The sequence below is a fragment of the Coptis chinensis genome, chromosome 6 (assembly GCF_015680905.1).
Source record: "Coptis chinensis isolate HL-2020 chromosome 6, ASM1568090v1, whole genome shotgun sequence".
Classification (NCBI taxonomy): Eukaryota; Viridiplantae; Streptophyta; class Magnoliopsida; order Ranunculales; family Ranunculaceae; genus Coptis; species Coptis chinensis.
In genome coordinates, this window is record NC_141461.1 from 39,328,453 (window position 1) to 39,400,541 (window position 72,089).

Consider the following 72,089-nt stretch of genomic DNA (forward strand, 5'->3'; position numbering starts at 1 on the left):
TCCATCGAAGTTTTTCTTATAATGAGTGTCAAAGCAATCTTGTGTTTCTAATACTTGTATCATGTGAATATGTGTTCGAATCATATATCTAAATTAAAATTCTATTTACATGATCATTGATAATTAGAAGGCACTTATGTTCTAATTTCAAAATTTAGTTTCAAACACTTATGCTCGATGATAAGCACCCAAAAATGCAATATAAAACCCCAATTATCAATAGAGACATAACATTTTGGTTAATTATGTGTTTAATAATCATAAAATAATCATATTTTTGTACTTTTTCATCGCTCTATTTTGCTTAGTTTAAGCAATCAATGTAAAAATTAGGATAAAGCTAGTATTTAAGCACATAATAATGTGTCTACATAAAATTTTATTTTCAATGTAGCCCATGCAAAGCTTAATGAAGCCCAACTAAAGCCTAGGGACTCAAACAGATTTTTGGAAAACCTCCAGTCATAACAGAATAATGTGCCGTAACGATTTTCAAAAGTTCAAACCCTTCAAAACAAACTCTATCTTCCTCAACCCGACTTCAAATCGCAAGTAAACCATCGCCCAACAATTAGTGCCTACAAACTCTATCTAAATCCACTAGACACAAAGACTACGTGGACCCACTCAAAACAGACCACAAGATGGGATGAGTCATCAATCATAGAGCAAGTCAAGACATAATTGGATCCTCAAACCAACAAATTATTGGCACAAATTGACACATTGCATGTATTAAATACATTGACTAGACTCTTTGTGCTAAATAGTGTTAAGTTTTGGCTTTGTATGATTTGGAGATAAGATGAAATTAAATGTAAGTAAATTGTGGGAGGTGATTTCACATGGGAGAATGAGAGAAGGCTCTTTAAATGGGCTGATTTAGTATTCACTCCCATTCAATTCCCATTCATGCATGTTTTCATTTTTTGCTAAGTTTTAAGTTCTTGTAATAGTGTTAATAGTGTAACTTTTGTTCTTCAAAATAAAATCTGTTTTTCTTCAAGTAAAAATCAGCTCTTTTCATTCCTCTTCTTCTAGTTTTCTTAACTTAGCATAACCCAAATTTGCATATCATTTCACTCCCATAATCATGAGCTAAAACCTTCCCAAGGGGAGGGTTAATGATTCTCATGTGAGGATCAGGATACGACTTTGGAATCCAAAATCATTACTTAAGCACTTGGGAATCATTTTACATCCTGTGACAAAATGATAGTGATCGACCAAGATTGGAGCCTGGAGCTCGAGGTGAGTTCAAGGCGTCGTGACCTAAAAAAAACATCTAGTCACGCCCATAAGTCTCCTCGTGAATACTGATGAAATTTTAGATTTGCCCATGGCTGGGTGTAGAATGAAACTAGGAGTTGAATGGATATTTTTTTCTTCAAGAAAATGAAATCTCAGCATCAACTTTATGCTAGCAAGATGGACTTAGAGATAAGTATATCTTGCTAGGGATCGATACTCAAGTCCGTTTTCAGGTTTGTCTATGAACCCAAAACGGATTAGAGATGGTAGTGATCATGTTTTCTAAAAGATATGTAGCTAGACTTTGCATGAGTAGGATTAATCCTCTACCTATTTTTCTCTCTCTTTCTCATTTAAGAAAACAAAACTTGTAATTTTTAGATAACTTCCGTAGTAAGTCATCTTTAAGAAGTAGAAATCTATCAAAGCAAAAATCTTTCTCACAAGTTCCCTTGAAGCATATTTCATTTCTAATAAAAGGCATGTCCTAAGGTGTGGACGAACACCTTACTCAAATTATACACATGAAATCCATGAGTAAGGTAATATTGATGAATGGTACATTTAAGGTTTTGAAATCGACAACTTCAATCTAGCAAATGGGACTGTCATCACTCGACACATTCAAACAATTGCAGGCAACAACAAAAACAATTAAAGTCCCACCGGCCATAACTTATCAACACAACAACATCAAAGTGAACAAAAAATCTACTTTCTACTTTCTAAAGAATCTGCTTTCCAGGACAAACAATAAAATGAGTTTGAGCAATAAATTTACCAATAACTTTGAGCAAAAGTGGTTTAGGATTTTTTTTCGAGCAAACTGAAAGCGCCCAACTACAATCTTGAAAGTCGAAAGATAAGCAAAATATTCGACCGCTACTAAAACATTTAAGCTTGGAAGCCCAAAGATTTAAGCTTGAAAATGCAAGGATTGAAGCTTGAAAAACAAATGGGCAAAATCAGTAACACGTTAATCCATGAAGAAGATCTATGAGTTTGCTCACAAAAAAAAATAAAAAAAAATAGAGAGGAAAATTTAGACAAAAGGATATGATTGCTTATAAAAAAAAGCCCCCATTATTAATGAGCTGTGTATGAAGATATACTTAGGGAAGATGCTAGAAACAGTTAAGGAGGATGGATTATTGAGAGCCCTCTTGGCCAGACTGGGTGTAGGGGCAAAGTTCAACAACAATGAAGCAAAATGGGTGCGATGGGAGAAGTCAGACACAGCTCACACTCTTAACTCTGATGGCTCTCTCCAAGGTGGAAGCGCAGGGTTTGGAGGAGCAATACGAGACTGCAATGGAGATGTTACTCAAGGCGATAAAGGTAGGTAGCTCCAAAAGAAATATCGGTGTTACACCAGGAACTGCTTGCGGTACAAAAAGGGCTTGAAGGAGCGATAGCGATGAACATACATAGACTCCAAGTTCAATCAGATTCTATGCGAGTGATCCAAATAATTAGGAAGGAAGAAGTGTCGCCATGGTATTGCAGGAATCTAATAGCGCAGATATGGGCTGATATTCCAAAGTTTGACGAAATCTTTTTTAAACATGTTTTTAGAGAAGGAAACCAAGTAGCTAACTATCTATCCAAGCTGAGGAAGTCCTCATGTAATGATATTTTGTATCATATCCCTCCAATGGACCAAAAAATGTATGAATTTGTTAAAAGGGATAAAGAAGGAAAAATGTACTTTAGCTTTGATTAAATAAAAGGTTGGGGTCAGCCTTTAACCCTAGCCATTTCAAAAAAAAAAAAAAAAAAAAAAAAAAAAAGTATAAAGTTTTAACCTTGAAATATTAGTAATTACCTAAAGGAGTGGAGTGAAAGACCGGTGCGGTGCTGTGCTTCAAGAGAATTGAAACATGTTAAATGTTTTGTTGAAGGGTAGATAAGAGAGTTTCAATGAAATTTTTATTTCCCTTCAGAGTTAGAAGATGGCGGGAGGAGAGGGAAACAATACATTTGGCAAAATGTTTTTGGAATCCTGAGAGAATGAGACTAATGATATTCGGCCCAAATATAATATAATAAATACTTGGTAGCAAAATAAACTGATTTCTTGGCTTTCCATTAGTAAACAACGGTTAGTAGCAGTCCTATAATAAGTGTAGCCTGTGTCCTAATTTTGATGTTTTGAATTAGTGGAAAAATACGAAAGGGGATATAAATCTCCATCGACGACATGGTAGAAAAGAGCATGTCGAAAGAGAAACACTTGGAGGGTCTGAAGGAAACTTTTAACATACTGTGGAAACACAGACTAAAGCTTAACCCGGAGAAGTGCATATTCGGGGTAACCATAGGGAAATTTTTGGGTTATATTATCACACATCATGGAATAGAGGCGAATCCCGACCAGATTAGGTAGCTAGTACGTGGAGATGCCGTCACCCCAAAATGTCGAGGAAGTACAACGGTTAGTGGGGAGGGTCGTGACATTGAACAAATTCATTTCGTAATCATTAGACAAGTGTATACCATTGTATCGATTACTAAGGAGGACCCAGAATTTCCAGTGGACTGCAGAGTGTGAGAATGCGTTCTAGGAACTGAAGTGATGTTATTAATTGGGAAATGCTCCATTATTGTCACGATCAGAGCAAGGGGAGAAATTGTATCTGTACCTAGGGGTCATGGAGTACGCGATCAACTCAATTCTCATCCAAATTGTCGACAAGATCGAAAAGCCGGTCTACATCCAGAGCAAAATTTTATTGGGCACAGAGGCCCAGTATAGTAGGATCGAGAAGTACGCGTTCGCTATAATTTTCTCAGCATCGGAGTTGAAGCCATACTTCTAATCACATTCAGCTGTGGTATTAACGAATTGAGAGCAGAGAAATCTGGGAGAATGCTAAAGTGGGTCGTATTGCTTAGTTCTTATGAAATCCAATACCAGATCAGAACAACAAAGAAGGCGCAAGCCATGGCAGAGTTTCTAGCCGAGTTTCCAGATGAAGATCCCACTTGGGGGGAAGAGATGGTCATGGAGCCTGAGAACGACCCAAACCAAGACCTTTTGGACTTGTGGTATAAGAGAAATGGTTGGTGGGTATTCGCAGATGGATCCGCAACAAATTCGGATAGCGAAATAGGAGTAGTATTGGTCACACAAGACAACACAAGAATGGAATTGACGATGAAACTAGGATTCATGGCATCGAACAATGATTCGAGTATAAGGTCGTAATAGTGAGATTGAAATGGCAAATGGATATAGGAGTAAAGGAGTTAACGGTATATTCAGATTCAAACTCGTCCATATGTCGCTTAATGGGGATTCATAGCTCGATACTGAATGGCAAAGTATTTGGAGGTTTTACTTAAAAAAAACGAGAAATTCGAGAATGTTAAATTCATACATTTGGGCCACGAAGAGAACCAACATGCAGATGTGTTGGCTTATGTGATGGCTGTAATCCCAAGATCAGAAGGAAGGGTCATAAAAGTGGAAAAGCTAGAAAGACCCAGTACCGTAGAGGATGAGGATGTGTTGCAAATAGAGCGGATTGAATGTGGGTGGATGGGCCCCATCAAACATTTTCTATCCGGATAAAGCCGGAGGATAAAAAGGAGAATCGGGGCTAGAGCGGGCTTCCCAGATAAACTATCTTGGGTGGGGAGCTATACGTAATTTCAAGAGTCATTCGGTCCGAATCGCCACATGAAGAACATAAGTTTTATGATGTGAGGGGAGACCTAGGATGTGAAGATCGGGCAGATTTGGATTCCTATATATCCATTCATGTGGTATTTGATCATAATGATTCATGAGATCCATCCGGCCTAGATATCATCATATACATCCGTAAAAGTCGTGATGCTTTGGAAGAAGCTTGTACAGTTTGGGAAGGGGTTTTGATTGATCAAAAAAGAAGAATCTACTTCAACCGATATGCCCTTAGGGCACGCCATACATAACATATTTAATAATATTATATTAATATTTAAATTAAATAAATATATGATTATTGAATGAGCTTAACGACGGAATTGAACTCACAAGATGGTGGATTCACAATCCATCTTTGATCCACTTAGCTACATCCGCCCTTCTACTTTATATTATCTTTATAAAATAAAAAGTGTTAAGAACATATTTAGATTGTATTATATATAATATTATTTTTTAAGAAAATAATACATAACATATTATAATCAAGAATTTTCCAAAGATCTATTCTATTTTCTTATTTTTACTAAAAAATGTAGGAGTAATAACAAAATTCTTAACAAAACAAGAATTTTGTTATTACTCTTGCAACTTCAACAACTCATATACACTAAAACTCACAGACACTAAGACCTAGCCATTTGTGGATGGAACTTCAACAAAGAGCTAGGTCTAGAGGGAAGTTGCGGAGCATTACGCTCATGCATAACTTCCATACCAAGGTTAGCGGTTGATGGTATCTCATGTTAATTACACCACCTTGACTATCAACTACGGATTGGTTGAAATTAAAACCATTTAGGTTGAAAGCCATGGTGTTGATACCCAAAGCAAGAAACCAAATACCTACCACAAGCCAAGCGCCTAAGAAGAAGTGTAAAGAACTAGAATTGTTGAAACTAGCATATTGGAAGATCAATCGGCCAAAATAACCATATGAGCAGCTATGATATTATAAGTTTCTTCCTCTTGACCTAATTTGTAACCTTCATTAGTAGATTCATTTTCTCGTGGTTTTCCTGATCAAACTAGAGGTTACCAAGGAACCATGCATAACAATGGAATATGGAGCCACCGAATACACCAAGCCCACCAACATGTGAAATGGGTGCATAAGGATGTTGTGCTCACCCCGAATACAATCATGAAATTGAAAGTACCAGAGATTCCTAGAGGCATACCATCGTAGAAGCTTCCTTGACCAATCGGGTAGATCAAGAAAACAACAAAAAGAATCGCCACGGAGTCTAAATATGCAATGAATCCAAGGGATAATACCTAAACGGAAACTAAGTTTCCACTCACCTAATCCATGTAACAAGCTACACCAAGTAAGAAGTGTAGAACAATTAGTTCATAAGGACCGCCATTGTATAACCATTCATCAATGGATGCTGCCTCCCATATTGGGTAAAAAGTGCAACCCTATAGTCAGAGAAGTAGGAATAATAACATTATTAAATAATATTGTTTCCATAAAGTAAACACTTTTCTTATACACATTTTAAACTTTAGTAATAGTAGCTCCATTTATTTTACCGCCTTTACACAAAGTCGTATTTTAACCAATGAAAGATGAATAGATTGAGTCCGATTTAGAGAGGTATCCGACAAATCAACTTGTGGGTGCACCCATTCTCAATAGATATTCTTTTGGGATTGGGATTGTTTAACGAGAATTAAGTCAATTAACACCGTTTTCTTTTTAGTTACCAAAATATAGCTATCAAAGTCTTTTCTTTTGGTAACCGAATCTAAACCAATCCAATCAAATTCGGAAGAGAGGTGATAATTCAGCCCCAACTCATCTTCTTCCCTTTTTCACTTCTATTCTCCAATAGTGATGAGATAATGAGATTGGAGAATAGATGTAAGTTTCAATCCATATATACTTTGGAATACTTTCTTATTAAAGAAATTTTATCAATAATAATTCTATTTGCATGAGTTCTTACCTCTTTATCATTATACACATAGTTCTTTGTTTGCATCAATGCACAATGACCTCTTAATGTTAACAAACATATGTATGTACCTTTGCTCTCTCAGAGCAAAACACTTACTTGAACTAAAACACTCTCCGTGAGCTCAAACGCTTTCTATGCTAAAAACACTCACTGAGCTCACAGCTACATAGCCTTAATATTTCACTAGTTGGAGACCTACATTGCTAGAGTCAACTCGCGTAACACTCTCTAAGAGCAACACCATTACCTCGCTAAAACACTCACTCGAAAGCTCGGGGGCTTATGAGATCCAACACTCCCTCACTAGTTGGAGACCTACACTTCTAGGGTCAACTCAAGACATAACGCTTTGAAGAAGAATAACAAACTCACTCGAGCTCAAAACACTCTCTAGAGTTAAAACACTTAAGTGGCACGCCAATCGAGCCTCAAATGCTTCATGGCATCCTAAATCTTCCTAAGACGGCCAGGACATACATCTCTAGGTCAAATTCCTATTGAGATGTCAAAACAACATGCAACAAGCATTCAAGAAAAATAAGCTAATACTTCAAAGCAAACATGCATTTCATAAGTGCAAAATGTGAACCCACCAACAAACCTCAGAAACCGTTCATAATCTAATCAAGTTTGCCGAGAGCCAGAAACCAGCCTCTTAGTACAAATAATAAACGAAGCTGCCCTGTGTCAGCCGGAGGGAAACCAACTCTTAAATGTATCCCAAGCACATGCCAATTCAAGAGAAACCAGCCTATGGTATCATCAACAAAGAAGGAATAACTCACATCTCTCAAGAGAAACAACTCTAAGACACATCAAGAAGAGCTTCAAGACAAAGAGGGTCCACTCTTCATCTCTAACAACATCTTCTATTGGAGACAAGGCTACATCCCGGCTAGATCCAAGGTAACGTCATTCAAAAGAACATGATCTTCAAAACACAGAAGAACGATACTAGCATCTCCAAAAGCGCCTAACACCACAGACCTCAAGCCCCACGCTCGGGTCCCTCCCCAGAAAGCAAGATACTTCTGCTCCATTTCATTTATAGTCTTTAGCCACCAATCACCTCCGACAGAGCCTTATAGGCATCTTTTGGCGCCTTGCCGTTAGTCGTTGTTTTCTCCACATACCCCATGTACAATGCCACCCCCGTCATTCGTTTCCTCCAATGCCCGACCAAGATGATTTTCTCCAAAAGTTTAATTCGATAGTGTTGCTTTTTAGTTCATCATAACTAGCCTCGAGTGAAACTTGAACTGCATTCTAACGTTCTCTTCTTTCTTTCTCAACTTTTCTCTCTTTCATTTTTCCACCAAACGATCCCAACTCTTTTTCTTTTCAAATTTACCCGATGATAGTACCCACGTAGCAACATCAATACATCATTCTACTTATACACAACTAAAAGCCAAATCACACAAACACTTACTAGGCAATACCTAAGGTCCATTGCCCCCACGTCAGCAAAGGTCTCCCATGGCATCTAGGTTCCGCGATCTCCATCAAGAGCAATGCTATCCAAAGAAGCAACTCAAGAACAAGAGCCGAATTTGAAGCTACAATGGACCTCATCATATATACTAAGTTTCACCTCAGTTGTCCGGATCGACATAGGTGACCCCTTCTCAAGAGCACCACCCTTTCCCTTACCCAGAGGCACTACTCCCTTGCTAGAAGCCTTTTCTTTCCCTCTCCTACAGGAGCAACAACAACCATTAGTACCCCTTCTTTTCTCACGGGGACCTGTGTCCAGATCGCTTTAGATTGACCCTCTCAGATCGACCTCAACCGCCACTCGAGCCTCCCTAGTATGTCCACCCACCTACCACTAGTTCAGTTGACTCGAGTCTCCCTCGTAATACCCTCCAAACGAGCTTCCTTTACCACTGGCCATCGGAGCTCATTCTTTCTTTTCAAAGAAGCTTCCGTGTTCACTTAACCGAACACTAAGCTCATCTACATCTAACAGCAAGGGTTCACACTTCCCCGTGTGTTCCCCGAGAGTAGGCTCAGATCCAAAGTGGTGACCCTTCCCACCAAGACGCTGGGCACGCCACCATCACCCCCTGAGGTCCCATCACCACCCACAGCCCTCACATGCCCACTCCGGCTCGCTCCCAGTCCCCTAGTTACAACACACTATCATCCCTCTCCATGACAAATTTATGGTGAAGACTCACTATCAACCCGACCGCAAAGCTCTTTTCTTTGACTCTTCCTCTTCAACCTTATCTCACGACCTCCCCTTTCCATTAAAGTAGGTCGCTACCTCGTGCGCTTCACATTTCGAAGCTTAGCAAACTTCTCAATCATTCCTCGGTTTGTTCGCTTTGTAATAGCAACCTTTTTGTAAGACAAGCACTTCCAAGGTCGGGCCAAGAAAACAAATATTGCTCAATATACAACAAATGACACAAAAACATACCAAAGAAAAATTACAAAACCCTAGTATGAACTCCAAACCCACTAGCACAATAATTTCCAATTAACAACAATGGCCTTCTCCCAAGGCTCGTTTTCACACCATCCAGACGCTTAGACTTCTTCACAACGTGCGCGAAACTAAAATTATTAGCACAAGATCACTTCACGGTGAGTGTGCTCAATAATATCGCCCGACCTCAACGCGGTGCTCCGGCTCTCATTCAATCCGGTCAAAACTCTAAGCAAACGCCGGGTGTTGCCAACGAATCTCCATTGTGTTTTCTTACAAAGTTCAAAACTACAAGTAAGCTTCTCGAGAATCGGTATTATCATGCCACCGCAATTGCCCCCTCACAAACTACCATCCCATATCCCTCAGGACGAACGCTGTTGCTTAAGGCATCCATGTCGCCCCTAGTTCATGTATCTCTAGGTTGCTCACATCTATATCATAAGCATCCCTTTAAATCTACAAACTCTCCACAACACACTCATCTACAATTCTAGGGGCAATCCACTAGAAGTAGAACCCCTCATCCGCACGCCGTGAGCTACTCCCCATAACAATTACATATTCTTCCCCACTTTCAAACCCTATCGACTCTACTATAACCTCGTTAGATCGGTATCATCTAATCGGACATATTTTGAAACAAAAAATAGAAGAACCTAATAAGCAAAGTTTATCAATCAAAGCGAGAGAAAGAAAATGGAAGTGAAAGCACTAACCTCGAAAATCAACATTCTCAAAAGTCCAAGAAAATGAACCAAACCACTAACTCTTCAATTCCCCAAACCGCCTTTATACCGCGGCCGCGTTTAGTTCCCAATGCAGGCCATCATTGCACTGAACCCTAACCGACACGCTTTTTATGTCTCGTCTTTTCAAGTACTTAATATTTTCACCCACCAAAATGAAGCGTTCCTATTCAGGTTTCAAAACTACTCGCGACCTCGCATGCACCGCACACATGTTCGTTCTCTCAAAGATATCGCTTCCCCATACAAAGCTTAATTCTACCGAGATGGGGATGTGGCGGGCTAATATCCATAACCAATGGATATCGCATTACATGTCCAAAGACATCTTTAACTACCAACCGACCTCGAATCCTTGTCCTTCCGAGCTCATTTCATAGTGACTCGACAACGCAAGCAAACTATTCAACTCAATACCAAAGTGATGTCACCACCAACCGATCTCATTGCCCCGTCCGTGAGCTCGCCTTCACCCTCGGCAACCTCCATAGCCAATCCTCCTCGGCCCACAACGGCTCGTAATGTATGTCTTTATTATAGCCATTGTAGGGATTTTTTCTGAATATGCCCCGATATCCCCCTCGATCCTCCCTGCGGTCTTGTGATTCAAAGAGCTTTTTCTTGATAGAGAAGGGATGAGATGATTTAGAGTTCAAGGTTGAACCGCCTAGTGGTCAAGCAGAGACGATCTCTTTGTTTTATTTAGAAGAATCAAACCCTATTTTGCGTAGTTCCTAAGACTAAATTCATATGGTTTATATAGGAAGAGTCTTGAGAGTCCATGGTTAGGGTTAACCTCACCGCTTTGTGAGTTCCCTTCCATCTTTTCTACCTTCCTATTAGGAATCCTATCCTTATGAAAGTCCGAATCTAAACCGTATCTTATTAGAGGTAGGTTTCTTTGTTGGTCATAATATCCCATCACATATGGAAAGATTAGATCTAAAAGGCAACTCTTAAAGATACGCCATTCGATTCCTCCTTATCATCAAAGATCGCCATTTTCAATTTTTTCGTTTCAGAACCGCCCATAACAGTTCTAATCTAACTTAGAAAAATGTTATGCTTCGAGGCAAGGGTTAGTCACGGTTCAGCACATGCTTATTAAACACTCGTTGATAAACATGAGATCACTTATTCACATAACCGGACCGATGGCTTTTGTCTCATTCTCGACATCTATAGTCCCGGTCATTTCCCATACACGTGTCATCTAATCAATGATGGAAATCCCCTTTATGATGCCCCCTCTCATGCCATCTAGCACTTGAAGCTTACATCGCTTTTGGCGAGAATCTTTTTCATAAAAAGCTTGTTGGAACCGCTTACGGACTCACCTAATTAAGGCTCTGAAAAGACGGCTCGAGCAGACACGTCGTTTCCCAAAAAAGGTAATGATGGCAGTTCCATCCCAAAAAGATGCAACACTCAGGCTAATCGTAACTGTCCATCATATATATATATATAAAGGATCTGGTGAGAGAGCCCTCATTATCTCTTCCGCTATCTTTTCCCTGTATACTGAAACCCTTTGATCTTCCGTTAGGGTTTAACCAAAACTTCAAACTTTCTTTCTTTTCTGATCATGAATCCCAACTAGTCACTTATAAACTTCGGGGATCTCTCATCCCTGGAACTGATCCGAGAGAAATTTCACATCCCTGCTGATATTGGTCTTAAGTGGGGAAGATTGTCTGATGAGTTGGCCTACAAGGAAGTAACACTCATCTGTCCGGTCAACTTAGGGCGGACTCACCCTTCCCTACACCCACCGAGAGAGAATATCCGATCCACTTCAATCTTGCTCTTGGTCAAGCAACACCCCTGTTCTATAGAATTGTCATGTGCTCTGCCATACTGGCAAAGAAACATGGATTCGTTCTGAATCATTGGGTGTTTGGGTATTTTTATAAGGTCCACCATATTCGAGACCAATCTTACTACTACCTCATGACCGGAGATAAGAACTCTCCGATCGTTTTTTAGGGAAAGCAGAGTGTCGGGGTCAGGTGATCACCCGTGTGGAGTGTTGGGTGATCGGTGGGACGCTCATCCTCCTCAGGATGCCGATAGTGAGCTAGCGGGATTCGTTCCTAGAAAACACATTCATGTCTCGACTAGTAAGTCTATTTTCTCATGAATTTTACAATCATCATAAGAGTCTTTCGACTGAGTTCCTTTGCTATTATTCCTTATATGACTCTTTCCCCTGGAACCAATTAACTGCAACTGATGTTGCCATGGTGGACTTCATCAAGAAAATCCCCAATGATCAAAGGATGCCCTGGGTGATAGTTCCTGACCCCACCCATCTCTTTGAATATTTCAATTTGTCTGCTGAAGAACTGCTGACACTTGCCCCCGACTTTTCCCCTTTTGGGATAAATCTTCGTGAGTTAAGGTGCATGTATTTTCTACTCCTATGGATCGTAATCTTTGGTCTTCTTCCTCCTCCAGTTCAAGATGAATCCTCTTTGAGTACTACAAGAAGAGGAAGCCACAAAGAGAATAGTTCTGTGGTAGCTTCCAGTGATGCTGCGACATCGGGTTCAATTTAGGAGCCTGATGTCAGTGATGATTGTGTGATCACTGGCGGGAGGGGCCCTAAACTGCCTCATGAACTTCGGCTGCTAGCAATTTTAAGAGGGAAGTACGCGTCGCCCAATCGTTCAAAGTTGAAGAGAGCCGATCCTACTCTTTGCTTCGATGTTGCCTCTACCCGGTAAAGAGAACAAAAATTTAAGCCCTCTATATCCGTGAAGGTTCCCCGTGACTATTCCCCACTCGATAAGTGTTTCTACTAGTTCGGATCCTCCTATAGGTCGGGAACAGCCGGTGACTATGTATTGTTTACTATTAATCCTTCCTCCTCGATGACCGAAAGGGAAGGGCGCCACCGAGACAATTGTCAGAATCGTTGTTCTCCCCTATCCTCAATTTGGAGATAGGAGGAGGGTAAGCAACGACATTCCCTTTCGCCACAATCTCTAGATTCTCCGAAGGGAGATGATTGTGGAGATGAGGTATGGGGCGAATTGATGAGCTTCCGCTACCAACAAACACTCACCAATGATGTTGATATCGCTTTGAGTTATGAAAGCTACGCGACTTCCTATTGATAAAGTTGAAGCCAATATGGTTGGTAGCCTGGATCTGTCATTCCACAAATCTGTTGTTTATCTGGCCAATGTAAGAATTTTTTCTATATACCATGTCTTGTTCATCTCATTATGTTGCTTACACATTCTATATTCTTTTTCAGTTAGTAAATAACTTTTTGGCCATGAAAGACCCAATCTTTGCGGCCTCAGCCGATACAGCCACTGATGACATGGCTACTGGTGAGCTGATCTGGGCGAAAGAAGTTGTTGAGAAAAGAGCTGAGGAGCTGCAAACCCAGGTTGACCAACTTTTGGCAAAAGAGAAGAAATCTGATGCTGGTTTTAGGAACACGAGAGATGTGATCTCCAACCTCTGAAACTCTCTAGATAAGGCAAAAAAAGGAGTTGCTGAGGCTGCCTCTTGGAAAGTGAAGTTCTTGGAACTACGCTCCCAATTTACCACCCTGCAAGCAAAGCATGACCAAGTCCAAGGGGAGCTTCACTGTAGGAATACCGAGATGAGAACCCTTGGCCAAGTCATTACTCATGCAAATGAAGTCATGATAGGTTATGAGAGGGCTCTCAAAGAGAAGCGTCTACGTTCTAAAAAGAAAGCTGGTGATCTCTTGGAGGAGACCTCTGAGTTCTATTCCAAAGTGGTGCAGGAGGTAAAGAAGAGGTCAGCTGAAAATGCCATTCGTTTTGCTCTGAGAGTAATTAATGTTTTTGAAGACTCCTTCAATGCAGCCAAACAAGTTAAGTTGGAGGAGGCAGCTTTCCAGCAGAAATTAGGCTTAGTCGATTGTCAAGGACATGTCTTACATCCTTGAGTGTCAACGTGTAGCCGACATTGGTTTCTATATAAACATCACCAATGCCTATAATCTTCGAGACTTCATTGTTACCCATCTTCACCTCACCAAAATCACCCGATTTGTAGGTAGTGAAGAAACTCTTGTGGGGTGTGACGTGGTAGGAAGCACCTATATCTACCACCCACTCTGTACCCTGGTATGAAGTGCTCAAGCATAACTCGTCACAATCTGACACAATTCCTACTTCACCTTCTGAAGCTATGATAGTGGAGTCTCGATCGGTGGTGCTTTCTTTCAACTCTAACTTGTCTTCATGTACGGTACTAGTCTTCTCATCCATCTTCAATTCTATGCATTCATACTTTAAGTGGCCACGGATACCGCAATGATAGCACGACAAGTCTTTCTTAGGAGGTCTACTCGCGCTCCTAGATTTTCTTTTGTCATCGCCTCTAGAATGAGATGGCTTTCTACTTTTGCCTCTCTCTTTGCTTTTTCAGAACAAAAGGATCTCGAAAGTGATAGGAGCTACTCGGTAAGGCCCTTTCTTGTCTTCTCGTAGAGGTCTTTTAATGTCTTCGACAGGCTAAAAGTTGTGGTCTCTTGGGATACAAGGCGGATTACATTGTTGTCAATTCGTGGTCTAATGCACCCAATCACTTTTTCATCAAGCATCTTCCAATTAATATTGGATACTGTATCCGGTTTTACTCCTCCATTCTCAATGGGTTGTGCCAAGTCATTGCAATAAAGCAAGTCTTCCATCTTTTGGTTTTTCAAAAAGTACGGTGTAGTTACCTCTATTTAGACTAGTCATGTGAGTGTTTATAGAATGATCCATCTTAACAAGTTATTTCAACTCAAACCACCTCTCAGAAATTTTATCAAACACCTTCGAAAGCAAGATTTGGATAACTATCTTTGTGATTAATCTAACCACGGCTCGATACCACTTGTTGGGGAAAATGATACTAATCGATTCCCACTAAGATAGCTTACACTTGGACAATTTACTACTCTAATAAAAATCTAAACTTTCACCACAACCAACAACCAAACCAACTTCCTAAGCAATCAACAACTATCACAAACAAATAATAATAAAGCAAAGAAAAGTAAAACATACCACAATGCAAAGATGTACCGTGGTTCGGCCAATGATGCTTACTTCCACAAGAGCTAATCATTTTATAAGTATGGGAAGGAAGATTACAATCACTCCTCTCAAGTCTCTCCAAACTTACTAGATTTCTTTTTCTCTCCCATGCTTTTCTCTTTTGCAAGGGTTTTATCTCAATTTTGGTTGCTCTCAAAATTGGGTTTCTATTCAAGACTTGGTTTTCCAAAACCTAACTTCTGTTTTTATAGTAATCTGAAATTTCGGCGCGTCTGCGAAATTTCGTGTTTACTGTATAAAAATCAAAATCTGGCATGTTTAGGCATGAAAAGGGCGCTCTTGGCAAGATTAATCTGAGCTGCTGCATCCTCTTATATTTATAGTTTCCCAAACTCCAGTAGACATGTTTAGGCATGAGTGCGGGCGCGCTCTAGGCAAGGCCAATTCGAGCGTGCACGCGCCCTCTTATTTTTCCATCCAAACTTCCAGTAGACATGTTTCGTGAGAGACTGAAAAAAATTATCTTCTTTTTCACGGCAAGGGCGCGGGCGCGCCTTGGGCACGACCAATCTGAGCGCGCATGCTCTGACTTCTTCACACAAACAGTACCTGTTTTTTCCTTCTTCCTCATGTGAGGGATAACACCAACAAACTTGGGCTAAGATTATAATTACCCCATTATATTTAATACTAAGATTGTACATATGAGAGGTATCTTTAAGTGAACGGATCTTAAACTTGTAAAACCTTTGGCTGATAATACCAGCATCAATGAACGCATTTGAAACAGGCTAAAAATTGATAATATTCATCATGGGCCAAATGTCGCTAGCAAGTAGCAAGCACAAGTTATATCATGGGGCAGAATGACGCAACTTTTGGTTTGTGGTTAATGCATGCTCCCACAGCAGCATGCCAGCGTATCCTTTTCATATTGCTTTAAAGACATCGTCATCAACAAAAATATGCTGATGTTATATATTTTTTTTTTCCTCGTCTTAGATATCAAGAAACAGCGACAATTCAATCCAACAAGAAACCAAATGGGAATAAAGAGAGGCACTTGAAAATACAAATACCCTGCCTTGCATCTTGGTTTTTCAGCTCGTTTAGTTTAGCTTACAGACACAATGGAAGGTCTCATGTCCATGACTTTGTTCATCACTTGCCTATTATCGTTTTTGTTTGCTGTGAAAGTATTTCATTCACTTTGGTGGAAGCCCAAAAGCTTAGAGAAGGATTTGAAGCAACAAGGGATCAAAGGTACTCCTTACAAATTTTTATATGGTGACCTGAAAGAGTTAGCAGGGTGCTTCAGAGAAGCATATGGTCCAAACCCATCAATCTTACTCATCAGATCGTGCCACGCGTCATCCCTTTCATCAACAGAACAGTGAAGATCTATGGTATGTATTCTGAGAGACTTTACTTATATGTTCTTCAGTAACATATACTTCTGTGTGTATTTCCTTCTTTAGTTTTTACAAATTTCTTCCTTGGTGTTTTGCTAGTTTTGATAAGAAATGGTGAGAAAAACTCAAAACGAAATAGAGACTATTCATCTTAGAAAACGAAATAGGAATCAGTTTAGGAATCTTAAATCGTAACATGGCCCGAGTTATCTTTGTCAACTTCATTAGTTTTTAGGATGAACTTATTTCACATTTTTTTTCTGTATCATGTATAGATGTAAGTCTCCCAATGCTTTTCTACATCACCATAGCTGCTATTTCTCTTTTTGTTGTTGTTGTTTAATTGCTCAATATGGATCGGAGAGGTAGAAAATAATGAACCTTAAAGAGGTCACGCCACTTGTTAACAATAACTAGGAACCAAAACGAATGCCTTTTTCTCTCAGTTGCCCTCACTGTACCGATACCTATCTGATATGTTTCTCATTGTATGTTGTTTTATAAGATCCCTTGTGGCACTTTGATTTCGAGAACCTCATTATACTTATACAGCACTGATGTTGGAATATTGGTAATGCAGGAAAAATGTCTTTCTTCTGGATTGGAACAAAGCCTACTCTCATCATCTTAGATCCAGAACTGATGAAGGAAGTCCTATCAGACAAGTATGGTCGCATTCAAAAACCACCGAGGAACCCACATATAAAACTTCTATCGAATGGACTTTCGTCATTGCAAGGAGAGAAATGGGTGAAACAGAGGAAATTAATTAGTCCTGCTTTCCGCCAAGAAAAACTGAAGGTTTTCACTCTCTTTTTCACGGAATATTAAAGGTTCTCTGATTATCATTGTATACTAATTTCAAACAGCTTTTCTAGTGCATGCCAATAATTTTGACTAACAATATAGATAATTTAAGCTAAAACTCACAGGTCAGGTCATATTTCACCTATGACTTATTGCCGATGCTATGGTTCAATTTGCACTAGGTTGTGAGGGACAGTTTCAACTTATACTGGCAATCTTTAAAATCACAGTGCTATGCGTTGGAATTGATTTAAGCAATCTTGCGTAGATTATGCTCCTAAACGTAGGCCAATCCGCCAATATAGTGGTTAGGTTAGGCAGGTACATATAAACGCAGAAACAACAAGAGAAAATTTTCTTTTGGGCATCCAATAACTGCTTCAAATGGCAACGAGTAAGGATTTGAAGAGGTAAAATTTGGCGACCAATATTACTGATCTCTTATACTTGTTGATTTCGTTATTGTAGGGTATGACTCCTGCATTTTTGACTAGTTGCATTGAGTTGATTGAAATATGGAAGAACAAAACTTATTCCCAAGGATATTGTGAACTGGATACCTGGCATGATATTCAAGACTTCACCGCTGATGTTATCTCACGAACAGCCTTCGGAAGTAACTTTGAAGAAGGAAAGAAGATCTTTGAACTTCAAAAAGAGCAGAGTATACTAGTCATGCAGGCTGTTCAATCCGTATACATTCCAGGTTTCAGGTGCATTGCCATTTTTCTTCTAATTTGAGCATGTTCTTTACTTCTTTTAGGTTCTTCTAATTTATTCAGGTTCCCCAAACAATCAAAGTCAGCAACTGGTCCAATAGCATACCAACAGCATCACTATTCAATTTAACATCTTACAGATTTATTCCAACGAAGGAAAACAAGAGAAGAATGAATCTGGATAAAGAGATCGTAGTAAACTTAAGAGATCTGATCCGGAGAAAAACTCTTGCATTGGAAAGTGGAAAGTCGAGCGTTGATGACTTATTAGGCATTCTTTTGCAATATAGTAGAGAAAGTTCTCAAGCAGATATGAATAATCTTAAAACTACCGGGATGCCAATTGATCAGGTGATAGAAGAATGCAAGCTGTTCTATTTTGCCGGCCAAGAAACAAGTTCAAACTTGCTAACATGGACTATGATTGTTTAGCTATGCACCCAAGCTGGCAAGAAAAGGCGAGGGAGGAGGTGCTACAAATTTGTGGGAAAAACATGCCCAGTTACGAAGATCTAAACCATTTAAAGATTGTGAGTACATCTCTTTCAAAACTTTTTATCTATAACGGTTTTTATTAGAATCCTAGATTCTGATATGAGAAAACGTCAAACCTTAATCAATTTTTTGGCATCATAGATTCATAGTGATACATTATGGCTTTGTTCTGTTTTGCAACAGCACCTATGACTTAGCAGGCATATGTTCGTTGAGAAATAGATATGCTCACTACTTCACTAGCTACATCTGTTTTGACTATGGTACCAAATTCAATTGCAGGTTACTATGATTCTATATGAAGTTTTAAGGCTGTATCCACCATTGGTCCAACAAATTCGTATACTTGCAAGACAACAAAGCTTGGAGATATCACCCTCCCAGCCGGGTTCAACTCATCCTACCAATACTACTTATTCATCATGATCGTGAATTCTGGGGGATGATGCAGAAGATTTTAGACCTGAGAGATTCTCAGAAGGAATAGCCAAAGCGTTGAAGGATCGAAAGGTAGCATTCTTTCCATTTGGATGGGACCAAGGATCTGCATAGGCCAGAACTTTGCCATGATAGAAGCTAAGATGGCGTTGGCTATGATTTTTGCAACACTTCTCATTTCAGCTTTCACCCTCATATGCCCATGCTCCAAACACCATTGTCACTCTTCAACCACAACATGGAGCTCAAATTATTTTACATGCGCAATGAAGCGTGCACAAGTTATCACGCATTACATAGTATAATTCTGTTTAGGTGAATAGAATAAATTTGTAATTCTCAGCCAAGTCACAGAACAACAGCTTGTCACACTTGATGATCTAATGGATTATGGATGCTCTGATGCTCATCAGATTTCAGAATTAACAGTCAATCTGCATGTAATTATGTTTTGCTTGGCATATGTTATTGTTTACAATACAGCACAAGGTATACATCACTGAATTAAATATTAACAACTAAAGTCAATAGGGCTAACCAATGGGCTGTCTTACAAAAAACATGAACGATTTGGGAAGTCTTCAGAATTGCTTATCTGATCTCTATTGTTTTCTAATACCAACTTACTTTTTGGTTGTTCTTTAATTTTGTTAATGCATGCTGTTAGGCCTAAAGTAGTCTTTATTGGCAAATCCAAAAGACTTCAAATTGATCTTACTTTTTACTTTTGTAGCTAGCTAGTTTATAGTGACAGTGACAAAAAACATAAGCTTTTTGAAGTGCTTTTTTGCAAAGTGATCGAAATTGTTAGACCTATAGGCTGTAGCAACTCTTGTCTTTCTTTTCCTCTTTCAGTCTTTCATCTGGCACGTATAAAGGCTTACCACAATACCACAAATACGACGTATAAAGAAGCAAGCAGTTGCGTTAAACACCAAGATTAATAAGTGAGCCAATTTTTGTTTTTGGCTCTGTAGTACACTATATAGACGTTCTGTTTCGGCCTACATTTTATTTCTCACAGAATTTTCAAGAAGAAAATCCAGATTTCCAGATAATTGCTGGATCCATTCTCCGTAACTAGCGTTGGACGCCCTCAAACATATTCTTACTTATATGTTGCGAATTTTTCCTGGTGCCATAATTAAACATCCATTGGTATCTGATTTGCATCTGCACCTCTACTATGAATTCGCTCATATTCGATTGATTGCCTCCTCGCAATATACTTTCCAGCCAACGTCAAACAAAGGGTCGATGTGAGAATCATGATTGCAGCTAGTATCAAACTAAATTGTAAGTTGGCCAGTGCTCTAGCTCTCAGAAAAGCGTCATTCGTCCCACAAGTAACTGCTCCATGCATGTCATTCCCACCCTCCACGAAACTAACCATACAACCCTTACAACAAATCTCGGGACCCATAGTATGAATCCCATGTTCAAAAACCAACACCCCTGGAATAGGACAGAGACCGAAAGGACTATAGCTGCTGATACACTGCTAGGGAAGCTGATCATTGCGAGAGCTGATACAAATGAGACTAGCACTATAAGCTGCAAGAGCCAGTGGTAGTGACCTTCAGGACCAACATGGTCTGTAGAGTGAAAATGTAGTAAAAATAACTCTTGGCTAAAGACTGACGCTGCAAGGAGTCCAACGAACCACATAAAAACCTCTGGTAAGTGTGTTAATTTGACAACAAGGGCGATTCCTGCATAGATGGCAAGGTGAAGAAACATGGTTGCATGCTCTAAACTATCCAGCATGAACGAAAACTCAAAGTGATAGAAGTCCAAAACTTGGGAAGACAATGAGAGCCCAACCAGGGACCATGTGTCCTACAAATGTGCCCATAACATTTGATATTTCAAAACCTTCAAGTTTGAGTCCCTTCAACACCAAATAAGATCTAGGTTACATATATATAACTCATGCAAATGACGAAATCTCAAATGTGCTTTCTCTTCGCAACTTTGATCTGTTTCATATAAATTATTTTCATGTACAAACAACAAAATACTTAGTAGTGCTTGTTGACAGCGATTCCACAAAATATGCTTATTGCATTGTTGACTAAGTTTTCCATGAATCATGAATGTCTATTATGGTGAATGAAGGGACACATAATCCATAGCATCTGTAGAATGACAATAGACCAATATGGATGGTCACATAGTTTCATCTTTGGGTGAATCTTAACTAGTTGGTCATTCTGTTTAAATTTCTTTGGGTGAACTCATGGTATGTTATGTTTTTTTGTTCTTAGACAGCTTTAGGAATTGAGATTTTGAAAGTTCATACTATTACGATATGCTTTCTCAATTCTCATTATATATCAGTTGCGCTTGATAGTTTGATACTTGAAACACAGGGAAGATCACTCTCTTTTGGCTAGGAACGACTCCTACTCTGATCATTAAGGATCTAGAACTAGTGAAGGATATCCTATCAGAAAAGTTTGGTAAAGTTCAAAAACCACCAGAGAACCCACATATTAAGCTTCTAACTATTGGACTCTCAAGTTGGAGTAGTATGCTCTCAAATATGGAAGGAGAGAAATGGTTCGAACCCAGAAAAATAGTTACCCCTGCTTTTCATATTGAAAAACTGAAGGTTTGTTCCGCCCATCCATATCTACTCATTTAAATGCAGACTTTTGTATATCTACGTCCTCCTGAGTCCTGATACTAACTGCAAGATTGCATAAAAGAACAGACTAATCAGATAAAACTTCCCCCATTATTCAAGAAAGAAGTAAACTAGGTATGGTTAGGTCATATATACTTGTTAAAACATACTACCACACGAGTTACATTTCTATAGGGACTTTCTCAAGCTGCAACGTAGTGCTACTGCCCAGAGACACTGACACTCAAGATAGACAGATTGAGTGGTAATACAGAGAATTAGTAGAGAGTGAGTGCTCCTTTTCAAAGAAAATATTGACCCTGAAACTGGTAAATCTCTGTGACAATTTAGTAGTTTAAGATGTAACCTTGTCAATGAGTGCAATCATCTATTATCGAGTGAAACTAAGTGTGCCTTCTGGGCAACTGATGCAGTTATGTGAGCGTTAACTCTCAAACAATCTAAAATAATCAATCTCTAACCGAAAATCGATAAAATAGTTGATCTTTAACTAAGAGTCGATCAAATAAAATAAATTAACCAAAAGTGTTTTTTACAAACCCTCAAGAGGCCTTAAATAGGCGTCCTAAACCTAAAACAAAGACTGGCGGTGATCTAAGGGGTGTGTTTGTTATGATGGAAAGGAAAGGAAATACTATGGAAAGGAAAGGAAAATAAGAGTGGTCCACCTTTTCCATAGTTTTTAAGGCGTTTGTTTACCCATGGAAAGGAAATGGGCTTTTCCATATGAAAACAAATGGAAAAGGTTTTGTGTCTTTAGCTAACCCCTGAAATTTTTGTGGAAAGGAAAGGAAAGGAAATAGATAAATAGGAACTTACTACTAATACACTCCACTCAACAATACAATTATTCCTTTCCATAGCTTTTGCAAACAAACATGATTATTCCTTTCCCTAGTTTTTACTTTCCTTTCCCCAGTTTACCAAACACATACCATTTAAAATTATTTCCTTTCCATTCCATTCCATTCCATTCCATAGTGGACCACCCATTTTATTTCCTTTCCTTTCCATGAGTTAAAATTTAACAAACACACACTAAGTCCACCGACTGAAAACAAAGACTGAAATTAAAAAAGCCCTTAGGGCGTGCGCCCCTTATCTACTATCTACTATCAAAGACCATTAATACTGAGTAGTTGAGAATGCTCCCAAAGGACCCACGTCCCCCTTTTTCTCTCGACCGACACATCGATTTTATCTAAAAAATGAATTCTATGCCCTTTTTGGCGATTTCAATTGTTAAGTAGTCCAAAATACATAAAACCCAAAATAGATAAGTAGATAAAACCTCATTCTTAAATCTTATCTCCATTCTTCTTATATCTTATCTCCATTCTTAAAACACGGAATTTTTATATCATCGAATTGGACGAAAAGAAAATCTCCGAGGCGATCATCGAGAATGAGCAGATGGTTCCCAACAAATCCGCGACATGGCTCAAGGAAGTTTAATCCCATGGGTATCAACCGTTACCTCTCCATTATATACATCGACTTCAACCCCTAATGATTCGAGAACTAATATCATAGTTTTAATGTCGTAAACATTAGGAATGTTATGAAGTTTTGAATTTCGTAACAACAAAGAGTTCCCGGCAAGAAGCGCCATCGCCGAAGTTCATCACAAAGAAACTACTACCTAACCAAGCCCCAAGCAAGCCTAATGTTAAAGAGAAGGTAAGATAGCTGAATACCCAATTCAAATAATTCACCAATCTCAAAACCGGGTCGAACCGATCTTTTCACTTGATGCGGTTTTTGCGAGTAACCCAACCGACATTGCTCCCCAAGAGAGTGCGGATACCCAAGGTATGGCTCATTGACTTCAATACTATCCTCAATAGTCAACATATTCAAAGAAAATTTTGCAATAAGATGACAATAATCATTAGTATCATTATCCGTCCCTTTAAGCATTCGAGAAAATTCGCGACTTTCGAATACTAAAGTATAAAGCATTGCTTTGAGAACCAAGCTATGAGACTATGGCATTAAAATTACAACTAATGTGTCTATGACAGAAACGCTTATGGAATCTCGAGAAAGGCATGTTTTTTTTTTTTAATCGAGTGCATAGCTACAAACGGCCACAAGTAGCCAATCCGAACCATAATTTTTGGTCGAGAACCAAACTTAGAATGACCAAACTCATAATACAAGGATTCGTTAGCATCTTACATCTAAAATATTCTTATTCATTCTCCGTCATTGATATTCCGGACCATCAACGTTACATTATGTACTCTATAAGAAATTACTAATATATGCTCCTCATCCAACTGAAGATTCAAACTATTAAGATTATATCATTAGATCATGTGTGTTATGCATTATGTATTATATAAACTAATGTAATTGAGATCCTCCAAGTAGCATAAAAGATAAAACATTATAATATGGCTTATATAGGCATTAACACCACGTTAAACCAAAATGAAAGAAAAACCATGAATTATTATTACTTTTCATGGTGTCTTGATATCAAGCCTTTCATCTTAATTTCCTTCGAATATCTGCCTTCCTCCAAATGAAAACAAAAAAAGTAAATTAGTGACTATCTTTGCCAATAAAACAATCGAGAGACTCAACATTTTCAGTTTTACTAACAACTACAAGAAGATATATATAATGTAAGAAAATTATGCATGAAGACTTACATGAGAAGTGAAACTCTTATTAAACAATCCTTTCCTTTTAAGATGGGGAAAGAAAATGTCATTTGGAAAGTTGAAGAAGAAACAGGTAACATTGTATTCTTTGAAGAAAATGAAGAGAAGAGAATTGAGAGTTGGTATTGAGGGTTTTCGTGACCGGATAGCTTGGAACCACCAACGATAATGAACTTGTCATCCGAGCTTTGGGTTTGATTTGGGAATTTGGGAAGCCGGAAGCGGGATATTGGAGTGCTTTCGGATGAACTTCCGGAGGTCCTTTTGTTACCACCAGTTATGATTATGATGCTCCCTTAGATGAATATGGTGAGATAAGATTCTTCCGAGAAGTCCGCATGCATTGGTTGCTCATGAATTTTTTGGTTTTGATTGCTTTAAACTTCGGGACTTGCAGGTTTGGTAAGGCAACCTAAATTTGGGCATCTAAAAATCTTCATATGGGCTATTAAGCTCTGTGAGGGTGCTTTAATTTTTGTCGACCCGTTACTACTTCTTTAGGAAGCTTCCAACGGGTAACAATTTTTCTAATATCACGAAGTTTTCCACTGTTCTATCTTGGTAACTCGGTTGCCTTAATCAATCATATATATATTTCAGGAAAGTGTATTCTCTTCCAACTCCGGAGGTTGTGCGGCCTTTTCATGAACTACAATTCCAAGTCTCTTTGCCAAAGTTGTGTTCAAGAACAAGCACTATAACTTGCTTCCTTGGTCAATCGGCATCCTTCCCGATGGTGAGAATGTAGTCTTTAATACATAAAAGTAAGTAGTGTAAGCTATAAAAAGTTTCTGTATAAACCTATTTTAATATCTTAACCAATCAATATATATATATATATATATTGATTGGTTAAGATATTAAAATAGGTTTATACAGAGCTTCTTTATAGCTTACACTACTTACTTTTGCGGTATTAAATATAACATAATCAGAAGGTAACTAAATCCTAGCTGTTTAAAGATGTATTTTTGGCAGGCTTTTTCACCGCTCGATGCCCCTTGGCGGCTTGGCCCCTATCTTTCTCTCTTTTCGGTAGATTGACCGGATATTTCCTTTAAGTTCTTTCCCTTCTCTTTTCTTGGTAGATGTGTATAATGTATTTTTAAGTATATGTCTTTCCCCTTTTCTTTCAATTCTATATATATATATATATTTTTAAACCCATGATGGCATGATATACCCTTGCTTCTCTTGCATTTAATTCTTTTTACCTACTGAATGTTTATTCTTTTGGAATAGCTCCATCTCCTTTTGAGGCACCAAACTCTGTTTTTCGAAAGTAGCAATACAATTGCAACCAAAGGCATCACCACCAACAAGACCTTTTAGTGCTTGAGCAAGTGTATCATTGAGTTTTGGATACCGGTTTCCACTTCCCACGGACTACTCAAAACCAGAGACACGGACCTACTGTTTTAGTAGCCACAAGTGGAGAAACCAACAAACAACAATTGAATTAATCTACTTCACTTTTGATTTTACGCTTTGACCATGAATTCGATCTTGATGCTTTCTTGCCAAAAAACACAGTTTTGATCCATTTTCTTAGAGATTTCCCCATTCCAAGAAGTAAAGATCCAGATAACCAAGTTGTTTCGAGCGCAACAAGCTCGCCCATAAGAGTGTTGTACGACTTTGATCCAATTGCAATAGCGGTTTGAGAGTCCTGGTTTTCATACACAGATACCATGAATCAAGAAAGTCCATACGAACTACTTAAAAGTAGAAATGTTGACTGTCTTCATTCTTAGATATGGAACAAACTTCATCGGTGAAGCGAGTAAACCTTTTTTTTTTTTTTGGGGTGACAACCTTGGTAAACGAGGAAGCCTATGTATAATATTATCCAAGAAAGCACAATGCACAAGTTGCAATATGTGCATGCATCATAAAACATAAATGTAGATTTGATTGTCATCAAATAGAGGTATTGAGAAAATGCATACTACAACAATAAAAATATTCAAGTATAATATAGATGCTCAGCATGAACCAGTATGTTACATACTCACATCTTCCTTTTTCGGTTCCAAAAAAACTAAAATGTGCTTTCACGCAATTGTAAAAAAGTTACAAACACACTCATAACTTTTCGAAGGACATAGAACATACTAAAAACACCTATGAAGGGAGAGATAATCAATGATTTTTTTTCACATCTTTTTACGACAAGTAACCCAGAACCTAATAATGATATTCTCCATTTATTTGAACCTATAATCACAGATAGAGAAAATAGTATGCTTACTGTTATTCCTACTGATGAGGAGATTTGGGATGTAGTAAAAAAGATGGGGGCTTTAAAAGCTCCCGGCCCTGATGGATTCCAAGGAGTTTTTTACCAAAATTGTTGGGATATAGTGGGAGAACTCAGAGTGGAAACCTGTGGAAGAATTTCTTTTTTATTAGGTATCCTAGAACCCAATTTAAATGAAACCTTCATATCACTAATACCAAAAATCCCTAATCCGGATCATATTGCAAAATTTAGACCCATTAGTCTTTGTAATTTTATTTACAAGATTATTTCTAAACCGCTATTAACAGGACTAAAATCACACCTACATAAGATTGTCTCTCCATTTCAGGGTGCTTTTGTGAAGGGTCGGTGTATTGGTGATAACATAGGACTTACAAGTGAAATATTCTATAATATGAAGAAGATGAAAAAAAGAAAAAAGGGTTGGATGGCAGTGAAACTGGATATGAAGAAGGCATTTGATCAAGTTGAATGGGATTTTTTGTATAAGATAATGAGCAAGTTGGGTTTTGGTAATAAGTGGATCGAACTTATCAAACAATGCTTAGAAACTGTCTCTTTTCGAGTCTTATTGAATGGGGTTCCTTTGGATAATTTTACATCACGGAGAGGGTTGAGACAGGGGGACCCATTATCTCCCTACCTCTTTATTCTGGTTACGGAAGCACTTTCAAGGATGCTACACAAGGGGGAAAGAGATAATAGTATTAGTGGTATCAAAGTTAGGAGAAAATCCCCACCAATTAGTCATCTATTGTATGCTGATGATCTAATAATTTTCAGCAAGGCCAGTTTGGCGGAAGCAGTTAATATGAAAGGTATTGTGGACTTGTACTGTAAGGCATCTGGGCAAGAAGTCAGTGTGGGGAAATCAAGTGTTTTTTTTAGTAGTAATGTCCATCACAGACACCAAAAGATGTTAGCAAAAATTTGGGGAGTAAGGAAGTTCTATGAGAGGGATAAGTATTTGGGGGTGCCGATACTTCTCACTCGGAAAAAGAGTGAGAATTTTGATTACCTAGTAGATAGTTTACAAAGGAAGGTGACTGGGTGGAAGGCCAAAATCCTATCTCAGGCAGCTAGAACTACCCTAGTCAAGACTGTAGGGCAAGCTGTCCCTATTTATGCTATGAGTACTTATCTACTGCCGAATAGCATTACAGATAAATTGGATCAGCTAAACAGAAATTTTTGGTGGAATGGGATCTCAGATTCCAACACTAATCATACAATAAGTTGGGAGAAATTGTGTAAGCCTAAGAGTGCTGGTGGATTGGGTTTCCGAAAAGCTAAAGAAATGAATCAAGCTCTGATCTCGAAGCATTGTTGGAGATTATTACAGGAAGAAGAGTCTATATGGTCGAAAACTTTTACAAGTATATACAAATGGCATGGGTTAGAGGTGGTGAATAAGAAAAGGAGTGCCCCTTGTTCTTATTTCTGGCGAGGGATCAATAGAACTATGGATGGTATAAGAGCAGGATTCATATGGAAGGTTGGGGATGGTTCTACAATTGATATTTATACTCACCCTTGGTTATCTTTTATGAATAAACATTGTGTGTGCGAAAGATTTGGTACCTCCTATTTACAATACAAATCCCAGATATTCATTTGTCGGTCCAACTTATAGATTAGGATCACCAAAGTTGGAATCAAAATAGGTTAGGAGAGTTGTTTCCTTCACCTGTTGTCAGTAGCATTAACCAAGTTGTCATCAATCCTAATATAGCTAATAAAATTATTTGATCAGGTAATACTAAAGGCATAATCACTGTGAAATCTGTTTATCATTTTCGAGGCATGACAGATCGTCGAGGGGAGAGACTTCTATCGCTAATGAGCAAGCCAAAAAAAGATGTGGAAGACTAAGGTGGAAGCTAGTATTCAGTTGCTTGTATGGAAACTTTATAATGGAGGTCTGCTAACTGGAGATAGATTAAGAAGACAGAAATTTAAAGGGGACATATCTTGTGTTTTTTGTCAAAAAGAGATAGAAACAGATGAGCATCTATTTCTCCAATGTGCCTGGATAAGATGTTTATGGTTTGGATCTTCTCTTAGTATACGTATGGAGGAACATGAAGGGAAGACTCTACATGAATGGATTGGAGAGGCAGTATGCTGGAATAGTTTAGAAGATTTTGCTGAAACGGAGGTACAAAGATTTGCGAGTACTTACTTTCTAGTAATGATAAATGAGATATGGAGGTGCAGAAATCAGTTGCGATTTGAGAAAATAAAACCTAACATGGAGCAAATGATTAGGACTGTTGCAAGGAAAGTAGGAAGTACTTTGGAAGCATATAAGAAGGACGTACGTAGCAGCGGTCAGACTAGCAGGAAGGAAAATAATCCCATTGAATACCATATGGCTTTGAACAAAGTAGGTATTGATTTCTATAGTTCCTGGCCTAAGATAAGTTTTGATGGGGCTTTTGATAGAATGACTAAAAAAGGAGGAGCAGCAGCAATATGTAGAGATGCAGATGGCAAGTTGCTGGGGTCAGTGTATAGAAGGTTCCACGCAGAAACTCCTTATGAAGCGGAGTGTCATGGTGCGGAGCTAGCTGCAATCCTGTTGTACAAATTGAAACTTGACAAAGTGTTGATAATGGGAGACTGCAGAGACTTGATGCAGACTCTTAGAAGCAATGGCGTTGGATTGGAGCAAGATGACTTCATCTCACGAATTGAAGTTTTATTTAAACAGTCTTATTTGATGTTCAGTTGTAATTTGTGTTTCTATTGGTTTAGGAGAGCTCATAATAGGGAGGCAGATGAATTAAGCAAGTGGGCTTTAAATTATGCAGCCATATATCCCCCTCCTTGTTGGACTCTGAATGGTGTAAACAACTTGATTTCTGTTTAATATAAGAAGAGTCTTTATCGAAAAAAAAAATACCCAGACTAAACAAAGATTTTTGAAGATTATAGATCATCATATGCAGGCCAAACCCCATTTCGATAAGACATCAAAAACAAAATGGCTTTGAGCTTTTCAGTTAGAAAATTCCGTACAAGCAGAATTTTTCGCATTTTTCAGCCCAATTTCAGGTTTGTGACCCTCCACATCGAGCTATACCCTCTCTCTTGCCCTCATGTTTCTCTGCATATTTTTAATAATCAATCGAGATGAGTTTAAGGTAGCCACATGGATCAACTCATCGGGCCTTTTAATTTTCCAAATATAGTATTTTCTATGTCCAGCAAGAGATATATGTACAGTATATTACTAAAAATTGACTTTTGCCCAGTTGGTGAAGTATGAGTACCACATGCTAGGACCCGAAACCCAGAATCACATGGACCATCCCAATTGCATGTTTGTGCCCCCCACGTTGAGCAACACCATTCTAATGCCCTACTGTTTTTTAGCAATCAATTGAGATAGGCTTGATGTAGGTACCAAAAAAAAAGTCATCAGATGGCTATAAATTTCCCAATGTTGTAATTTGGTTTGTATGTTCCCCAAGGGATTTATGTACAGTATACTACTAAAAATGACTTTTGCCCAGTTGGTGAAGTACGAGTACCACATGCCTAGATTCAATGCCTTACAGCATCAGCATCATCAAACAAGTTATCTAGCAATGTAACGAAAGAAATAGCTTGATGGAAGGCAAGAAAAAAAAACGATTATGCACTTGAACTCATCTTGCCTAATCAGGGATTTACTAACTACTCGCCTTTACTAAGGTGGTATTAGAAGCAACATTTAGTAGAAGTGCTGAAGTAATTTACAATAATAAGTTTACACTGATTCGGAAAATGATACACCAAATAGAAAGGATTGGTGCGAGAAGAGTAGTAAAATCTATATCTCAGTGTTTCACAAATTTTACTTGAGTAGTTGAGTCCATTTTTTTTTTTTGGGTGGGGGAGGTGTGACCCATGACCCAAGGCCTTATCCCCACTATATGACTAATAATTTTATCATTTGCTGGAAGATGAATAGAAGAAGAAGATACTACGAGGAGGGTCATGAAACATGCATGATAATATCAAGTTACCAAAGAAGAGCAATAACAATAACAGGGGAAAGGAAGGTGATCCCGATGAAATAAAGTTTACCAAACAAAATAGAAAAATAATAATAGTAATTTAGAACAAGGCAACTTCCCAAGAACCGTTCATTTTCCTACTTATTAGAAGCTCCAAACTATTGAAGTAAACAGTGAAATCCAACACTATATCTCTGGCAAGATAGAAAATTTTGGAAGCAATAAACAACATTTATTGAAAAACAAATTTCAGATTGAGAAAAATAGTCGTCTTGGTGAAAATCTTTCATTACTTATCTTTGTTTACTGTAAATAATCTCTAAAAGGCAATACTTATTTTGATAGAATCTACTCTATTCATCTTCTTAGGCACCAATTCATCTAAAAAGATATGGTAGAAACCTGCATGACCCCACAAATGAATGAAGATATTAGTAGTCTTGTGAGCGAGAAGATAATGGACGATGGGGGCTGGTGTGTCCAATGTGCAAGAGCAAAGGGATTGTTGAGTCTGACACTGAAGGTACTTTTGGTTCTTCTTCTTACTTTTAATGTCATTTACAAGTTTATATTGCATGATGTGGCTATGTGTAGTTGTGGAAATTTAAGTTAGTGAGGCCATGGCCAGTGAATGGCCTCTAGACAGTTGGAACACAATATTTCCAACTGTACTAGATACCTAGATGGGTGAGATTCCCAAGTAAAGATAGGATAAGGTCAATGAGTGCAAGTTTTACTATTGGAGAATATTGCTCAATCCCTGGGCTTCCGTTTTACGTTCATTATGTTATGAGAGACATACTTTTTATCAGAGCATCACTGCGAGACAAAGAGGGTTTATATGTCGAATTCACAACTTATGAGTATTTGGCAATCAAAGTAAGTGCAATTATCTTTAGTGTCTGTGTTAGGTTTAAATATTCTTTTTTTTTTTTTCAGACATGAAGATTATTCCAACTATTAAATTAGAACACGTTCTAAGATAATAGTGTCAAATTCTTGTTTGTCAATTTTTCTCTTCAATTCAAAGTCACATTGGGAAGGTACTTTCGGTTTATGCTTTATATGAGATTTTCAGGTGTCACCGAACAGGTTTGATGGGCATGGAAATACGGGGTTGAGTGGTGTTGATCTTGGTGAGGAGACTCGCTTTACGGGCTGAGTTGAGTTCTCACCCCTCGGGGTCAAGGTAGAGTGATTCTAGCTTACTTCTTATTAATTAAAGGGATCCATGTCATTTCAATCGAAGACCAAAGACCGCTTTATTCTTCTTTTCCTCTTCCCATTTTTTGCCTTTGAAACCATTCGATTGTGACTTTAGTGATGGGCAAGGAAGAGAGTTCCTTTAGGCAATGATTGTATTTTCTTCAAATTCCTTAACAAACAAGTCGGTTCTACCGAAAATTTGTAAATCATGTCATGCACAGGCTTTGTTGTGTAACTCTACCTTTTGTTTCTTTTTTTACTTCAGGTTGATCAGTCAGGAACTGTAGTTGAGGTACTCTCTGAAGGATGGAAAGCCAGTTAGCGTTGATTAACAAAGACTGTGTGTGTGTGTGTGTGTGTGTGTGTGTGTGTGTGGAGTTAAACAACCATTACAATATTGTTTGAATTTAAATTGGTCATTGAACAATTTCGTGTACAAATAATTTTATGCTCATTTTGCTTCACCCATTGCCCGAACTTGAAGTTCTCTTTTTCTTTTCTTTGACCCTCGCGTTTGTTATTGAGCCCTGAAGTAAAATGTGGATGTGTTGTAGCATGTTGAAAATATACTTAATCTTAATGTTGATCCACGGTGTTTTAATTGTTTCTGAACCGTTGCAATGATTCCCGTGCCTTCAAAGTTCGAATTGAACTGCTCGCTCCAACTCTATACGCCTAAACGTTCTATTACTCCAAGTCAAATTGATCGTTTTTTTTCTTGAAGAGACCCAGACAGTGATTCCCCTAGCTTTTGTTTTCCTCAATTTCTTAATTCAATTATATTTATTTCCTCATATGTGACTCCTGTGGATTTCTTCTACAAGAGAAATCATGACTAATGATCGCTGATACTTCCTCTTCCTCTCAATTAATCTCTCGTGGACTACCTTAATTAAGGGAATAATCTTACTACATTGTGATAAACAATAAAAAGAATTGTATTACTATATTGTTTTGATAAGAATGAAGAGAGATATTATTATGTTAGTTTTAGTCTATCTTCCTCTGTTTGATGGTAGTTACAAAAATCTTTCATTTTCTTCTTTGACAACCATATAGATTGCATGTCTGCTCAATCAGGCTTTATGGATTTATGGGATCTCATCTTTTCTCTCTTTTTTCTCTCTCGATTAATGCGGGTGTTGATAAGAGAAAAGAACGAACAAAACATTCAATTACATGGAAGACAAGAACTCATTATAACTGGTTGGAACCTCAAACTTCATCAACTAAAAGACCAAAAAGAAATTATTCTACAACAAGTACTTTGCCTTCTAGCACATTTAATGCACGTGTTCCAACTCGAGGAAGGATATAACTATTTAAGAAGACAACCTATAGAGAGCCTCTTCAATATTCTCACAAACAAAAATGAGGACAACTCTCATTCTTTCTTGCTTACTATGGCATCTTTTCTTTATTGCAGCATTGCATCATCAGAAACTGGCCTATGCAGCCGGAGGGGGCCAATGGACGCTTTTACAGAACAACATTGGGATAGCAGCACTGCACATGCAGCTGCTAAACAACAACCGCGTGGTTATCTTTGATCGAACTAATTTTGGCCTGTCAAATATTTCGTTGCCCAATGGCAAGTGTCGAAATGATTCTAATGAAAAGGCAGTTATCATATATCTACTTTAATTTATAACCAAATGGGATATCATATTGTGTCATATCTGGTCTAATTGACCTTAAAGTTGGGAGCAACATTAGCCATCGCGGATTGTGTTTTCTTGGTTGTCAAGATTAATGTGATTATGTGAAAGAGATGGCTTCACTAATAAAAATAATAATAACAGGAAGAATAATGAAAAAGCATGTGGAACTGTGGTCGGTTTTGGTTTTCATATTTAAATCCAAGCAAATTTAAATATGAAAACAAACTGATTTGGTTGAACATGCCTTACTTTGAAGAGATGGGAATAAGTAGTCATAATGATACAGTCCCAAGTGGAGAATTCTAATGAAGAGTCATACAGAAGGAACATTGTTGGTTTTGCAAAACCAGCCGCCATGGAGTTATAGAGAACAATATCTGGTTAGGGATTTTGATCATACAAGTTTTGGGAATAGTCCATTATATTGTGGTGGAGGTGAGAGTGAAATTGTGGATGAGTTTGGTAAGGATAACAAGTTTGTTAAGGGTGTTTGATTTCATTATAAATACTTGGATTTGTTTGAGTTCTCAAAGGGAGTTGCATTTGGATATTTAATTTATAACATAGTTAGGTCCTTTCAAACTAGAGTTGATGAAAGGAAGTCAACTTCATAAAAAAAAATGTTTATCGAAAAAAAAATAAAAATAAAAAATACTCTATATGACCCATTAAACTAGGGGATGAATATGTTGTATCTGCATTCATTTGGTAAGTTAAGGTAGTGCCAATGGTAATGTTGGAATTGGATTGTATAGTTTGTGCCAAATAGTTATTTGCCGAAGGGTGCATTGACAATCACCAAATATAATAATAATTTTTGTTAGCATTCCTTTGTCAAAAGAGTAATTTAAAATAACAAAAATTTAATTTAAAAAAAAAAAAAAAAAAAAAAAACCCCTCATTTCTTTTCTTTTATTTGGTATGTCTCATGGTCTCAAATGAAACCACATTGCACCCGTGGTCCTCAAACCACCTTGCACATTGCCAATGTTTGAATGTTGAAGACTTGAAGGGTTTAAGGTGCTTAGAGGCTAGAATGACTTGGACAAATAAAAGGTCGGAAGGGCAAAGAAACTTTTGATTGATTTCGTCCAAAAGAGTCTGCAACTCTGCCAAGTTGGATTGGGTATGATGCACATTTTTAACCGAATTCACAATCACACAATGTAACATATCCTAGAACAGATATGTTAACATATATAGCAACAACTATCAATGTATTTAAATTTTCAAGGGTGTTTGATTTCATTATAGATACTTGGATTTGTTTGAGTTCTCAAAGGAGTTGCATTTGGATATTTAATTAATAACATAGTCAGGTCCTTTCAAACTAGAGTTGATGAAAGGAAGTCAACTTCATAAAAAAAAAAATGTTTATTGAAAAAAATAAAAATAAAAAATACTCTATATGACCCATTAAACTAGGGGATGAATATATTGCATCTTCATTCATTTGGTAAGTTAAGGTAGTGCCAATGGTAATGTTGTAATTGGATTGTATAGTTTGTGCCAAATAGTTATTTGCGAAGGGTGCATTGACAATCACCAAATATAATAATAGTATAGAGGCACAAAACCGTACATGAAACATTTTTAGTCAAGTGTTAATAACAATTCACTTTCGCATTAAGGACCTCCGACTTTATTCAATTAAATAATCCTAATTAAATAATTAACTCTTTATGGACTTGATCCACGGTAACTTTGTAGAGAAATTTAGATATTGAACTAACGTCCACATCTGTGATGAAACAAAGATTAAGGTTTTCTAATACATTGAGCTATGGAATGGAATAGGAATTACTGTGACTTGATTTGTAATGTTGTGATTGGATATAGAGTTGATAATCACACTAACATGCACACTTTTGTAGATGTGTCAGTAAATAATCATGGTTACCTTACTTTGTAATCCAACTAATTCATAGTAATATATTATGCTACAGGTATGGGACAGTTACAAAGACATAGTCACAATATAGGAGATTACACTGCTTTTGTATTGAATGTTTCATTGTAAAATGTGTGTTGAGACTTGGGATTCTGCTCTCAAATATATCTTTATAAATTGTAAAATTGTATATACATCTAGGTAACTAAAGAGTCATTACGAAGTTTACTAATTTTCATTATTTCTATGTATAGAACTCGAATGTAAATAAATGTCATTAAATCATTGATTGTCGTCACAACACAAACAATTGTGTATTAACTTCGTTTAGTTTGTTTAATGATTAAAATAGGATCTCGATTCTTATTTATAACTATTATGATGCATTAGTATGTAGGAGTATCCGTGATTACATAATTGAAATGTCGTTAGCCATTTGTTTTTAAGAGCAACTGTGGCATATCACTTATATGCCCACTTGCTCGATTTCCTTGAATAGTTCTTTTTGTGTGTTATTCCTACTCCGTTGATCCTCTAAATGATCCTCTAAATGATCTTCATTGAGTGGACCTTGGAAGAAGTCAATTTTAGATACAAGTAGTGGTTCGATATAGTTCTAAGATTGATATCCGGATTTACACTCACAAAACTTGGCGTGCATAACTCATCCATACATCAATTGGACTGGAAATCCAATTTGTTTGCATATCAAACAGACTATAAAATGTGTTCGAAGATTGACCTCTCAAGAAATCGACTTTTGGCTATCGATCGGTCGGTCAACATTGTAGGAAAACACGATCCTTTCTTGGGTGGGGAGGACTTTGACAATGTCATAGTGGAGTATTTGGTGAGTGAGATCAAATGCATTCATGGGATTGATGCTACAATATAATCGCCAAGTTAGTCATCCAAATGCTTCATCAAGCAACTGAGAAAGCTAAGGTAGGACTCTCATCTAGATTTGAAATTGACATCGATTTGTCTTTCGCTACTGCTGATGTATCAGCCAGAAAAGATATATGTAGGATTTACACTTACTAGATCAAGGTTTGAGAGCTTGCAATCCCCTTCAAAAAATATTAGAAAAACATAAACCCTTCAAACAAAATATGCAATGAATCATTAGCTATCAATATACATATATTATTTATTCAAGTGGACTTTAGGTTTTTGAGTAATTAGCTATCTATGCAGCAAGTCCGGCCATAGGCCGGGCCAAATGGCTAGTTTATATACTAAAACAGAGACTTTTAAAAGAGGATTTTCTCTCTCCGCACTCTAATATGAAACCTCATTCGAGAGTTTGAGTATATTTCTAATTCTTATATTTGGAGAGTTTGAGTGTATTTCTAATTCTTATATATTGATCAAATAAATAAAAATTGCTAAAAAATAGGTGATTTGTAGAAACTAATTCTCTATTACAAATCATACAATTTTAGTGTTTATGATAAAGCACTGACTTATTTCAAATATATCATTAACACGGAACAATTATACAAAAAATAACATCACAAAATATATAGTAGAAAATGAAAAAAAAAAAAAACAGCAAAGCAATAATGACAAATATTTTAAAATATGTATAATACTGAATAAAACTAACGTCAAAAAACAATTGATGGGGAATTGAAAACTGGATGCAAACGTATTGAACTAACCTCAAATAATATTTAACGGAAAATCGAAAATTGGATGAAAATGCAAGCATTAAACTAATCTTAAAAAGTAATTAATTGAAAATCAGAATATGGATAAAACTACATTAAACTAACCTCGAAGAATAATTAACGGAAAATCAAAACTTGGATGCAAATACATCAAACTAACATTAAAAAATAATTGTCGGAAAATTGGAAACTGGATGTAAATGCATTGAGCTAACCCTCAAAGATTAAATTTACGGAAAATCAGAAACTGAATGCAACTACATTGAACTAACCTCAAAGAAAAATTAATTATAAATTGGAAACATAATGCAAATGCGTGGAACTAATCTTAAAAAATAATTAACGAGAAATCGAAAACCAAATGCAAGCAGAGATTGAACTAATCTCAAAAAAAATAAATTTGGATGCAAAACCTCAAGAAATAATTAACAGGAAATCGAAAACTGGTTGCAAATTCATTGAACTAACCTCAAACAATAATTAACGGGAAATCTAAAACTATATGCAAATGCAACTTTATCAAATAATAAACGAGAAATCGGAAATCGGAAACTGGATGCAAATGCATTAAACTAATCTCACAGAATAATTAACGGAAAATAAAAAATTGGATACAAATGCATTGAACTGACCTCGAAGAACAATTAACAAGAAATTGGAAATTGGATGCAAATGTATTGAACTAACCAAAAAGAATAATTAACGAGAAATCAGAAACTGGATGCAACTGCATTGAACTGATTTCAAAAAATAAATAACGAGAATTGTAAATTAGATGCAACTGCATTGAACTAACCTCAAAATATAAATAAAGGAAAATCAGAAACTGGATGCAAATGCATTGAACTAACCTCAAAACATAGTTGGGTTATATGTTGTGGAATGTCTCGATAAGTATAGTTTTGCATTTAAAATGGTATTTATCTTATCTCTTTCCGTATTCAAGTAGCTTCAATATATATGAACTTCGCCTTATTAGGCAATCTCACAAAACTTCAATCAAACTTCTTTTAAACAACAAAATGAAGTTGAAGGGTTTTATCAAAGGTGAGTTTTTTTTTTTAATGGAGAGTGAGGTTTTCACGTTATAAGAAATTTGGTTGAGTGATCAATATAATATTAATATATAATAGTTCTGCATATTTACAAATATTTTTCAGAATAATTAATATAACAACACCCGTTCGTAGATAATCTTTGAAGATTCCACATAGCGAGTCATGCATAATTTAAATAATAATTAACGGGAAATCGGGAACTGGATAATCTTCGATGATCCCACATAATAAATTAAGCATAATTTACTTATTATGTCATGTTTGCAAGAACACTATAGATGGATCAGTAGAAATTGGTATTACACACCACATTGGATAATTAGAAGGAAATCGGAAACTGGATTCAAATATATAACTGTGCTCAAAGAGTAATTAACGGGAAATCGGAAACTTTATGCAAATTGCATTAAACTAACGACAGAGAATAACTAACGGAAAATTAGAAATTGGATGCAAATCTTTGAAAAATATTTAACGGAAAATCGGAAACGGTATGCAAATACATCAAACAAACCTCAAATAATAATTAATGGGAAACCAGAAACTGGATGCAAATGCATTGAACTTAACTCAAAAAATAATAAACAAAAAATCAAAAACCGAATGCAACTGCATTGAACTAACCTCATAGAATAATTGGTGGGAAATTGGAAACTAAATGCAAATGCATTGAAATAACCTCAAAGAGTAGTTGACAGGAAATTAGAAACCGGATATAATTGTATCGAACTAACCTCTAAGTATAAATAATCAGAAACTAGATGCAGATGTGTATTGAAATAACCTTAAAGAGTTATTAACGGGAAATTAGAAACTGGATCCAAATGCAATGAAGTAATCTCAAAGACTAATTAACGAAACATTGAAAAATGGATGAAACTTCACTAAACTAACCTAAATGAATAAGTAACGGGAAATTATAAATTTGATGTAATTGTATTGAACTAACTTCAAAAAATAATTAACGGGAAATCGAAAACTTGATGCAAATGCATTGAACTAACCTCAAAGAACAATTAACATAAAATCAAAAATCGGATGCAACTGCATTGAACTAACCTCAAAGAATAATTAACGGAAAACTAAAAACTGGATGCAACTGCATTAAACTAAAATCAGAGATTAACTAACAGGAAATCGAAAATAGGATGCAAATACATTGAAATAACCTAAAAAAAATAGTTAACTAGAAATCAGAGGTCGGATGTAACTGCATCGCACTGACCTCAAAGCATAAATGTCTATTTTTTTAGCCTTCTCACATGAGTAATTACGAGTAATTAGGAACCCAAAACGAAAGTGAGTTTATAAAAACAGACTCTTACATGTATGCAAATTGTATAGAAATTGTAAACTATCGAACTAACCTAGAAAAACAATTAATGGGAAATCAGAAACTGGATGCAGATGTATTGAACTAACCTCAAAGAGTAATTAATGGGAGATTGGAATCTGGATGCAAATACAATGAACTAATCTCAAAGACTAATTAACGAAACATCGAAAACTGGATGCAACTATATTGAATTAACCTTAATGAATAACTAACGGGAAATCATAAAGTTGATACAATTGCACTGAACTCACCTTAAATAATAATTAATAGGAAATCAGAAACTTGATGCAACTGTATTGAACTAACCTCAAAGAATAATTAATGAGAAATTAAAAATTGGATGCAACGTACTACATTAAACTAACCTCAAAGAATATATAATTAATGAAAAATCAAAAACTTGATTCAAATGCATTGAACTAATAACCCTAAAACATATTTGTATTATATGTAGGGAGAATAAATGTCTTGACAAATATAGTTTTGCATTTTAAATAGTGTTTATTATAATTCTTTTATTGTGATTGAGAATGTTTTGCTATTCAAGCAACTTCAATATTATCTTCGTCACATTGGACATTCTCACAAAATTTTAATCAAACTTCTATTATTAAACCTAACAATAAAAAGAAGTCGATGAGTTTTATTAAGGTTTGGTGATTCCTTTTTATAAAGAGTGGTGCAAGAAATTTAAATGAGTAATTAATATAATTTTCATTTTTTCATAGCTATGCATAATTGCTAATATTTTTTAGAATAATTTAATATAATGACACCCGTTCATAGGACATGTTCATGTGATAAATCTTTTCAAATGGGAGTAGTATATTCTTTGATGATATGGAAACAATCAATCTGTTTTAGTGATTTGTCCACATTAGTACGTAAGCTGAACGGTGATGATTTACCGCTAAATGACCATAAATCTAATAAAACTATTATACAAGTTAGATTGAGTTTAAGATAATTCCATTTGAAAATTACGGATTAATATTTTAAACCACAAAGTGAAGAGGCTATCTCAATTTGATCCCTTAGTTTTCAAGTACTTATGCACCATAATCGCTGCTCATTAACGTATTTCGGTTTATTTTCAATAAAAATATATTCTGATTCGAAAATTTACCGCTAAATCACTATACATCTAAGAAAATTATTATACAAGCTAGATCGAGTTTAAGATAATTCTATTTGAAAATTACGAATTAATATCATAAACCACAAAGTGAATATACTATCTCAATTTGATCCCTTAGTTTCCAAGTACTTATGCACCATAATCGCTGATCATTAATATATTTCGGTTTATTTTCAATAAAAATATATTCTGATTCGAAAATTTGTGGTTAAATCACCATAAATCTAAGAAAACTATTATACAAACTAGATTAAGTTTAAGATAATTATATTTGAAAATTACGGATTAATATCCTAAACCACAAAGTGAAAAGACTATCTCAATTTGATCCCTTAGTTTCCAAGTACTTATGCACCATAATCACTGGTCATTAACATATTTTGGTTTATTTTCAATAAAAATATATTATGATTCGAAATTTTGTGTGAGACATTTTGTAAAGCCTTTTTAGCACACAAAATATTTAATAGATCCCGGGCGTATGCCCGGGTCCAAAGGTGGATTCTAATATCTTGAATTCACTCTCTTATAAATTCCCAATAGTTTAGTTAATTTAGTTTAGTTTAACATTAGAATCTAAAATCTCTACAGTCATAGTTTTTAATCCTTTAAACCCCCTTTCCAGTCATGTCCTCTACATAACATACACTTAAAAGTGGAACGATACCCTACTCATCCTTTAGTTATTGAGGGATAATTAGGTTTTGATACGTTTCTATTTTGTTCAACGACCATACACCATCTACATACACAAATAGAGGCTTGTCAGGTAGTATACACAATTTCAAACCATTAAGAATAGCTTGTAATTCCTTATGTAAGATTGTTCTTGTACTAGTTCCCATTAGGTCTCTGACTATGCCTCCATGTCTTGCTCCCTTAGGTGTTACACTTCCATTAGTCTCTGACACAGTACCAGTGTTGGGATTCCGTGAACCGGTACCAAGACAAACAGAGGAAGCAAAGATGCGGTCTGTGAGGATGTAAAAAGAACAAGCACCTGTCAGAGTAACTAGGTCAAAGAGGCAATTGTTACAGGAATGAGATCTAGGTTGCTAAGCTTGGGAATAAAACTTGTTTTTGGATGATTCAACTTTATAACTTATGTCCATATCTATGTAAGTTGTGTGATGGAGGTGCTATGTTGGATAGTTGATGTGGTACCGTTGTAGGTAATGTGGGGTGTGGGGTAGAGTTCTAGGTAAAAAGAGGAAACTTTTTCTTTTTGTTAGAGGTTACTTTCGACATATCAATTGTAATGTCGCAGGTAATTAGATATCGTGTATCAGTTCTTAGATGGAGTATGTTTTTTAGTATCCAGAACATGTGTGTTATACAAACCAATTGAAGGGTTTTGATGTAAGTACCATCAAAACTCAGAAGGTCCCTAGGTATTATCTTTGGACCTCTTTTGTTTATCTTTTAGAAAGTTGTATAGTAAGTACCATTTGTTAATGATGTAAACCTTTTGATAGCTATCGGACACAGAAGTATATATTTAATAATTTGTGTTTTTGGTAATGGCTTTGTACGAGGTGCTTGGATAATATGTAATTAGTCGAGACATTTAAGTTCTTTGGCGTACTAAGTCTTTCTATTACAGTGATATCATTTTTGTCAACCGGTTATTTAACTGCTCTGGCATTCGTTGAGACATTAAGTAGCTGGGTTAATGACTGAGAAGTACATTGTTTTAATTTTCAGGTTATGGCAGGTCTTTTATATTTATGAAATGTTGAAAATACAAAAGAGACTCTGCCAAAAAATTTCTAGAAAAGTCACGTATTTTAGGTATATAATTGTTTTAGATTTGGGGCGAGTTTATTGATGGAGCCTTTGTTTTTTATTTTGATTTACTTTATTTTTTTTGGGTTTTTTAGACTTGCCCCCCCATTTCAAAGATGAATTAGACTTGCCCCCCAAATTCAGGGAAATTAGACTTGCAGACCCCAAACTCAGACTCCGTCTAAGTCAATGCAGTTTGACCGTCACCTCCTTGTGAAATGTCCTAACTACCCTTTGACAGAGTCTGGGGGGGGCAGGTCTAAAAAACCCTATATTTTATAATGTTCAGTCAACTACGTACTATTTGAAATTTCTCATATGGGCTTTCTCCACTTCCTGCAAGCGATCATTCACCATGAAACGCTCTTCCGAAGATACCCTTACAACCCCAACTCCAAATTCCAAAAAACCCGTTTTCCTAACCAAAGCCGAATTCGAAAAGATAGCCATCCAACGCCGCCAAGACGAACACGCAGCCGACTTGAAACGCCGCCAAGAACTCCTCCAACAACAAAACGGCTCCACCTCAAAATCCCAGTCCAACCATTCCCCCACTCGTCACCATCGCTCTTCTCGTGACTCGGACCGTCGAACCCGGGACCGGGAACGCGAAGAAGAGAACCGGTCTAGAGAACGAGCTAGAATAGAAAAACAAGCTGAAAGAGAACGTGAGAAAGAGCTGGACGCAATTAAAGACCAATATTTAGGAACAAAGAAACCGAAAAAGAGAGTTATTAAACCGAGTGAGAAATTCAGATTCTCGTTTGACTGGGAAAATACAGAAGACACGTCACGTGATATGAATATACTTTATCAGAACCCACATGAGGCACAGCTTTTATTTGGGAGAGGGTTTCGTGCTGGTATGGATAGAAGGGAGCAGAAAAAGCTTGCTGCCAAGAATGAGAAAGAAATGAGAGAAGAGATTAGGAAGAAAGACGGTGTTGAGGAACGGCCCGAAGAAGCTGCTATACAGAAGCAGAAAGAGGAGGCGGCGGAGGTTTATGATACGTTTGATATGAGAGTTGATAGGCATTGGTCGGAGAAGAAGTTGGAGGAAATGACGGAACGGGATTGGAGGATATTTAGGGAAGATTTTAATATTTCTTATAAAGGGTCTAGGATACCGAGGCCGATGAGGAGTTGGGTGGAAAGTAGGTTGACTACGGAGTTGTTGAAGGCGGTGGATAAAGCCGGGTACAAGACACCTTCTCCTATTCAGATGGCGGCGATACCACTTGGGTTGCAGCAGAGAGACGTGATTGGGATTGCGGAAACTGGGTCAGGTAAAACTGCTGCTTTTGTACTTCCTATGTTGACTTATATATCTAGATTGCCACCTATGAGTGAGGAAAATGAGGCTGAGGGTCCTTATGCTGTTGTTATGGCTCCTACTAGAGAGCTTGCGCAGCAAATTGAGGATGAGACTGTTAAGTTTGCGCATTATTTGGGTATTAAGGTTGTGTCTATTGTTGGTGGGCAGTCGATTGAGGAACAGGGGTTTAAGATTAGACAGGGTTGTGAAGTTGTTATTGCGACTCCTGGTCGTCTTATTGATTGTTTGGAGAGGCGGTATGCGGTTTTGAATCAGTGTAATTATGTGGTACTGGATGAAGCTGATAGAATGATTGACATGGGTTTTGAGCCTCAGGTTGTTGGGGTGTTAGATGCTATGCCTTCTAGCAATTTGAAACCTGAGAATGAGGATGAAGAGCTGGACGAGAAGAGGATTTACAGAACTACTTATATGTTTAGTGCAACTATGCCACCAGCTGTGGAGAGACTTGCTAGGAAGTATTTAAGGAACCCTGTCGTGGTAACTATTGGTACTGCTGGAAAGGCAACTGATCTTATTACGCAGCATGTGATTATGATCAAGGATTCAGAAAAATGGCCTAGGCTGCAGAAGCTGCTTAATGATCTTGGCGATAAGACTGCTATCGTTTTCATTAATACTAAAAAGTCTGCTGATTATCTCTCCAAGAATTTGGATAAGGCGGGGTATCGTGTGACTACTTTGCATGGAGGGAAGTCGCAGGAGCAGCGTGAGATTAGTCTTGATGGTTTCAGAAATAAACGGTTCAATGTTCTTGTTGCCACAGATGTAGCAGGGCGTGGGATTGATATACCTGATGTAGCCCATGTTATAAACTATGATATGCCTGGGAAAATCGAAATGTATACACATCGTATTGGAAGGACAGGGCGTGCAGGTAAAACAGGAACCGCAACGACATTTTTGACTCTTCACGACTCAGATGTGTTTTATGCTAGGAAGCGCGGATACCGATACGCGACACGGATACGACACGACACGGATACGCGGACACGGCATTTTTCAAAAATATAGGATACGGATACGTCATAGATACGTTTGAATAATATATATATATATATATATATATATATAATTAAATATTTTTCACCAAATTAAAATTAAAATGGCAATTCTACTTCATAAAATGACCAATTCAAACACATTAAGTAGCAATTTACATGTATAAATATTTTGGATTTTATTTCTTTATTTATTTATTTTTATTTTTTGAAATTCCAAAAAAAAATTGTGAGATTAATATTTCGGCGTATCCCCCACGTATCGGAAATTAAAAAATTAATTAAAAAATCGGATACTCTAAATCGCGTATCCGACACGTATCGGACGCGTATCCGGACGTATCCGTATCGGATACGTGTCGGATACCGATACTTCACCTTTATAGGAGTATCTGTGCTTCATAGGTTTTATGATCTTAAACAAATGCTCATTCAGAGCAATAGTCCAGTGGCCCCTGAGCTGGCAAGGCATGAAGCTTCGAAATTCAAGCCTGGGTCAATTCCTGACAGACCCCCAAGACGCAATGACACAGTTTTTGCTCATTGATGTGCTTCTGTGAAGACACTTTAGACAAGAGTTCAACGTAGTGCTTACACTGGCCCTCTGTAGCTGCCCATTCCGAGTTGTACTACAGGCGTAGGGAACTGTTTGTCTTCATCGATGTAAACGTTTCAAGAAGTACTTTCATATGATTTTTTCATCGAAAGGAAGAAAAATTAGATTTCATGCTTCAATTTTTGATGAGAACTATGTGATGTTAGAATGGTCTAAACATTGTTTAAAAGCACCGTGGAGTTTTTACAGTTACCTGATTATGTCATTTGTGGTGTATCTTTCCTTTGTCTTGTCGTATAGTGTGTCCTTTGTACTTGCACAAGTTTTTGTTTGTTTTTCAAGCATGGGCATCCGAGCTTTTTTCTTATTTATTTATATGGCCTTTGTCATTGTTCGTCAATGCTTGTATTCCGGTACCCTGTTAACATTTTATTAACTTGATCTACGTGAGTATGTATCCTGCAGAGTTGATCTTATGCTTGAAATTTAGTTTTACTAACAAATTTTAATTTCTTTTTAGTATAAAATATGTTCTTTCTTTATGTATAGTGTATTGTCTGTTCTAGTCACGCACACCCTTTTTGGTGGCAGATGCAATGATGCATATGGCATGCCAAAGCATAGATCGGCATTTTAGGTTAATAGGCTTAAATGCTTAATATTGTCGTTTCAATTTTGTTTTTGGTCAGATGATTGACCTGTCTCTGGAAAGGGAATGTTTGGGTTTTTTTTAGGTGGACTGAAATGAAGCCTGTAAAATTTTGATCTTTATATTAGACTATTGGTTGTATGGATTTCTAGATTCTTTCTTGAGATTAATCAATTTGGTGTTCTTTTGTGGCTTTAGATGGGCCATACACTATCAGTTTATGGCTCCTTAGCTGTTTATGTTTTTGCTGGTAGTTTCATAGAGGGTTATTAGGCAGGCTAGGATTAGAATATCTTTGAAGGGTATGTGTTGGGACATAATAGATGCTCGAGTGTTATCCATGTATAGTTTAATAGAAAGCTTGTAAGTTGAAGAAACGATTGATGTTAATAGGAGGAAGTTAGTACTCACTGATGATATCATCTCATTCCTTTCGATATGCTAATGGGCTAGTTGAAGAACCAAGTCATGAGTATGATTTAGGTTAAAGGCTTGTAGGGGACAGTAGAGTACTCCCAACTTGCTCAGAAATGCCAGCAGGTAACGTGGAGCTTGCTGAGACACATCCATCTGGTCTTACTCACTTGAATATTTCAAAGAAAACTCGGGGATGCTTTGTGAAGCCTCTTTTAAAGGTATCCTCAAAAGGGATTAAACAGCTGTTTAAATTTGGAAGAAACACGATAAAGCATAATGTTGAATCGGAAAGATTGAACATCAAAGTTTCTGCAGTTGACAATCACGCTGGGAGCACGGCTTCTTCCAAAGCAGGTAACATAGATCTCATCACACACATACTTGGAATTGACTGATACTGTATCACTTTAATTGTTCAGAAGTATCTTTTAAGATTTTTAATGCAATGGCCTTTCAGGTTAAGAGGTGTTAAACATGCAACCAGGCCCAATCCGTTGTCTATAGCATAGTAGTATTCAAAGCATTTAGTCATTGTCAGTTAGCCAAAATTATCCACATTTAAGACTCAGTTCTCAAGCAGAACTTCTAGAGCCACAATCCCGCGACACGAAATGGTGAGATTTTCATTCAAGCTGAACATATTTTCATCTTTTCTTCTCGTGATATTTTTCTTCAACAGCCCAATTTATTAGAACTTGAAGCTCCCATCAAGATCTGTGGCCAGTTTCTTTTTCTTAAATTTTTATACTGTTTTCGATTAAAGTACGAATAATATGTTAGTTGCTGACTGATTATTTAGTTTTTTTTTGTTGATATTTCAGTTAAAGTTCGATTTTTTAATTTTATTTTTTTGCAGCTGTGTTTTGAGATAATTTTGTTTTAGTTAAATAATGTAGTTATTTAAAATGACATAAACAATTTCTAAAGAAAATTTTGGCTAGTTTGATGGATAGGCTAATATCTTGCTTAGTGAGTTCTAGTGATATGGTGGTTGACTGGTGAGGTTTAATTTTAGTTTGGGTTATTGGAGTTGGAGTGTCTGATTGAGTGATGTGTTCAGTTGAGTTCTTAGGACATAGGGAATTTTTGGAGAGTTGATACTTGTCTTGTTATTGATATACTCAGACGAGGGTGGGAGAAGCAAATGAATGGTGTCATAATTTTTGATTGGCTAGCGTTTGACAAGTGAAGATAGGCCTGGGGATTGATTTGTGTGGCATCTCATCAAGGAGACTAACATGTGTGCTTCTCATTATTGGATTTCTTGTTGGATTACCCTAAACCTAACATTTCTCTTGGCCCTAGGAAGAGTTGGTTTCTAACAATTGGTTTAGATTTATATCCCCAAGCAGGCCATATTGGTGTCAGAGGTTTATATTGAAGTCAGTTACATGTAGTCCGCTAGAAGCTTACAATGCTAATGTCTATAACAATTATAAGTTTATAACACATAGTCCTAGAAAGTTTCAGTATGTGTTCTCAGGTTCTGCTACAGTATGCTTTATCCAAATTGACACGTTCTTTTGGATAGTCAAAATATGAAATCGACTTTTAATCAACACGGGAGCAAGAGTTTCTTAATTTATGAGCTTGTAGTATAGCCCATAATAAGCTGCAGGGGAGCTTCAGGATTTTAGAGAAATCTTGTTTACTGCAGTAAAATTATATTTAGCCATTGAACAAGAGAAGAATAGAGAGTCTGGAGAAGAAGAGAGAAAAGACAATACGGCCTTAATTATAGTTTTGGCCTTCTCTCAAACATCCATGTATAAGAAAATAGTATGGTTTACATAATGAAATACATATTAAAATCTTCGGGTCGGGGGACCTGGTCCTTACTCCTTAGGTGGCCTAGGGTCCTAGGGAAGTGTCCCTTGGACCTCTAACAAGTGTGAATCCTCTTAAAGGGGAAGCTTTCTAGCTTATACACGTGAAAGAAGAAACTTTTGTTTTAGGTTCATTTACATGTGGAAGATGATGTGGCCGTCCCCATGACCTTATGTCTTCTGCGAATGCAGCTTTCGAGTTCAGAAAATTCTAACACTAGGAACTAAGTAATAACTGTCTAAGCAGAACTGTTCTTTATAGTTTAGAAATTACAGCCTTTTTAGTTTGTTTATTATATATACAGAAAATAGTGGCTGTGACTTGAAAGACAGTTTTCTTATCAACCCCCCCCCCCCAAATAAATTGACACGTTCTTTTTGTAAGGAATTTCTAATTACATCTTGTTTCGTTTACTTGTGGTTGCAGGTGACATTCATGGGCAATATGGTGATCTTCTAAGGCTTTTTGAATATGGAGGCAAGCCGATTATTTGTTCTTAGGGGATTACGTAGATCGTGGCAAGCTGAGTTTGGAAACTATATGCCTTTTGTTTGCATATAAAATCAAATACCCTGAGAACTTTTTCCTTCTTAGAGGAAATCATGAATGTGCTTCTATTAATCGGATATATGGGTTTTATGATGAGTGTAAATGCCGGTTTAATGTGAGGCTTTGGAAAGCTTTCACGGATTGCTTTAATTGTCTCCCGGTTGTGGATCTTATAGACGACAAAATCTTATGCATGCATGGTTTTCCTTTCCCCAGATTTGACAAACATGGATCAAGTTAGAAACTTAACTCGCCCAACTGATGTTCCGGACACTGGTTTGCTTTGCGACTTACTCTTGTCAGATCCTGGTAGAGATGTTAAGGGATGGGGAATGAATGACAGAGGAGTCTCGTATACTTTTGGTGCTGATAAAGTGTCAGAGTTCTTACTGAAGCATGATTTGGACCTTGTCTGTCGGGCACATCAGGTTGTTAGTGTTCAGACATACCTTTTTGTCTTGTTATTTATGATTGAGCAATTTCATAAAACCTTGTATTCCATTGCAGGTTGTGGAGGATGGATATGATTTTTTTGCTGACAGACAACTTGTTACAATATTCTCAGCCCGCAACTACTGTGGGGAATTTGATAATGCTGGGGCGATGATGAGTGTCGATGAAAGCTTAATGTGCTCTTTTCAAATTCTTAAGCCAGCTGAGAAGAAAACGAAATTCATGATGTCATCTAAAATGGGATGATTGCCAAAGTTGATACTTCACGTTTCTGAGGTCAGTTCCATATTCTTAGTTATGTCATGGTTTCTGTATCATTGGTTTTATCTCTGGTTATGTGGAAGTCAGCCATTACGTGCTGGTGATTACTATTATCATGATACTTAGGAGTTTACTATATACGTATAGTAATATATACCTGTGGTTTCTCAACTATTTGCTATATGGTACATTGAGATCTGCATGACTTTTTTGTTTTTCTCTGTTATTGTTGTCTGCCTTTCAGTTCTAATTTTGTGTGAGAAGACTTATCAAAAACTAAAATAGAATGGAACCAGGTGTGTCGAGGTTGATATTAAAAGGAACGTTCTGTTATTAAGAAAGTTATACTGCAAGTCTGTAACTATTGTTCTATTAGAATCCCATAGTTCAGAGCTTAAGATTCACTGTTTCTCTATACAATCTGAAAACGACACAAGTTACAACTCCAGTTTTAACTAGAGATGGTGTTGTTTATCATTTTTCAATTGAAGTCGAACAAAAACAAAAATTGTGTCAATAAATCATTTTCGAAAACTTTCTACATGAATAAGCAGATCTAGAAAGATTTGTCGTAATAACTAACTACTGAGTCCACTTTATCTAAACTTTCCAATTTACCCAAAATAGCTAACTACAGAAACAGAAAAAAAGGCATGTTTTTACAACTCTTTTATCACCACCACCCTAGCTCCTTCCTCAAACCTTCCCACACCTCCTTCTCTCTCACACCCCCAAGAGAGAGAAGGCACAAACAAACAAAAAAAAGTTCCTTCACAGTTAATATTTATATTACCACTAAAAAAAGGTAAAAATAAAAAGCAGCTTCCACGAACTCTCTCTTTTAGTGCTTTTGCTTGGTCTAATTAGAGAGTTGTTGATCTAAAATATTCACCGATTAAAACGTTGATCTACAGTAGTATGGCTCTCTAGAAAGTTAAGGTAGAATACTGTTACTGCAGCTTTCTGGCTACCACATGTTAAAATAGAGTTGATGCTACTTTTACCATTTTCTGTGCTTGGACTGTGAACTATAGTAATCTTTGCAAAAACTTATAGATTAGTCAAGATGTTACTCATTTTCACTAATGCTAACCGATTTCCCTAAATGATGTGGGAGATATTAGGAGTAAGCCTCAGCTCTTTTTAAATTCCGTTTCTGTTCTTATTGGTTGACCTTAGTGAGCTGTTACATGATTATGGGTGTGTGTGTCAGACTATGACACCGTATGAAGTTTTTGACACTGCAAATCCCATATATAGGGTTCGGCTAATCGAAATTATTTTAATAGATTAATTATAATGAATTATAACATTTTGATTATGGACAAGTATTTCATTTTCAAAATGTAGAGACTCAAAAAACACCAATCATGATGCTCTGCCACTCTGCTAGACAATATTGAACTTCTCAAAACATAAATGGACAGGTGTCCTTTATTCATAGAATACCAATTATGATGTTTAGGCTCAACATTTTACCTCGTTAAAATATAGAGTAAGTATATATGATAAAACGTAAAATACCAGACATCCATGTTGTTTTCAAAAGATTGAGGACGGGTGTCTTTTATTTGTAAATAACTTTGAGTACACACTTGATATATGAGACCTGCTTCATGTGGATCTTGATATATTCCCTAGTCATCTGGAAATAGGAACTTAAACATAAAAAGACGTAAAGTCATTTGTCTTTAATGAGAACCCAAGCTACCAAGCTAGTTTTCTGGATTTTCTACTTCAGTCGGAGTCGACACAGATCGACTAGGGACTTGGTGCCAAATGTCTTGTACCCATCCAACACAGGTCTGTACTGTCACGAATTTGCTCTGAATCTATTTCCAATCAATCCGTGAAAACACGAATCAGCTTCAAAGGTCTCGTACTCATGCAACACTGTTCAACACTGTCATATTTATGCGTGAAGAGCTGAAAGCATAAGGAGGGAATATTCCAATTTATCAAATCATATAGAACTATAGAAGTTAATCATTCTACCTGCCATAGAGTATTCTGAAAAAAGGTTCAGAACTTATGAACATGGTTTTATAGATTTAGACTAAAGGAAGAGTTAACATTTCATAAGTTGGTGTCAAATACCAAGTGTCTGGTACCACCTCAGAAGAACCAAATGCAGGTTCTGACTATACATTTTTTTTTCTTTGTTCTGATACTAAGTAAAACCCTGAGGGTATTTTATAGTAGATCAATAAAAAAGTCATTACTTTAGTATATTGCACACTATGGTGCAGGTAGCAGGGTTCAAGTCTCACTTGGAATCAGAAGGTAAACCTCAACTTGTAAGCTTGTGTTGAGGCTTAAGCATTAACTAGGTCAACAAGGGCGTAGGCTTTAGTACTTAAACCCCTATTCAAATGCTCATCTCACTTTAAAACATCAGTACCCTTTTCGAATCAGTGGGTTGACTAGGTTAATGTGATTTGAGAGATAAGAGCTTATAAAGGAAGAATCTCATACATAGAATAGCAAGCAAGGAAGACCATCCATTTTGGCCGAAATTAAAGAAACTAGGCTTGCACACAGAAATGAGGAAGATCACATACACTAATTGTCAGTTGTTGTGTGAATTGTACAAAGTTATTAAAAATAATAATGGAAGGAAGAATCCTATGTTGTATAATTCCCATGTGGCGTAATCACCCGTCTGTAAAAAACTAGGTTTTGATATCTGCTTCATCATCATTTTGTTCGTAAGTTGTTTTCACATTATTTGCATGTTGAGGAAGTTAAACTTTCAGTAACACTTTCTTTGAACAGTGCAACGAATAAAACCACTGATTAATGACCAAAATGGTCTGGAACCCAATTGGTGAACATGTCTTTACAATGATGTTGACATTTCATTTGCTTAAAATCCCAATAATATCTTGCTTGAGAAACCAACGATCATAATACTCGCTTGCCTTTCACTTCAACACAAAATGTCTACTGCAAGGTAACATTGTTAGTTTTCTAGTATGTCGTGAGGATTAGATTATCATATCATCCATGGATTTAGCACAATGTAACTGAAATGTAATAACTCATTTCAAGCAATCAGGTTTGAAAGTGCATTGGTATTACTAGATGAGTCTTAACACTGTTGTAGTCTACCGAAAAAGGTCTTTTGAACGTCACAAAGTTTAGAACTTTAGATCACATTTTTCCTCCGCTAAGGTGATATTTCTTAGACTTTTGTTTCAATTTATTATGAATTACTTGGAAGTTCTGATTTTCACATGACGACATATTAAAAGCAGATGATACTCTATGCTTATGATACTCTATGCTTAGAAATTTTGACATTCAAATGCAATATCAGATGTCAATATACACACGTGGCAATGTGGCATAGAGTATTAATTTCTTGATACATCAAATGATGAAATGAAAGCTTCCCATTTTTTATGAAATGAAATAGTCCCATTTTTATGAAACCTCAGCAACTGAACATGGTTATGCAGGTGATCAATTGATTACTCCTCCGGTTTTTAAGTATGCGGCACTTTTGACAGGTTCATTTAATGATTGCCTTGGGAATGGAAGCAGTAGATGGTCCAGTGCCTCACTCCCCCCTGTGTCTCAGCTGTAAGTACATAATTGAACTTATGTTCTTGATATTAATTTCACATCTTCACCCACTCAAAAAACATGGAACTTCTCAGGTTTGCAAGCCCTTTAACTTTGGCAATCACTTGGGTTGTTGGCCATCGAAACTCTTACAAGTATAACAGGTTGTGTAAGGTCAGTTTGATGTGGCTCAGATATATCTTGACCTTTCGAAAATGTCATTTTCTATGTCTTTGTTAGGATCATATCATTTCTTGAATTATTGACACCAATTATGTATCCATGTTCCAACTTTGAATATAATAATGCATTCTGTTGTTTGACATAGCATGACCTGTGTCCCGTTGGTCTTTGGTCTATTGCTACAGTGTACGACACTGATGTCGGTTGAGTTTTTTCTTATCCTTGCTTTTTATGCAAATATAATCATATGCAAGCAGATAATTGTTGGCTTCGTTCCATGACACATGAATATTGTTTTTGGAATTTGTCGACCTATACTTGTAAGTTGTAAGTAGTTTATAACTCAATTTTCCGAGAACTATCGTTAGCTAAACCTTGGACATTTGACTTCAGTATGAGCACAAAGAGTGGTTGGAGGCAGTGATTTGTTGACTTTTGGACTCTATAGCTCTTAACTTGTATTAAGTATGGTTGTTAGGTGGATGGCTACTGGTGTGTATGGTCCTAATCAGAACAGTAAAGATCTAAGGGTGGATTTCTGGCTTGAATTAGATGATATACGTGCTTGGTGTGAGTACCCTTGGTGCATCGGTGGAGATTTCAATGTTATCAGAGAAGGGGCTGAAAGATATGGAGGCAGTAGACGCACCAAGAGTATGGCAGTTTTTGGGGAATTTATAGACCGCAATCAGTTAATTGGTTTCCCACTACAAGGTGCGATGTTCACCTGGTCTAAGAATCAGGCGCGAACCACTTTGAGCAGGTTGGATCATTTTCTGGCTTCTCCAGAATGGGAGGGCCACTTTCGAAATGCTAAAGAAATTGCACTCCCGAGATATTCCTCGGACCATAAAGCTGTGTTATTGGACTGCACTGTCAAAGAATCAAGCCCAAGGCCGTTTAAATTTGAATTGATGTGGTTTGAGGACAAAGATATTTTGGGGAAGATGGAAGAATGGTGGAACTCTTTTGTGTTCAGTGGGTCTCCGAGTATTATTTGGTGGAGAAAATTAAAAGCACTCAAACAGAAACTTATTGTTTGGAACAAAGAGGTGTTCGGGCGTGTGGACGCTCTTATTGATACACAAGTCAGCATCATTGATGATCTTGATAAGTTAGAAGAGGAAAGGGGTCTTAACCAGGAGGAATTCATAACTAAAATTGAGGCCAATGCAAAGCTCCAAACTCTTTTGAAGAGGGAGGAGGTTTCATGGAGGGTGAAATAAAAAACACTGTGGGCCAAGGATGGTGACGGATGCACTAAGTACTTCCATACAGTGGCCAACGTGAAGAATAGGATCAAGGACATCTCTAAAATTCAGGTGGGCAGTAGAATGATCTCTTGCCTATTATCGTTTTTGTTTGCTGTGAAAGTATTTCATTCACTTTGGTGGAAGCCCAAAAGCTTAGAGAAGCATTTGAAGCAACAAGGGATCAAAGGTACTCCTTACAAATTTTTATATGGTGACCTGAAAGAGTTAGCAGGGTGCTTCAGAGAAGCATATGGTCCAAACCCATCAATCTTACTCATCATATCGTGCCACGCGTCATCCCTTTCATCAACAGAACAGTGAAGATCTATGGTATGTATTCTGGGAGACTTTACTTATATGTTCTTTAGTAACATATACTTCTGTGTGTATTTCCTTCTTTAGTTTTTGCAAATTTTTCTTCCTTGGTGTTTTGCTAGTTTTGCTAAGAAATGGTGAGAAAAACTCAAAACGAAATAGAGGCTATTCATCTTAGAAAACGAAATAGGAATCAGTTTAGGAATCTTAAATCGTAACATGGCCCGAGTTATCTTTGTCAACTTCATTAGTTTTTTTTTCTGTATCATGTATAGATGTAAGTCTCCCAATGCTTTTCTACATCACCTTAGCGTCTATTTCTCTTTTTGTTGTTGTTGTTTAATTGCTCAATATGGATCGGAGAGAAGAAAATAATGAACCTTAAAGAGGTCACGCCACTTGTTAACAATAACTAGGAACCAAAACGAATGCCTTTCTCTCAGTTGCCCTCACTGTACCGATACCTATCTGATATGTTTCTCATTGTATGTTGTTTTATAAGATCCCTTGTGGCACTTTGATTTCGAGAACCTCATTATACTTATACAGCACTGATGTTGGAATATTGGTAATGCAGGAAAAATGTCTTTCTTCTGGATTGGAACAAAGCCTACTCTCATCATCTTAGATCCAGAACTGATGAAGGAAGTCCTATCAGACAAGCATGGTCGCATTCAAAAACCACCGAGGAACCCACATATAAAACTTCTATCGAATGGACTTTCGTCATTGCAAGGAGAGAAATGGGTGAAACAGAGGAAATTAATTAGTCCTGCTTCCCACCAAGAAAAACTGAAGGTTTTCACTCTCTTTTTCACGGAATATTAAAGGTTCTCTGATTATCATTGTATACTAATTTCAAACAGCTTTTCTAGTGCATGCCAATAATTTTGACTAACAATATAGATAATTTAAGCTAAAACTCACAGGTCAGGTCATATTTCACCTATGACTTATTGCCGATGCTATGGTTCAATTTGCACTAGGTTGTGAGGGACAGTTTCAACTTATACTGGCAATCTTTAAAATCACAGTGCTATCGTTGGAATTGATTTAAGCAATCTTGCGTAGATTATGCTCCTAAACGTGAGGGCCAATCCGCCAATATAGTGGTTAGGTTAGGCAGGTACATATAAACGCGAGAAACAACAAGAGAAAATTTTCTTTTGGGCATCCAATAACTGCTTCAAATGGCAACGAGTAAGGATTTGAAGAGAGGTAAAATTTGGCGACCAATATTACTGATCTCTTATACTTGTTGATTTCGTTATTGTAGGGTATGACTCCTGCATTTTTGACTAGTTGCATTGAGTTGATTGAAAAATGGAAGAAGAAAACTTATTCCCAAGGATATTGTGAACTGGATCGTGGCATGATATTCAAGACTTCACCGCTGATGTTATCTCACCTAACAGCCTTCGAAGTAACTTTGAAGAAGGAAAGAAGATCTTTGAACTTCAAAAAGAGCAGAGTATACTAGTCATGCAGGCTGTTCAATCCGTATACATTCCAGGTTTCAGGTGCATTGCCATTTTTCTTCTAATTTGAGCATGTTCTTTACTTCTTTTAGGTTCTTCTAATTTATTCAGGTTCCCCAAACAATCAAAGTCAGCAACTGGTCCAATAGCATACCAACAGCATCACTATTCAATTTAACATCTTACAGATTTATTCCAACGAAGGAAAACAAGAGAAGAATGAATCTGGATAAAGAGATAAGTAGTAAACTTAAGAGATCTGATCGAGGAGAAAAACTCTTGCATTGGAAAGTGGAAAGTCGAAGCGTTGATGACTTATTAGGCATTCTTTTGCAATATAGTAGAGAAAGTTCTCAAGCAGATATGAATAATCTTAAAACTACCGGGATGCCAATTGATCAGGTGATAGAAGAATGCAAGCTGTTCTATTTTGCCAGCCAAGAAACAAGTTCAAACTTGTTAACATGGACTATGATTGTTTAGCTATGCACCCAAGCTGGCAAGAAAAGGCAAGGGAGGAGGTGCTACAAATTTGTGGGAAAAACATGCCCAGTTACGAAGATCTAAACCATTTAAAGATTGTGAGTACATCTCTTTCAAAACTTTTTATCTATAACGGTTTTTATTAGAATCCTAGATTCTGATATGAGAAAACGTCAAACCTTAATCAATTTTTTGGCATCATAGATTCATAGTGATACATTATGGCTTTGTTCTGCTTGCAACAGCACCTATGGCTTAGCAGGCATATGTTCGTCGAGAAATAGATATGCTCACTACTTCACTAGCTACATCTGTTTTGACTATGGTACCAAATTCAATTGCAGGTTACCATGATTCTATATGAAGTTTTAAGGCTGTATCCACCATTGGTCCAACAAATTCGGTATACTTGCAAGACAACAAAGCTTGGAGATATCACCCTCCCAGCCGGGGTTCAACTCATCCTACCAATACTACTTATTCATCACGATCGTGAATTCTGGGGGGACGATGCAGAAGATTTTAGACCCGAGAGATTCTCAGAAGGAATATCCAAAGCGTCGAAGGATCAAAAGGTAGCATTCTTTCCATTTCAATGGGGACCAAGGATCTGCATAGGCCAGAACTTTGCCATGATAGAAGCTAAGATGGCGTTGGCTATGATTTTGCAACACTTCTCATTTCAGCTTTCACCCTCATATGCCCATGCTCCAAACACCATTATCACTCTTCAACCACAGCATGGAGCTCAAACTATTTTACATGCGCAATGAAGCGTGCACGAGTTATCACGTACATGGTATAATTCTGTTTAGGTGAATAGAATAAATTTGTAATTCTCAGCCAAGTCACAGAACAACAGCTTGTCACACTTGATGATCTAATGGATTATGGATGCTCTGATACTCATCAGATTTCAGAATTAACAGTCAATCTGCATGTAATTATGTTTTGCTTGGCATATGTTATTGTTTACAATACAGCACAAGGTATACATCACTGAATTAAATATTAACAACTAAAGTCAATAGGGCTAACCAATGGGCTGTCTTACAAAAAACATGAACGATTTTGGAAGTCTTCAGAATTGCTTATCTGATCTCTATTGTTTTCTAATACCAACTTACTTTTTGGTTATTCTTTAATTTTGTTAATGCATGCTGTTAGGCCTAAAGTAGTCTTTATTGGCAAATCCAAAAGACTTCAAATTGATCTTACTTTTTACTTTTGTAGCTAGTTTATAGTGACAGTGACAAAAAAACATAAGTGGGTGTTTGGTTCTCATTTTTTCAAAAAAGTATTTTTTCTTAAAAAACATTTTTATGAAAAAGTATTTATTCTAAAAACAGTTTTTCAATAAACATGTTTGGTTGTGACTTTCTTTAAAGTTCTATTTTATCAAATCAGATTTCACACTATGTTTTTACCGATATATTTTGGCATATCACAGCATAAATCACTAAAGTTTAAAACATCAGGGGAGTTTATTTGCCTTTAGCTCCAAAAGTGTTTTCCTTCAAAGAAAAATAGTTTTTTAACTTAAAAAACAAGTTTTACCTAATTATCATAAAACAAGTTTTTGGGACCAAAAGTATTTTTTGGATGAAAACTATTTTTTTTTTTAAATAGAAACCAAACACATTTATTTTTTCAAAAAATGTTTTTTCACTAATAAACACTTTTTAGCAATAAATAAATAGGATCCAAACACCCCCTAAGCTTTTCAAGTGCTTTTTTGCAAAGTGATCGAAATTGTTAGACCTATAGGCTATAGCAACTCGTCTTTCTTTTCCTCTTTCAGTCTTTCATCTGGTACGTATAAAGGCTTACCACAATACCACAAATACGACGTATAAAAGAAGCAAGCAGTTGCGTTAAACACCAAGATTAATAAGTGAGCCAATTTTTGTTTTTGGCTCTGTAGCACACTCTATAGACGTTCTGTTTCGGCCTACATTTTATTTCTCACAGAATTTTCAAGAAGAAAATTCAGATTTCCAGATAATTGCTGGATCCATTCTCCGTAACTAGTGTTGGACGCCCTCAAACATATTCTTACTTATATGTTGCGAATTTTTCCTGGTGCCATAATTAAACATCCATTGGTATCTGATTTGCATCTGCACCTCTACTATGAATTCGTTCATATTCGATTGATTGCCTCCTCGCAATATATTTTCCAGCCAACGTCAAACAAAGGCTCGATGTGAGAATCATGATTGCAGCTAGTATCAAACTAAATTGTAAGTTGGCCAGTGCTTACTGCTCCATGCATGTCATTCCCACCCTCCACGAAACTAACCATACAACCCTTAGGAACAAATCTCGGGACCCATCGTATGAATCCCATGTTCAAAAACCAACACACCTGGAACAGGACAGAGACCGAAAGGACTATAGCTGCTGATACACTGCTAGGGAAGCTGATCATTGCGAGAGCTGATACAAATGAGACTAGCACTATAAGCTGCAAGAGCCAGTGGTAGTGACCTTCAAGACCAACATGGTCTGTAGAGTGAAAATGTAGTAAAAATAACTCTTGGCTAAAGACTGACGCTGCAAGGAGTCCAACGAACCACATAAAAACCTCTGGTAAGTGTGTTAATTTGACGACAAGGGCGATTCCTGCATAGATGGCAAGGTGAAGAAACATGGTTGCATGCTCTAAACTATCCAGCATGAACGAAAACTCAAAGTGATAGAAGTCCAAAATTTGGGAAGATAATGAGAGCCCAACCAGGGACCATGTGTCCTACAAATGTGCCCATAATATTTGATATTTCAAAACCTTCAAGTTTGAGTCCCTTCAACACCAAATAAGATCTAGGCTACATATATATAACTCATGCAAATGACGAAATCTCAAATGTGCTTTCTCTTCGCAACTTTGATCTGTTTCATATAAATTATTTTCATGTACAAACAACAAAATACTTGGTAGTGCTTGTTGACAGCGATTCCACAAAATATGCTTATTGCATTGTTGGCTAAGTTTTCCATGAATGTCTATTATGGTGAATGAAGGGACACATAATCCATAGCATCCCTGTAGAATGACAATAGACCAATATGGATGGTCACATAGTTTCATCTTTGGATGAATCTTAACTAGTTGGTCATTCTGTTTAAATTTCTTTGGGTGAACTCATGGTATGTTATGTTCTTTTGTTCTTCTTAGACAGCTTTAGGAATTGAGATTTTGAAAGTTCATACTATTACGATATGCTTTCTCAATTCTCATTATATATCAGTTGCGTTTGATAGTTTGATACTTGAAACACAGGGAAGATCACTCTCTTTTGGCTAGGAACGACTCCTACTCTGATCATTAAGGATCTAGAACTAGTGAAGGATATCCTATCAGAAAAGTTTGGTAAAGTTCAAAAACCACCAGAGAATCCACATATTAAGCTTCTAACTATGGGACTCTCAAGTTGGAGTAGTATGCTCTCAACTATGGAAGGAGAGAAATGGTTCGAACCCAGAAAAATAGTTACCCCAGCTTTTCATATTGAAAAACTGAAGGTTTGTTCCGTCCATCCATATCTACTCATTTTAATGCAGACTTTTGTATATCTACGTCCTCCTGAGTCCTGATACTAACTGCAAGATTGCATAAAAGAACAGACTAATCAGATAAAACTTCCCCCATTATTCAAGAAAGAAGTAAACTAGGTATGGTTAGGTCATATATACTTGTTAAAACATACCACCACACGAGTTACATTTCTATAGGGACTTTCTCAAGCTGCAACGTAGTGCTACTGCCCAGAGACACTGACACTCAAGATAGACAGATTGAGTGGTAATACAGAGAATTAGTAGAGATACAATGAGCGCTCCTGTTCAAAGAAAATATTGACCCTGAGACTGGTAAATCTCTGTGACAATTTAGTAGTTCAAGATGTAACCTTGTCAATGAGTGCAATCATCTATTATCGAGTGAAACTAAGTGTGCCTTCTGGGCAACTGATGCAGTTATGCGAAGCGTTAACTCTCAAACAATCTAAAATAATCAATCTCTAACCGAGAATCGATAAAATAGTCGTCGATCAAATAAAATAAATTAACCAAAAGTGTCTTTTACAAACCCTATGCATGCTAAACCTAAAACAAAGAATGGCGGTGATCTAAGTCCACCGACTGAAAACAAAGACTGACATCAAAAACCAAAGACTGACATCAAAAGCCAAGAGCGTGCGCCCCTTACTTAAAACACTCGAAATAAAAGACTACTGAGACACCAGGGCGTGCGTCCCCTCTGAGAGTAAAAACCAAGGGCGTGCGCCCCTCTACCCCTCTATTCCCTATCAGCAACAATCCTGTTAAGATAATAAGTTCAAGAGTACAACTTAATACCACATTGTATTTCATATTTTCCAAGCTAAAGAATGTTTCTTTTGCAGACAAAAATATAACCAAAACTATGATTGAAATTTCCGCACCTCTAGATTCCGTATCATCTAATCATGAATTTCTCGACAACAGGGGATGATGCCCGCATTCTCGACCAGTTGTAGCAAGTTGATTGAGAAATGGAAGAAGATGGTAAGTCCTCAAGGATCTCACCAATTAGATGTATGGCCAGATATCCAAACCTTAGCTCTGATGTAGTCTCACGGACTGCCTTTGGAAGTAACTACGAAGAAGGCAAGAGGATCTTTGAACTTCAAAAGGAGCAAGATGTACTAGTCCTTGAAGCTTTTAAATCTGTTTACATGCCAGGTTTTAGGTACATTCTCAATTCTCTTTGAATTATGGCTACTTCATTTCCCCAAGCTCAAATGCTTGCTCACACAAGCTCTCATACATGTTGACCACACAAACATTCAATGAATCTGGACAAAGAGATCAAAGCAAAACTAAGAAATCTGATTGAAAGGAAAGTACAGGCAATAAGTAATGGAGATACAGGCGATGATGACTTGATAGGCATGCTTTTGCAGTCTAGTAACCAGTGCTCCATAGAAGCAACTGATCCAAAAGTTAATGGGATGACAATTGATGAGGTGATATAGGAATGCAAGTTGTTCTACTTCGCTGGCCAAGAAACAAGTTCAACCTGGCTAACATGGACAATGATTGTCTTACCAATGCATCCAAGCTGGCAAGAGAAGGCGAGGGAAGAGGTTTTACGAGTATGCGGGAAAGACATGCCCAAATTCGAAAATCTAAACCATTTAAAGATTGCGAGTATTTCTCCTTCAATATGCAATTTATAGGGATATCACTAGCCTATTTGATGACTTGTAATAGAAAAGAACTTGAGATGAGAAAGTTAACACAATAAGGTGTCATCAGATGCTCATATACAGTACTACACTACTACTAATTAGTCGTTCTTTGGCCTTTTAAAAGTATAAAAATGTTTTATTCGTACGCCATTGTGACTGACATACCAACTTTCACTGCAGGTTACTATGATTCTACATGAAGTCCTAAGGTTATATCCCTCTGTGATCCATCAGTTTCGATACACATCCACGGAAATAAAAATTGGAGAATTCTCCCTCCCAGCTGGGGTCCATCTCATTCTCCCAACACTTCTTATTAATCATGATAATGAAGTATGGGGCGATGATGCAGATGAATTCAGACCAGAGAAATTCACAGAAGGAATTGCAAAGGCATCAAAGGATCATGTAGCATATTTTTCATTTGGATGGGAACCAAGGATCTGCGTAGGGCAGAACTTTGCTATGATAGAAGCAAAGATGGCACTGGCTATGATTTTGGATATTCAATTTTGATTTCTTTTGGAATTGCAAATGTGTTACGGATCTTTCCCAAATCCGAAATATCACCGAATGGAATAATATTCCAGTCAAAAGTGGGGATTTTAGTTTTCGGCGCGGTCGAAAGAGAAACATCGGTAATTGCTATATAACCTGGAACTGCTATAGCAATTGAACCTGAAACAGCATTGCCCGGTACTGAATCCGAAACTGCCTTGCTATTTAAAGGACTCGAAGCTGATGGTGAGACATTGAAAGTTGATTAAGAGTGCACGGTCAAAAGGATATATTCGGAATTGGAAGTGGTGGTAGCAAAGCCGGAATTGCCTGTTCAACTTTAGAAAGGAAAACGTGGCTGTTGACACCCAAAACTTCAAGTTCTTCTATACAAACCTTACTCAAACTCTCAATCAGTGAAAGAAAGAGAAAAACGACTGCAGTATACCTACTTTCCTATGAATCCAATATGGCAGCAATAAAACAAAGAACAGGTTCAACACCTTGTGTATGGCGGTCTTCGAAGCAACCAAACTCAAGTTCTGCTAGAAAATCTTCAGTGCTTGTTTTCTGTTTTCGAGGGAATCGATCGACAGTGAAGAAACAAGTTATTTTCTAAAACAACAAGCAAGCACCTGAAAGTTTAAGAAATTGTCAATGGGGGAAACTGTGGATTTAAGGTACTAATGGCAGCTAGCAAAGGACCTATATAGTATTTACAAAGGAGCTATCCAAATAGATACAAGAAAAGAATTCAAGGGGCTTCAACAAGTACAAGGAATTTCCTTTATTCTCTCTTCAGGATGACGACTCAATTCCGAATGAGTATTGGGCTTCACATCTCCTACTCAAATATTCCCAACTCCGGATGGGTAAGTGTGGGAGCCTGATCTTTTATTTATCAATTCCGAAACGTTGGGACTAACAAAGAAGCCGAAGGGTATAACTATACCAGGGAAGTAAACCAATTTCTTTTCTTTTTGTACTATAACTAGGTATAACACGGTTGTCTTTAGGTTTATTAAAGAAACAAAGTTAATATATATAACTAGTATACTGCATTGCAGTGAGGCGTGAGCGTAGTATATCATTTATTTGGCTCTCTTTTTTTATATATGTTATATTTTTTTATTTATTTGGCTCTCCTCAACAACTAACTAGTATTGGATTGAGGTGAAAAAAGAAAGTCCACGTGTTCTCGATTGAGTGATACATCACACCAAGAATTGCTAGATATTTATGCGAATGGACATGCTTACAATGGAAGCCATGGAGAAATTTGGATATATGCCTAGAATGAAAGAAGATAATACTAATGAATGAATTTAATGACGAAAGGGTTTCGTTTTTGGAACATCTTCTCACCGAAATACAAGAGCGAAAAGTTTATGTTGTGGACAACAATACACCATTGATTGTTGTTACTCGGTTTTTTCGGGTAGTCATCATAATTGTAAATCAAAATAATATAGTCCCCCGCAGATTGTAAAAGACTGCGCTCATTGCCTAATTCCTCCGTGATCGATTTCAAATAGCAAAAGTGGAGAATAATGCAACAATTGATGATTTGTTAAAGCCAAGAAGCACACCGTGGTAGTGCAGTGCATACAGTTCTAAACGACGTGAGCCAAAACAGTATAATCCGTGGCGTAGCTTAACTCTTGAGGTCGCTTTTCTTAAATCACCCAAAAACCACTTGCTACGTGTCACTCTCTCGTGTAATGCGTCCGTACCCCAAATAACCGTTTCGCTTGTGTCGACCGTACCCCTATTTTCTCATTTTCTTTTGTCTTCGCCTCCAACCTCTCACGATCGTCTCTCTATTCTCGACGGATTTCTCCCCATAGTCAAGACAAAAGATTGCGGTTTCATCACAACCAATTCAGTCTGAAGAATTTCTCTTTATTACTTTATTTATTCACTGTCACTTTACCTTTCAACATTGGAGTTTGTCACGTATATCAAACCACATAAATCTTGTAATATGCAAATGGGTCCATAGGATCCTTTGGATTGGAATCTTGTTGAATTTGTATGATATGTGGATGGCGGAAGAGCCTTTGACGGTTTATAGTCAAGGCTTCGATTGGTTGTTCAAGATGCCGAAAAGCTTTATCACTACAATGAAACCGATAAGGCTTGGCGTCTCTATGATCCTAATAATGAGAGTGTGTTTAAGGCTCAGAAACTCAATCGTTAATTGGCGTCGTGTCAAACTTTGACACCACGACTACAACCGATCTTACGGGATTTAAATTGTGATCATTGGCTTGATGCGGTAGCGGCGTCAATGAAGTTGAAGCAGAGAAACCAACTTGTGAGTTACTATGAGTAACTCCGGTGGATGATGTGCATGTAGGGGATGATTGTAGAAATCATGTAGGGGATGATTGTAGAAATCAGTTCACTATTCCACTCCTTTTGGAGAGTCCAAGCAACATCGGGGGTTCACATACTAAAGAAGAAATATTGTGCTTTCGAGTGTGTATTCCATAGTTGTTGGCATTATGTGTAGGTTTGTCCTTATTAGTTATATTTATGTATTGTCTGTGGGAGTGAAGCTGTTTGTTTAAGAGAGAGATTTGTATTATGGGATCAAAGGAGGTGTACCATGGAGGGCTGATGAGACCCTTCCATTCTAGGAACCTCCGCCATTACTACTTACGCATCACATTCTCCTTGTTTGTTAAGAAAAAGGAACTAATGTTTGTGTGATTGTGTCTGATGAGTGGGTAGCTCAGAGTCTCATCCTATCATATAATCAGATTTGACTATGAGACTTTCCATTTTAAGATCCTCAGACTACCATGTCCATGCTATTTTCTAGGTTTGTTTAAAGGGTACTAGTGTACAAGGAAGTTTGATATCTAATGCTCATGTGCATCCCAATCCTATGCAATTTATGTGAATGTTTCCTTCGGATGACTTGGTGTTCTTGCTTCTTTGGGGTCTGCTGGTTATTAAATAAAAGGGATTCATAAGATTCACACTATCTTTTGATTGGTTCGAGTTTGAAAATATATCGAGTTTGAAGGCCATTCGTTCACAGTTTTAGCTTGTGCAGGGTACTAAATCTGAGCTCGGAGAGAAGGTGACAATGGCCTGCACTGGGCTCCGATTACGTGATAGTTACATGCTAACAAGCTCGAAGGCTGAAAGATTGGGATAAATTGCGGTAAGAATCTTATTTTTAAATTGATAAGTACCCAGAACTTCTTGTTTAGTGATATTCATGCCGGTGACAGAAATTAAAGATTTGTGAATTGCACAAGTTCTCAGCTGCTCAGCACTATCTCATTTTTTTGTGTCACTGAAATTTTAACGTTTCCATTTCTCTAATTGCATCCAGGAAAAGAACGCTGGTGATGATATGGGTGATCAGATGTCACGTGATAGTTCGTCTGATGAGGATTGATCGTGCTTGACTCGTGGCAAGCTTGGGGAATTTTGGAGGAGTATCACTATAGTATACTGCAACATATGTAATTTTGGTTGATCTATCCAATCTTCATGACGACTCAAGAATATCTGGCATAAATCGAAGAGACAGACACAAAGAAGCAAATACCTCCTTTACAACAAAAGAACAGTTGGTTGCATTTTTGTCTCTCCCAATCTAGTCAAGATTGTGGTAATGTTGGTTTAGTTCTGGGATGAGCTCGACACAAAACTTTTCTATTTTTTTTATTGTACTTATTTTTTGTTCCTTTGGGTAACCTCTGGCAATTTGAACCTAGATCATAATGTTCAAAATTTATTTTTGGAATTGCTTGCAGACTGACAAACAAAAGTTGTTGGTTTTTGGGACAACGATTATTTTGAGCTTTGATGGTTAATATTACATTGTTGAGAACGATAAGGCATTTTTGTCTTGTAAATGATTAGTTATTTCGAGAATCTCTAGTGTGATTGAACCCATGAGACAAAGTGAGAATCACACATTTCGGGCAAGGGAACAAGTCAAAATGATAAGATGTTGTGGTTTCTCAATCTAATTATAATTGTTTTTGGCTCGTTTAGAATCAGTATGCACTACCACGGTGTGCTTTTTGAACAAATCATCAATTGTTGCATTATTCTCCACTTTTGCTATTTGAAATCGATCACGGAGGAATTAGGCAAATGAGCGCAGTCTTTACAATCTGTAGGGACTATATTATTTTGATTTACAATTATGATGACTACCGAAAAAAAACCGAGTAACAACAATCAATGGTGTATTGTTGTTCTGTCAACATAAACTTTTCGCTCTTGTATTTCAGGTGAGAAGATGTTCCAAAACAGAAACCCTTTCTGTCATTAAATTCATTCATTAGTATTATCTTCTTTCATTCTAGGCATATATCCAGCCTCCATGGCTTCCATTGTAAGCATGTCCAGTTCGGCATAAATATCTAGCAATTGCGGGTGTGATGTATCACTCACTGAGAACACGTGGACTTTCTTTTCGACCTCAATCCAATACTAGTTAGTTGTTGAGGAGAGCCAAATAAATAAAAAAATATAACATATATAAAAAAAGAGAGCCAAATAAATGATATACTACGCTCACGCCTCACTGTAATGCAGTATACTAGTTAGATTGAGAAACCACAACATCTTATCATTTTGACTTGTTCCCTTGCCTGAGCTGTGTGATTCTGCCTGTCTCATGGGTTCAATCACACTAGAGATTCTCGAAATAACTAATCATTTACAAGACAAAAATGCCTTATCGTTCTCAACAATGTAATATTAACCATCAAAGCTCAAAATAATCGTTGTCCCAAAAACCAACAACTTTTGTTTGTCAGTCTGCAAGCAATTCCAAAAATAAATTTTGAACATTATGATCTAGGTTCAAATTGCCAGAGGTTACCCAAAGGAACAAAAAATAAGTACAATAAAAAAAATAGAAAAGTTTTGTGTCGAGCTCATCTTAACTAAACCAACATTACCACAATCTTGACTAGATTGGGAGAGACAAAAATGCAACCAACTGTTCTTTTGTTGTAAAGGAGGTATTTGCTTCTTTGTGTAATGTCTCTTCGATTTATGCGGATATTCTTGAGTCGTCATGAAGATTGGATAGATCAACCAAAATTACATATGTTGCAAAAAGATACTATAGTGATACTCCTCCAAAAATTCCCCAAGCTTGCCCACGAGTCAAGCACGATCAATCCTCATCGATTTAACTATCGCGTGACATCCGATCACCCATATCATCACCGGCGTTCTTTTCTGGATGCAATTAGAGAAATGGAAACGTTAAAATTTCAGTGACACAAAAAAAATGAGATAGTCGAGCGGCCGAGAACTTGTGCAATTCACAAATCTTTAATTTCTGTCACCGCATGAATATCACTAAACAAGAAGTTCGGTACTTATCAATTTAAAAATAAGATTCTTACCGCAATTTATCCCAATCTTTTCAGCTTCGAGCTTGTTAGCATGTAACTATCAATGCATCGGAGACCCAAAGGCAGCCCATTGTCACCTTCTCGAGCCTGTAGATTTAGTACCCCGCACAAGCTAAAACGTGAACGTAATGGCCTTCAAACCCGATATATTTTCAAACTCGAACCAATCAAAAGATAGTGTGAATCTTATGAATCCCTTTTATTTAATAACCAGCAGCACCCCAAAGAAGCAAGAACACCAAGTCATCCGAAGGAAACATTCACATAAATTGCATAGGATTGGGATGCACATGAGCATTAGATATCAAACTTCCTTGTACACTAGTACCCTTTAAACAAACCTAGAAAATAGCATGGACATGGTAGTCTGAGGATCTTAAAATGGAAAGTCTCATAGTCAAATCTGATTATATGATAGGATGAGACTCTGAGCTACCCACTCATCAGACACAATCACTAGTTCCTTTTTCTTAACAAACAAGGAGAATGTGATGCGTAAGTAGCGTGAGGTTCCTAGAATGGAAGGGTCTCATCAGCCCTCCATGGTACACCTCCTTTGATCCCATAATACAAATCTCTCTCTTAAACAAACAGCTTCACTCCCACAGACAATACATAAATATAACTAATAAGGACAAACCTACACATAATGCCAACAACTATGGAATACACACTCTGAGCACAATATTTCTTCTTTAGTATGTGAACCTGATGTTGCTTGGACTCTCCAAAAGGAGTGGAATAGTGAACTGATTTCTACAATCATCCCCTACATGATTTCTACAATCATCCCCTACATGCACATCATCCACTGGAGTTACTCATAGTAACTCACAAGTTGGTTTCTCTGCTTCAACTTCAGTTGACGCTGCTACCGCATCAAGCCAATGATCACAATTTAAATCCCGTAAGACTGGTTGTAGTCGTGTGTCAAAGTTTGACACGACGGCCAATTAACAGTTGAGTTTCTGAGAGCCTTAAACACACTCTCATTATTAGGATCATAGAGACGCCAAGCCTTATCAGTTTCATTGTAGTGATAAAGCTTTTCGAAGTACTGAACAACCAATCGAAGCCTTGACTATAAACTGTCAAAAGGCTCTTCCGCCATCCACATATCATACAAATTCAACAAGATTCCAATCCAAAGGATCCTATGGACCCATTTGCATATTACAAGATTTATGTGGTTTGATATACGTGACAAACTCCAATGTTGAAAGGTAAAGTGACAAAGCTTAACAGTCAAAGTAATAAAGAGAAATTCTTCATTACCTGAATTGGTTGTGATGAAACTGCAATCTCTTGTCTTGACTATGGGGAGAAATCCGTCGAGAATAGAGCGATCGAGAGAGAGGTTGGGCGAAGACAAAAGAAAATGAGAAAATAGGGATACGGTCGGACACAAACGAAGGGTTATTTGGGGTACGGACGGATTAATAACGAGAGAGTGACGTAGCAAGTGGTTTTTGGGTGATTTAAGAAGCGACCTCAAGAGTTCGCTACGCTCACGGATTACTCAATATAATTTGTTTAATGTTCACAAAAAAAAAACATATATTCCTATAAGACTTGTCAAAATTAACATGTGTAGTTGCAGTTTTTGACTTAATTGAATAATTTTTAATTATATTAATATGAGCTCTTATGGTCAACACAGTACATATTTTTATTTAGATACTTTAGTAGGATTTTTTTTTTAATAAAAAAAATATAGCTAATTGTTAAGGATGTTATTATATCCAATTGATCTACATCTCTAGTGGCCATGCTTATTGGTATAGTTTTTTAAATCATGGAATATGTCTAGAAACTTGACAATGGTATATGTATTTTGCAAAATAGACCTCTTTAATTAAATATATTGCATACAAAGACACAATATATGGTTAAGGAGCTACTTAATGCTTACAATTTGCAAGCAATGCAGCTTGTACAACTATGACTCCCACCAAATATCACCTTCAATAAACTTCATTAAAGATGTGTCTACTCTTTGTACAGATAAAAGTAAAAAAACTTTGATGAAATAAAATACACAACAATACAATATTAACCAAATGTGCATTAAGTTAAACCCACTTAATTTCCACAATCCACTTGTATTCGATGGACTATAAGGTTGGTGACTTGGTGGTACCTTGTTGTCAAGCCAATGCAAACACCTTATACTAATTTCTCTTGGGCATTCTTGACTGAGACGTTTGTTTGATGCAACTGGGTGAATACCCATTCCAATATATGCATTAGCTAGGTGTTGCAGTCCTGTGGAAAAGAATAATGTTAGACTTTAGGAGGCTAAATTTCTCATCTAGGATTATCGGGAAAAAAAGAGCAATTTAACATTGCTCGACTTTAAGCTCGATCAAGTCGACTCAGCTTAGTGAAATTTCCACTATTTGAAAGTACTTATAAAAACAGATCTAGCCATCAACAATAGTGTTGTCTTTGTTCCTAGCCATCAACTTAGTCAAATCTCAAAAAGTCTGCACTACAATAACTATTTTTTGTTCCCAGTTGATTCGAAAATTGTATCGATTTCAAATACCATAAGAATTCTATAATTCATAGATTTTTTTTCCCAGCTTTCTTGAGAGGAGTCCTAGGGATTCTTATTGTATTGTGAAAAAGAGATGCAAATGTGTACCTTTAGTCCCAAATTAGGTATGGGGATTGTGAAAACCTATTTACGCTACCTTCTGAAAATTTTAGTTCTACATGACACCACTCATGAAACCATTTAATCCAACAATGGAGGATGAGTAACGACAACAACACAAAAATGAAATCCTTTCAACAAATTAGTTAGCATTTACGATAAAAAAAAAAACACATTCATTCCATTTCAAAATCTATAAAGAAAGAAAATGACCCTTATCTTGGAAACCACTATTGTGGAAGTCACAAACATACCTATAAAAAAAAAGGAAAATAAAAAATCTGACTTCAATTGGTGAAGAGTGACTACAATGAATACACACAAATCATTCCCGAACCAAAAATTGGTTTTATAGACATGTTGCCATTGCTAGCTTCTTATATACCTCTGGTCCATATAATATTCTACTACTCAAAAAACCCTAGCAAGAATCATTAACACCTACCATGCTAGCCACTACTTCTTCCACGAACAAATTCTAACTAAATCAGGGCAAACCATTATGCTTATATGATGACCCTCAATGCAATTAAAATTGAAAACGTGCTAACAAAGAAAACAAAAGTACTTCCTACCATTTTCTTGGATACATGCTATATAAAAACAAAGTCAAAACATTTGTAATTAATTTAGGATCATAACCCTATTCATCAATAATAGGTTGGTGCTAACCTCGACCAAACACGGTATGTCAGCACTCAATGCATGAACACTTCGCGATTGTAATCTTAAGCGCATACATAAACTATTATTCTTAAAGATGTGGACCTGAAAGTATAAGATTCAACAAAAGTTTAGAATGAACATCCACACATAAAAAAATGCTAAACCACAAACACACGAAGTACAAAATTGGTCATATTATATGAATAAACAAATTCATTCTTCAACCATATATGAACCACATAAAACAAACTAATATAAATGACACCCAAATGCCTCAACCCCACTAAGCTATATGTATATTAGAAAATAACATATTGAGATAAGGAACATGAGTATTTCTATCCAATATTATCAGGTGAAAGGGAATGCCTGGAGCTCTAGGCTCCCCAAATTGTGTTTTTGATAACAATTTGCCTACGGAAACCAACCGGTTTAAACATAAAACAATGGCCACTACAATTATTAGGAGATGAGATCGAGTATCCCTTGTACAACAATAATCCTCTCCTATTATCTTCCTGCTCACCCCGCTTAAGTTATTATTGTTTTAAGGTTACCACCCCATGCTTTGTGTTGCCCGCCTCTGCTTAGGTAGTATCGCTTGTAAGTTTGCCAACCTTTTCAACTACCAACTTGCCTTTCATGAATACACAATTCAGTATGCAAACACGACCACTATATACTATGGCAACCCAAAGGGCATAGTTCTTTTAGTTCAAACCATACTATTTTGCAAACATATATAATTACGAAAATCTGACCCATGTAGAAACAACACGACAAACCATGGAAAGTATAGTCTTAAGCATACTGGAAAAGAAAAATAAATATGAAACATAACAAAGTCTGTGTAAGGATCAAACAACTGCCGGTTGCAAGACTTTGAGTGTACGTGTGATTGGAACAATTAAAATTAGAAATAGGATGCCCATACCATTTCTATGGAATAAAATAAAACCTAGAAGC

General features: G+C 37.0%; 3 protein-coding genes, 1 long non-coding RNA gene and 4 pseudogenes across 5 annotated transcripts in view; 5 read left to right on the forward strand and 3 right to left on the reverse strand.

The window, feature by feature from the left end:
• The first annotated feature begins 16,071 nt into the window (after positions 1–16,071).
• Positions 16,072–19,282, forward strand: LOC147492924 (cytochrome P450 72A397-like; annotated as a pseudogene). The gene is made up of 5 exons (XR_015199595.1): positions 16,072–16,534; positions 17,121–17,341; positions 17,816–18,060; positions 18,207–18,596; positions 18,844–19,282. The product of XR_015199595.1 is annotated as a cytochrome P450 72A397-like (transcript).
• A 303-nt stretch (positions 19,283–19,585) lies between these two features.
• LOC147492925 (uncharacterized) lies at positions 19,586–26,014 on the reverse strand (annotated as a pseudogene).
• Positions 26,015–28,442: 2,428 nt separating this feature from the next.
• On the forward strand, positions 28,443–29,456 carry LOC147492926 (uncharacterized). The gene has a single exon (XM_086567697.1). It carries the CDS (start codon positions 28,443–28,445, stop codon positions 29,454–29,456), a length of 1,014 nt encoding a protein of 337 aa, XP_086423823.1.
• A 13,182-nt stretch (positions 29,457–42,638) lies between these two features.
• LOC147492927 (DEAD-box ATP-dependent RNA helicase 21-like) lies at positions 42,639–45,503 on the forward strand. The gene is made up of 2 exons (XM_086563878.1): positions 42,639–44,598; positions 45,079–45,503. The coding sequence occupies exons 1-2, from the start codon at positions 42,692–42,694 to the stop codon at positions 45,218–45,220; spliced, it is 2,049 nt and encodes a 682-aa protein (XP_086420004.1). The 5' UTR covers positions 42,639–42,691; the 3' UTR covers positions 45,221–45,503.
• Positions 45,504–45,655: 152 nt separating this feature from the next.
• Positions 45,656–54,467, forward strand: LOC147492928 (serine/threonine-protein phosphatase PP1 isozyme 4-like). Its single transcript, XM_086563879.1, has 7 exons — positions 45,656–46,649; positions 48,549–48,599; positions 48,888–49,099; positions 49,179–49,400; positions 52,847–52,970; positions 53,048–53,126; positions 53,614–54,467. The coding sequence occupies exons 1-4, from the start codon at positions 46,409–46,411 to the stop codon at positions 49,368–49,370; spliced, it is 696 nt and encodes a 231-aa protein (XP_086420005.1). The 5' UTR covers positions 45,656–46,408; the 3' UTR covers positions 49,371–49,400; positions 52,847–52,970; positions 53,048–53,126; positions 53,614–54,467.
• A 2,541-nt stretch (positions 54,468–57,008) lies between these two features.
• Positions 57,009–57,625, forward strand: LOC147492929 (cytochrome P450 72A397 pseudogene; annotated as a pseudogene).
• Positions 57,626–58,533: 908 nt separating this feature from the next.
• LOC147492930 (uncharacterized) lies at positions 58,534–60,689 on the reverse strand (annotated as a pseudogene).
• A 9,245-nt stretch (positions 60,690–69,934) lies between these two features.
• Positions 69,935–72,089, reverse strand: part of LOC147492931 (uncharacterized) — a 3,300-nt gene continuing 1,145 nt past the window's right edge. The window contains exons 2-3 of the long non-coding RNA XR_015199173.1: positions 71,130–71,225; positions 69,935–70,063 (exon numbers count right to left, since the gene is read on the reverse strand). This is a non-coding gene — a long non-coding RNA (uncharacterized LOC147492931). The remainder of the gene's footprint in view (positions 70,064–71,129; positions 71,226–72,089) is intronic.

Coding starts and splice junctions, on each gene's coding strand:
- LOC147492926 (XM_086567697.1), top strand. CDS start 28,443: ATGTGGAAGACTAAGGTGGAAGCTAGTATTCAGTTGCTTGTATGGAAA.
- LOC147492928 (XM_086563879.1), top strand. CDS start 46,409: ATGCCAGCAGGTAACGTGGAGCTTGCTGAGACACATCCATCTGGTCTT. Junction 46,650..48,548: donor CACGGCTTCTTCCAAAGCAG/GTAACATAGATC, acceptor TTGTGGTTGCAG/GTGACATTCATGGGCAATAT. Junction 48,600..48,887: donor AAGGCTTTTTGAATATGGAG/GCAAGCCGATTA, acceptor TCCTTTCCCCAG/ATTTGACAAACATGGATCAA.
- LOC147492927 (XM_086563878.1), top strand. CDS start 42,692: ATGAAACGCTCTTCCGAAGATACCCTTACAACCCCAACTCCAAATTCC. Junction 44,599..45,078: donor ACTCTTCACGACTCAGATGT/GTTTTATGCTAG, acceptor TGTGCTTCATAG/GTTTTATGATCTTAAACAAA.